The 62,741-nt window shown below is 45.8% G+C and overlaps 2 protein-coding genes across 6 annotated transcripts; both read right to left on the bottom strand.

Annotated features, from left to right (window-relative positions):
* Positions 1-26,009: 26,009 nt before the first annotated feature.
* LOC106561643 (CCR4-NOT transcription complex subunit 4) lies at positions 26,010-43,071 on the bottom strand. 3 transcript variants are annotated; one of them, XM_014125792.3, is made up of 13 exons: positions 42,810-43,071; positions 40,776-40,982; positions 40,023-40,220; positions 37,568-37,654; positions 35,623-35,724; positions 35,159-35,284; positions 34,223-34,350; positions 33,844-34,074; positions 31,456-31,513; positions 30,934-31,195; positions 29,745-30,299; positions 29,056-29,319; positions 26,010-28,614 (listed from the first exon to the last, which is right to left on the bottom strand). In XM_014125792.3, the coding sequence occupies exons 2-13, from the start codon at positions 40,947-40,949 to the stop codon at positions 28,223-28,225; spliced, it is 2,577 nt and encodes an 858-aa protein (XP_013981267.1). In that variant the 5' UTR covers positions 40,950-40,982; positions 42,810-43,071; the 3' UTR covers positions 26,010-28,222. The 3 variants fall into 3 exon arrangements, with proteins under 3 accessions (XP_013981267.1, XP_013981268.1, XP_082813543.1); XM_014125793.3 differs by having other exon boundaries at positions 29,059-29,319; positions 42,810-43,070; XM_082957417.1 differs by lacking the exon at positions 42,810-43,071 and adding an exon at positions 41,859-42,078.
* Positions 43,072-43,190: 119 nt separating this feature from the next.
* On the bottom strand, positions 43,191-62,408 carry zgc:136858 (Indigoidine_A and YeiC_kinase_like domain-containing protein). Of its 3 annotated transcripts, none has more exons than XM_014125794.3 (20): positions 61,917-62,404; positions 51,432-51,512; positions 51,195-51,295; positions 50,983-51,097; positions 50,482-50,656; positions 50,270-50,381; positions 49,646-49,752; positions 49,395-49,521; positions 49,071-49,191; positions 48,206-48,291; positions 47,889-48,031; positions 47,679-47,738; positions 47,513-47,576; positions 45,758-45,852; positions 45,416-45,544; positions 44,880-44,994; positions 44,484-44,621; positions 44,036-44,202; positions 43,818-43,900; positions 43,191-43,711 (listed from the first exon to the last, which is right to left on the bottom strand). In XM_014125794.3, exons 1-20 carry the CDS (start codon positions 61,958-61,960, stop codon positions 43,510-43,512), a joined length of 2,265 nt encoding a protein of 754 aa, XP_013981269.3. In that variant the 5' UTR covers positions 61,961-62,404; the 3' UTR covers positions 43,191-43,509. The 3 variants fall into 3 exon arrangements, with proteins under 3 accessions (XP_013981269.3, XP_013981271.3, XP_013981272.3); XM_014125796.3 differs by lacking the exon at positions 61,917-62,404 and adding an exon at positions 59,301-59,385; XM_014125797.3 differs by lacking the exon at positions 43,818-43,900 and having other exon boundaries at positions 43,517-43,756; positions 61,917-62,408.
* Between the last annotated feature and the right edge of the window lie 333 nt (positions 62,409-62,741).

The raw sequence follows: 62,741 nt of genomic DNA, 5'->3' as shown, positions 1-62,741 counted from the left end.
CTGCAGCTAGAGAGAGAGAGTATACCCTCCACTCTGCAGCTAGAGAGAGAGAGTATACCCTCCACTCTGCAGCTAGAGAGAGAGTATACCCTCCACTCTGCAGCTAGAGAGAGAGTATACCCTCCACTCTGCAGCTAGAGAGAGAGTATACCCTCCACTCTGCAGCTAGAGAGAGAGTATACCCTCCACTCTGCAGCTAGAGAGAGAGTATACCCTCCACTCTGCAGCTAGAGAGAGAGTATACCCTCCACTCTGCAGCTAGAGAGAGAGTATACCCTCCACTCTGCAGCTAGAGAGAGAGAGTATACCCTCCACTCTGCAGCTAGAGAGAGAGTATACCCTCCACTCTGCAGCTAGAGAGAGAGTATACCCTCCACTCTGCAGCTAGAGAGAGAGTATACCCTCCACTCTGCAGCTAGAGAGAGAGAGTATACCCTCCACTCTGCAGCTAGAGAGAGAGTATACCCTCCACTCTGCAGCTAGAGAGAGAGAGTATACCCTCCACTCTGCAGCTAGAGAGAGAGTATACCCTCCACTCTGCAGCTAGAGAGAGAGTATACCCTCCACTCTGCAGCTAGAGAGAGAGAGTATACCCTCCACTCTGCAGCTAGAGAGAGAGAGTATACCCTCCACTCTGCAGCTAGAGAGAGAGAGTATACCCTCCACTCTGCAGCTAGAGAGAGAGAGTATACCCTCCACTCTGCAGCTAGAGAGAGAGAGTATACCCTCCACTCTGCAGCTAGAGAGAGAGTATACCCTCCACTCTGCAGCTAGAGAGAGAGTATACCCTCCACTCTGCAGCTAGAGAGAGAGAGTATACCCTCCACTCTGCAGCTAGAGAGAGAGTATACCCTCCACTCTGCAGCTAGAGAGAGAGAGAGTATACCCTCCACTCTGCAGCTAGAGAGAGAGAGTATACCCTCCACTCTGCAGCTAGAGAGAGAGAGTATACCCTCCACTCTGCAGCTAGAGAGAGAGTATACCCTCCACTCTGCAGCTAGAGAGAGAGTATACCCTCCACTCTGCAGCTAGAGAGAGAGAGTATACCCTCCACTCTGCAGCTAGAGAGAGAGTATACCCTCCACTCTGCAGCTAGAGAGAGAGAGTATACCCTCCACTCTGCAGCTAGAGAGAGAGAGTATACCCTCCACTCTGCAGCTAGAGAGAGAGTATACCCTCCACTCTGCAGCTAGAGAGAGAGAGTATACCCTCCACTCTGCAGCTAGAGAGAGAGAGTATACCCTCCACTCTGCAGCTAGAGAGAGAGAGTATACCCTCCACTCTGCAGCTAGAGAGAGAGAGTATACCCTCCACTCTGCAGCTAGAGAGAGAGTATACCCTCCACTCTGCAGCTAGAGAGAGAGTATACCCTCCACTCTGCAGCTAGAGAGAGAGTATACCCTCCACTCTGCAGCTAGAGAGAGAGTATACCCTCCACTCTGCAGCTAGAGAGAGAGAGTATACCCTCCACTCTGCAGCTAGAGAGAGAGAGTATACCCTCCACTCTGCAGCTAGAGAGAGAGAGAGTATACCCTCCACTCTGCAGCTAGAGAGAGAGAGTATACCCTCCACTCTGCAGCTAGAGAGAGAGAGTATACCCTCCACTCTGCAGCTAGAGAGAGAGTATACCCTCCACTCTGCAGCTAGAGAGAGAGTATACCCTCCACTCTGCAGCTAGAGAGAGAGAGTATACCCTCCACTCTGCAGCTAGAGAGAGAGAGTATACCCTCCACTCTGCAGCTAGAGAGAGAGAGTATACCCTCCACTCTGCAGCTAGAGAGAGAGTATACCCTCCACTCTGCAGCTAGAGAGAGAGTATACCCTCCACTCTGCAGCTAGAGAGAGAGAGTATACCCTCCACTCTGCAGCTAGAGAGAGAGTATACCCTCCACTCTGCAGCTAGAGAGAGAGTATACCCTCCACTCTGCAGCTAGAGAGAGAGTATACCCTCCACTCTGCAGCTAGAGAGAGAGTATACCCTCCACTCTGCAGCTAGAGAGAGAGAGTATACCCTCCACTCTGCAGCTAGAGAGAGAGTATACCCTCCACTCTGCAGCTAGAGAGAGAGAGTATACCCTCCACTCTGCAGCTAGAGAGAGAGAGTATACCCTCCACTCTGCAGCTAGAGAGAGAGAGTATACCCTCCACTCTGCAGCTAGAGAGAGAGTATACCCTCCACTCTGCAGCTAGAGAGAGAGAGTATACCCTCCACTCTGCAGCTAGAGAGAGAGTATACCCTCCACTCTGCAGCTAGAGAGAGAGTATACCCTCCACTCTGCAGCTAGAGAGAGAGAGTATACCCTCCACTCTGCAGCTAGAGAGAGAGTATACCCTCCACTCTGCAGCTAGAGAGAGAGTATACCCTCCACTCTGCAGCTAGAGAGAGAGAGTATACCCTCCACTCTGCAGCTAGAGAGAGAGAGTATACCCTCCACTCTGCAGCTAGAGAGAGAGAGAGTATACCCTCCACTCTGCAGCTAGAGAGAGAGAGTATACCCTCCACTCTGCAGCTAGAGAGAGAGAGTATACCCTCCACTCTGCAGCTAGAGAGAGAGTATACCCTCCACTCTGCAGCTAGAGAGAGAGAGTATACCCTCCACTCTGCAGCTAGAGAGAGAGAGAGTATACCCTCCACTCTGCAGCTAGAGAGAGAGTATACCCTCCACTCTGCAGCTAGAGAGAGAGTATACCCTCCACTCTGCAGCTAGAGAGAGAGTATACCCTCCACTCTGCAGCTAGAGAGAGAGTATACCCTCCACTCTGCAGCTAGAGAGAGAGTATACCCTCCACTCTGCAGCTAGAGAGAGAGTATACCCTCCACTCTGCAGCTAGAGAGAGAGAGTATACCCTCCACTCTGCAGCTAGAGAGAGAGTATACCCTCCACTCTGCAGCTAGAAGAGAGAGTATACCCTCCACTCTGCAGCTAGAGAGAGAGTATACCCTCCACTCTGCAGCTAGAGAGAGAGAGTATACCCTCCACTCTGCAGCTAGAGAGAGAGAGAGTATACCCTCCACTCTGCAGCTAGAGAGAGAGAGTATACCCTCCACTCTGCAGCTAGAGAGAGAGAGTATACCCTCCACTCTGCAGCTAGAGAGAGAGAGTATACCCTCCACTCTGCAGCTAGAGAGAGAGAGTATACCCTCCACTCTGCAGCTAGAGAGAGAGTATACCCTCCACTCTGCAGCTAGAGAGAGAGAGTATACCCTCCACTCTGCAGCTAGAGAGAGAGTATACCCTCCACTCTGCAGCTAGAGAGAGAGTATACCCTCCACTCTGCAGCTAGAGAGAGAGTATACCCTCCACTCTGCAGCTAGAGAGAGAGAGAGTATACCCTCCACTCTGCAGCTAGAGAGAGAGAGTATACCCTCCACTCTGCAGCTAGAGAGAGAGAGTATACCCTCCACTCTGCAGCTAGAGAGAGAGTATACCCTCCACTCTGCAGCTAGAGAGAGAGTATACCCTCCACTCTGCAGCTAGAGGAGAGAGTATACCCTCCACTCTGCAGCTAGAGGAGAGAGTATACCCTCCACTCTGCAGCTAGAGAGAGAGAGTATACCCTCCACTCTGCAGCTAGAGAGAGAGAGTATACCCTCCACTCTGCAGCTAGAGAGAGAGAGTATACCCTCCACTCTGCAGCTAGAGAGAGAGTATACCCTCCACTCTGCAGCTAGAGAGAGAGAGTATACCCTCCACTCTGCAGCTAGAGAGAGAGAGTATACCCTCCACTCTGCAGCTAGAGAGAGAGAGTATACCCTCCACTCTGCAGCTAGAGAGAGAGTATACCCTCCACTCTGCAGCTAGAGAGAGAGTATACCCTCCACTCTGCAGCTAGAGAGAGAGTATACCCTCCACTCTGCAGCTAGAGAGAGAGTATACCCTCCACTCTGCAGCTAGAGAGAGAGTATACCCTCCACTCTGCAGCTAGAGAGAGAGTATACCCTCCACTCTGCAGCTAGAGAGAGAGTATACCCTCCACTCTGCAGCTAGAGAGAGAGTATACCCTCCACTCTGCAGCTAGAGAGAGAGAGTATACCCTCCACTCTGCAGCTAGAGAGAGAGTATACCCTCCACTCTGCAGCTAGGAGAGAGAGTATACCCTCCACTCTGCAGCTAGAGAGAGAGAGAGTATACCCTCCACTCTGCAGCTAGAGAGAGAGAGTATACCCTCCACTCTGCAGCTAGAGAGAGAGTATACCCTCCACTCTGCAGCTAGAGAGAGAGTATACCCTCCACTCTGCAGCTAGAGAGAGAGTATACCCTCCACTCTGCAGCTAGAGAGAGAGAGTATACCCTCCACTCTGCAGCTAGAGAGAGAGAGTATACCCTCCACTCTGCAGCTAGAGAGAGAGAGTATACCCTCCACTCTGCAGCTAGAGAGAGAGAGAGTATACCCTCCACTCTGCAGCTAGAGAGAGAGAGTATACCCTCCACTCTGCAGCTAGAGAGAGAGAGTATACCCTCCACTCTGCAGCTAGAGAGAGAGAGTATACCCTCCACTCTGCAGCTAGAGAGAGAGAGAGTATACCCTCCACTCTGCAGCTAGAGAGAGAGTATACCCTCCACTCTGCAGCTAGAGAGAGAGAGTATACCCTCCACTCTGCAGCTAGAGAGAGAGTATACCCTCCACTCTGCAGCTAGAGAGAGAGTATACCCTCCACTCTGCAGCTAGAGAGAGAGTATACCCTCCACTCTGCAGCTAGAGAGAGAGTATACCCTCCACTCTGCAGCTAGAGAGAGAGAGTATACCCTCCACTCTGCAGCTAGAGAGAGAGAGAGTATACCCTCCACTCTGCAGCTAGAGAGAGAGTATACCCTCCACTCTGCAGCTAGAGAGAGAGAGTATACCCTCCACTCTGCAGCTAGAGAGAGAGAGTATACCCTCCACTCTGCAGCTAGAGAGAGAGTATACCCTCCACTCTGCAGCTAGAGAGAGAGTATACCCTCCACTCTGCAGCTAGAGAGAGAGTATACCCTCCACTCTGCAGCTAGAGAGAGAGAGTATACCCTCCACTCTGCAGCTAGAGAGAGAGTATACCCTCCACTCTGCAGCTAGAGAGAGAGAGTATACCCTCCACTCTGCAGCTAGAGAGAGAGTATACCCTCCACTCTGCAGCTAGAGAGAGGAGTATACCCTCCACTCTGCAGCTAGAGAGAGAGTATACCCTCCACTCTGCAGCTAGAGAGAGAGTATACCCTCCACTCTGCAGCTAGAGAGAGAGAGTATACCCTCCACTCTGCAGCTAGAGAGAGAGTATACCCTCCACTCTGCAGCTAGAGGAGAGAGTATACCCTCCACTCTGCAGCTAGAGAGAGAGTATACCCTCCACTCTGCAGCTAGAGAGAGAGAGTATACCCTCCACTCTGCAGCTAGAGAGAGAGTATACCCTCCACTCTGCAGCTAGAGAGAGAGTATACCCTCCACTCTGCAGCTAGAGAGAGAGAGTATACCCTCCACTCTGCAGCTAGGAGAGAGAGTATACCCTCCACTCTGCAGCTAGAGAGAGAGAGTATACCCTCCACTCTGCAGCTAGAGAGAGAGAGTATACCCTCCACTCTGCAGCTAGAGAGAGAGAGTATACCCTCCACTCTGCAGCTAGAGAGAGAGAGTATACCCTCCACTCTGCAGCTAGAGAGAGAGAGTATACCCTCCACTCTGCAGCTAGAGAGAGAGTATACCCTCCACTCTGCAGCTAGAGAGAGAGTATACCCTCCACTCTGCAGCTAGAGAGAGAGTATACCCTCCACTCTGCAGCTAGAGAGAGAGTATACCCTCCACTCTGCAGCTAGAGAGAGAGTATACCCTCCACTCTGCAGCTAGAGAGAGAGAGTATACCCTCCACTCTGCAGCTAGAGAGAGAGAGTATACCCTCCACTCTGCAGCTAGAGAGAGAGAGTATACCCTCCACTCTGCAGCTAGAGGAGAGAGAGTATACCCTCCACTCTGCAGCTAGAGAGAGAGAGTATACCCTCCACTCTGCAGCTAGAGAGAGAGAGTATACCCTCCACTCTGCAGCTAGAGAGAGAGAGAGTATACCCTCCACTCTGCAGCTAGAGAGAGAGAGTATACCCTCCACTCTGCAGCTAGAGAGAGAGAGTATACCCTCCACTCTGCAGCTAGAGAGAGAGTATACCCTCCACTCTGCAGCTAGAGAGAGAGTATACCCTCCACTCTGCAGCTAGAGAGAGAGTATACCCTCCACTCTGCAGCTAGAGAGAGAGTATACCCTCCACTCTGCAGCTAGAGAGAGAGTATACCCTCCACTCTGCAGCTAGAGAGAGAGAGTATACCCTCCACTCTGCAGCTAGAGAGAGAGAGTATACCCTCCACTCTGCAGCTAGAGAGAGAGAGGTATACCCTCCACTCTGCAGCTAGAGAGAGAGAGTATACCCTCCACTCTGCAGCTAGAGAGAGAGAGTATACCCTCCACTCTGCAGCTAGAGAGAGAGAGAGTATACCCTCCACTCTGCAGCTAGAGAGAGAGTATACCCTCCACTCTGCAGCTAGAGAGAGAGTATACCCTCCACTCTGCAGCTAGAGAGAGAGTATACCCTCCACTCTGCAGCTAGAGGAGAGAGTATACCCTCCACTCTGCAGCTAGAGAGAGAGAGTATACCCTCCACTCTGCAGCTAGAGAGAGAGAGTATACCCTCCACTCTGCAGCTAGAGAGAGAGAGTATACCCTCCACTCTGCAGCTAGAGAGAGAGAGTATACCCTCCACTCTGCAGCTAGAGAGAGAGAGTATACCCTCCACTCTGCAGCTAGAGAGAGAGAGTATACCCTCCACTCTGCAGCTAGAGAGAGAGAGTATACCCTCCACTCTGCAGCTAGAGAGAGAGTATACCCTCCACTCTGCAGCTAGAGAGAGAGAGTATACCCTCCACTCTGCAGCTAGAGAGAGAGTATACCCTCCACTCTGCAGCTAGAGAGAGAGTATACCCTCCACTCTGCAGCTAGAGAGAGAGTATACCCTCCACTCTGCAGCTAGAGAGAGAGTATACCCTCCACTCTGCAGCTAGAGAGAGAGAGGTATACCCTCCACTCTGCAGCTAGAGAGAGAGTATACCCTCCACTCTGCAGCTAGAGAGAGAGTATACCCTCCACTCTGCAGCTAGAGAGAGAGTATACCCTCCACTCTGCAGCTAGAGAGAGAGAGTATACCCTCCACTCTGCAGCTAGAGAGAGAGAGTATACCCTCCACTCTGCAGCTAGAGAGAGAGAGTATACCCTCCACTCTGCAGCTAGAGAGAGAGTATACCCTCCACTCTGCAGCTAGAGAGAGAGTATACCCTCCACTCTGCAGCTAGAGAGAGAGTATACCCTCCACTCTGCAGCTAGAGAGAGAGTATACCCTCCACTCTGCAGCTAGAGAGAGAGTATACCCTCCACTCTGCAGCTAGAGAGAGAGAGTATACCCTCCACTCTGCAGCTAGAGAGAGAGAGTATACCCTCCACTCTGCAGCTAGAGAGAGAGAGTATACCCTCCACTCTGCAGCTAGAGAGAGAGAGAGTATACCCTCCACTCTGCAGCTAGAAGAGAGAGTATACCCTCCACTCTGCAGCTAGAGGAGAGAGTATACCCTCCACTCTGCAGCTAGAGAGAGAGAGTATACCCTCCACTCTGCAGCTAGAGAGAGAGAGTATACCCTCCACTCTGCAGCTAGAGAGAGAGTATACCCTCCACTCTGCAGCTAGAGAGAGAGAGTATACCCTCCACTCTGCAGCTAGAGAGAGAGTATACCCTCCACTCTGCAGCTAGAGAGAGAGAGTATACCCTCCACTCTGCAGCTAGAGAGAGAGTATACCCTCCACTCTGCAGCTAGAGAGAGAGTATACCCTCCACTCTGCAGCTAGAGAGAGAGTATACCCTCCACTCTGCAGCTAGAGAGAGAGTATACCCTCCACTCTGCAGCTAGAGAGAGAGAGTATACCCTCCACTCTGCAGCTAGAGAGAGAGTATACCCTCCACTCTGCAGCTAGAGAGAGAGAGTATACCCTCCACTCTGCAGCTAGAGAGAGAGAGTATACCCTCCACTCTGCAGCTAGAGAGAGAGAGTATACCCTCCACTCTGCAGCTAGAGAGAGAGAGTATACCCTCCACTCTGCAGCTAGAGAGAGAGTATACCCTCCACTCTGCAGCTAGAGAGAGAGTATACCCTCCACTCTGCAGCTAGAGAGAGAGAGAGTATACCCTCCACTCTGCAGCTAGAGAGAGAGAGTATACCCTCCACTCTGCAGCTAGAGAGAGAGAGAGTATACCCTCCACTCTGCAGCTAGAGAGAGAGAGTATACCCTCCACTCTGCAGCTAGAGAGAGAGTATACCCTCCACTCTGCAGCTAGAGAGAGAGTATACCCTCCACTCTGCAGCTAGAGAGAGAGAGTATACCCTCCACTCTGCAGCTAGAGAGAGAGTATACCCTCCACTCTGCAGCTAGAGAGAGAGAGTATACCCTCCACTCTGCAGCTAGAGAGAGAGAGTATACCCTCCACTCTGCAGCTAGAGAGAGAGAGTATACCCTCCACTCTGCAGCTAGAGAAGAGAGTATACCCTCCACTCTGCAGCTAGAGAGAGAGAGTATACCCTCCACTCTGCAGCTAGAGAGAGAGAGTATACCCTCCACTCTGCAGCTAGAGAGAGAGTATACCCTCCACTCTGCAGCTAGAGAGAGAGAGTATACCCTCCACTCTGCAGCTAGAGAGAGAGAGTATACCCTCCACTCTGCAGCTAGAGAGAGAGTATACCCTCCACTCTGCAGCTAGAGAGAGAGGTATACCCTCCACTCTGCAGCTAGAGAGAGAGTATACCCTCCACTCTGCAGCTAGAGAGAGAGTATACCCTCCACTCTGCAGCTAGAGAGAGAGTATACCCTCCACTCTGCAGCTAGAGAGAGAGAGTATACCCTCCACTCTGCAGCTAGGAGAGAGAGTATACCCTCCACTCTGCAGCTAGAGAGAGAGTATACCCTCCACTCTGCAGCTAGAGAGAGAGAGTATACCCTCCACTCTGCAGCTAGAGAGAGAGAGTATACCCTCCACTCTGCAGCTAGAGAGAGAGAGAGTATACCCTCCACTCTGCAGCTAGAGAGAGAGAGTATACCCTCCACTCTGCAGCTAGAGAGAGAGTATACCCTCCACTCTGCAGCTAGAGAGAGAGAGTATACCCTCCACTCTGCAGCTAGAGAGAGAGTATACCCTCCACTCTGCAGCTAGAGAGAGAGAGTATACCCTCCACTCTGCAGCTAGAGAGAGAGAGTATACCCTCCACTCTGCAGCTAGAGAGAGAGTATACCCTCCACTCTGCAGCTAGAGAGAGAGAGTATACCCTCCACTCTGCAGCTAGAGAGAGAGTATACCCTCCACTCTGCAGCTAGAGAGAGAGAGTATACCCTCCACTCTGCAGCTAGAGAGAGAGAGTATACCCTCCACTCTGCAGCTAGAGAGAGAGAGTATACCCTCCACTCTGCAGCTAGAGAGAGAAGTATACCCTCCACTCTGCAGCTAGAGAGAGAGTATACCCTCCACTCTGCAGCTAGAGAGAGAGTATACCCTCCACTCTGCAGCTAGAGAGAGAGTATACCCTCCACTCTGCAGCTAGAGAGAGAGTATACCCTCCACTCTGCAGCTAGAGAGAGAGAGTATACCCTCCACTCTGCAGCTAGAGAGAGAGAGTATACCCTCCACTCTGCAGCTAGAGAGAGAGAGTATACCCTCCACTCTGCAGCTAGAGAGAGAGAGAGTATACCCTCCACTCTGCAGCTAGAGAGAGAGAGTATACCCTCCACTCTGCAGCTAGAGAGAGAGAGTATACCCTCCACTCTGCAGCTAGAGAGAGAGAGAGTATACCCTCCACTCTGCAGCTAGAAGAGAGAGTATACCCTCCACTCTGCAGCTAGAGAGAGAGAGAGAGTATACCCTCCACTCTGCAGCTAGAGAGAGAGTATACCCTCCACTCTGCAGCTAGAGAGAGAGAGTATACCCTCCACTCTGCAGCTAGAGAGAGAGTATACCCTCCACTCTGCAGCTAGAGAGAGAGTATACCCTCCACTCTGCAGCTAGAGAGAGAGGTATACCCTCCACTCTGCAGCTAGAGAGAGAGTATACCCTCCACTCTGCAGCTAGAGAGAGAGTATACCCTCCACTCTGCAGCTAGAGAGAGAGTATACCCTCCACTCTGCAGCTAGAGAGAGAGTATACCCTCCACTCTGCAGCTAGAGAGAGAGTATACCCTCCACTCTGCAGCTAGAGAGAGAGAGTATACCCTCCACTCTGCAGCTAGAGAGAGAGTATACCCTCCACTCTGCAGCTAGAGAGAGAGAGTATACCCTCCACTCTGCAGCTAGAGAGAGAGAGTATACCCTCCACTCTGCAGCTAGAGAGAGAGTATACCCTCCACTCTGCAGCTAGAGAGAGAGTATACCCTCCACTCTGCAGCTAGAGGAGAGAGTATACCCTCCACTCTGCAGCTAGAGAGAGAGAGTATACCCTCCACTCTGCAGCTAGAGAGAGAGTATACCCTCCACTCTGCAGCTAGAGAGAGAGAGTATACCCTCCACTCTGCAGCTAGAGAGAGAGAGTATACCCTCCACTCTGCAGCTAGAGAGAGAGAGTATACCCTCCACTCTGCAGCTAGAGAGAGAGAGAGTATACCCTCCACTCTGTAGCTAGAGAGAGAGAGAGAGTATACCCTCCACTCTGCAGCTAGAGAGAGAGTATACCCTCCACTCTGCAGCTAGAGAGAGAGTATACCCTCCACTCTGCAGCTAGAGAGAGAGAGTATACCCTCCACTCTGCAGCTAGAGAGAGAGAGTATACCCTCCACTCTGCAGCTAGAGAGAGAGAGTATACCCTCCACTCTGCAGCTAGAGAGAGAGTATACCCTCCACTCTGCAGCTAGAGAGAAGAGTATACCCTCCACTCTGCAGCTAGAGAGAGAGTATACCCTCCACTCTGCAGCTAGAGAGAGAGTATACCCTCCACTCTGCAGCTAGAGAGAGAGTATACCCTCCACTCTGCAGCTAGAGAGAGAGTATACCCTCCACTCTGCAGCTAGAGAGAGAGTATACCCTCCACTCTGCAGCTAGAGAGAGAGAGTATACCCTCCACTCTGCAGCTAGAGAGAGAGTATACCCTCCACTCTGCAGCTAGAGAGAGAGTATACCCTCCACTCTGCAGCTAGAGAGAGAGAGTATACCCTCCACTCTGCAGCTAGAGAGAGAGAGGTATACCCTCCACTCTGCAGCTAGAGAGAGAGAGGAGTATACCCTCCACTCTGCAGCTAGAGAGAGAGGAGAGTATACCCTCCACTCTGCAGCTAGAGAGAGAGAGAGAGTATACCCTCCACTCTGCAGCTAGAGAGAGAGAGATATACCCTCCACTCTGCAGCTAGAGAGAGAGAGTATACCCTCCACTCTGCAGCTAGAGAGAGAGTATACCCTCCACTCTGCAGCTAGAGAGAGAGAGTATACCCTCCACTCTGCAGCTAGAGAGAGAGTATACCCTCCACTCTGCAGCTAGAGAGAGAGTATACCCTCCACTCTGCAGCTAGAGAGAGAGTATACCCTCCACTCTGCAGCTAGAGAGAGAGTATACCCTCCACTCTGCAGCTAGAGAGAGAGTATACCCTCCACTCTGCAGCTAGAAGAGAGAGAGTATACCCTCCACTCTGCAGCTAGAGAGAGAGTATACCCTCCACTCTGCAGCTAGAGAGAGAGTATACCCTCCACTCTGCAGCTAGAGAGAGAGAGGTATACCCTCCACTCTGCAGCTAGAGAGAGAGTATACCCTCCACTCTGCAGCTAGAGAGAGAGTATACCCTCCACTCTGCAGCTAGAGAGAGAGTATACCCTCCACTCTGCAGCTAGAGAGAGAGAGTATACCCTCCACTCTGCAGCTAGAGAGAGAGAGTATACCCTCCACTCTGCAGCTAGAGAGAGAGAGAGAGTATACCCTCCACTCTGCAGCTAGAGAGAGAGTATACCCTCCACTCTGCAGCTAGAGAGAGAAGTATACCCTCCACTCTGCAGCTAGAGAGAGAGAGTATACCCTCCACTCTGCAGCTAGAGAGAGAGAGTATACCCTCCACTCTGCAGCTAGAGAGAGAGAGTATACCCTCCACTCTGCAGCTAGAGAGAGAGTGATACCCTCCACTCTGCAGCTAGAGAGAGAGTATACCCTCCACTCTGCAGCTAGAGAGAGAGAGTATACCCTCCACTCTGCAGCTAGAGAGAGAGAGAGAGTATACCCTCCACTCTGCAGCTAGAGAGAGAGAGTATACCCTCCACTCTGCAGCTAGAGAGAGAGTATACCCTCCACTCTGCAGCTAGAGAGAGAGAGAGTATACCCTCCACTCTGCAGCTAGAGAGAGAGAGTATACCCTCCACTCTGCAGCTAGAGAGAGAGAGTATACCCTCCACTCTGCAGCTAGAGAGAGAGAGTATACCCTCCACTCTGCAGCTAGAGAGAGAGAGTATACCCTCCACTCTGCAGCTAGAGAGAGAGAGTATACCCTCCACTCTGCAGCTAGAGAGAGAGAGTATACCCTCCACTCTGCAGCTAGAGAGAGAGAGTATACCCTCCACTCTGCAGCTAGAGAGAGAGAGTATACCCTCCACTCTGCAGCTAGAGAGAGAGTATACCCTCCACTCTGCAGCTAGAGAGAGAGAGTATACCCTCCACTCTGCAGCTAGAGAGAGAGAGAGTATACCCTCCACTCTGCAGCTAGAGAGAGAGAGAGTATACCCTCCACTCTGCAGCTAGAAAGAGAGTATACCCTCCACTCTGCAGCTAGAGAGAGAGAGAGAGTATACCCTCCACTCTGTAGCTAGAGAGAGAGAGTATACCCTCCACTCTGCAGCTAGAGAGAGAGTATACCCTCCACTCTGCAGCTAGAGAGAGAGTATACCCTCCACGCTGCAGCTAGAGAGAGAGTATACCCTCCACGCTGCAGCTAGAGAGAGAGTATACCCTCCACTCTGCAGCTAGAGAGAGAGTATACCCTCCACTCTGCAGCTAGAGAGAGAGTATACCCTCCACGCTGCAGCTAGAGAGAGAGAGAGTATACCCTCCACGCTGCAGCTAGGAGAGAGAGTATACCCTCCACTCTGCAGCTAGAGAGAGAGAGTATACCCTCCACGCTGCAGCTAGAGAGAGAGAGAGTATACCCTCCACTCTGCAGCTAGAGAGAGAGAGTATACCCTCCACTCTGCAGCTAGAGAGAGAGTATACCCTCCACGCTGCAGCTAGAAAGAGAGATTATACCCTCCACGCTGCAGCTAGGGAGAGAGTATACCCTCCACGCTGCAGCTAGAGAGAGAGTGAGTATACCCTCCACGCTGCAGCTAGAGAGAGAGAGAGTATACCCTCCACTCTGCAGCTAGAGAGAGAGAGTATACCCTCCACTCTGCAGCTAGAGAGAGAGAGTATACCCTCCACTCTGAAGCTAGAAGAGAGAGTATACCCTCCACTCTGCAGCTAGAGAGAGAGTATACCCTCCACTCTGCAGCTAGAGAGAGAGAGTATACCCTCCACTCTGCAGCTAGAGAGAGAGTATACCCTCCACTCTGCACTAGCAAGAGTATACCCTCCACTCTGCAGCTAGAGAGAGAGTATACCCTCCACTCTGCAGCTAGAGAGAGTATACCCTCCACTCTGTAGCTAGAGAGAGAGAGTATACCCTCCACTCTGCAGCTAGAGAGAGAGTATACCCTCCACTCTGCAGCTAGAGAGAGAGTATACCCTCCACTCTGCAGCTAGAGAGAGAGTATACCCTCCACTCTGCAGCTAGAGAGAGAGTATACCCTCCACTCTGCAGCTAGAGAAGAGAGTATACCCTCCACTCTGCAGCTAGAGAGAGAGTATACCCTCCACTCTGCAGCTAGAGAGAGAGAGAGTATACCCTCCACTCTGCAGCTAGAGAGAGAGAGAGTATACCCTCCACTCTGCAGCTAGAGAAAGAGTATACCCTCCACTCTGCAGCTAGAGAGAGAGAGAGTATACCCTCCACTCTGCAGCTAGAGAGAGAGAGAGAGGTATACCCTCCACTCTGCAGCTAGAGAGAGAGAGTATACCCTCCACTCTGCAGCTAGAGAGAGAGTATACCCTCCACTCTGCAGCTAGAGAGAGAGAGAGTATACCCTCCACTCTGCAGCTAGAGAGAGAGTATACCCTCCACTCTGCAGCTAGAGAGAGAGTATACCCTCCACGCTGCAGCTAGAAAGAGAGAGTATACCCTCCACGCTGCAGCTAGAGAGAGAGAGTATACCCTCCACGCTGCAGCTAGAGAGAGAGAGAGTATACCCTCCACGCTGCAGCTAGAGAGAGAGAGTATACCCTCCACTCTGCAGCTAGAGAGAGAGTATACCCTCCACTCTGCAGCTAGAGAGAGAGAGTATACCCTCCACTCTGCAGCTAGAGAGAGAGTATACCCTCCACGCTGCAGCTAGAAAGAGAGAGTATACCCTCCACGCTGCAGCTAGGGAGAGAGTATACCCTCCACGCTGCAGCTAGAGAGAGAGAGAGTATACCCTCCACGCTGCAGCTAGAGAGAGAGAGTATACCCTCCACTCTGCAGCTAGAGAGAGAGAGTATACCCTCCACTCTGCAGCTAGAGAGAGAGAGTATACCCTCCACTCTGCAGCTAGAGAGAGAGAGTATACCCTCCACTCTGCAGCTAGAGAGAGTATACCCTCCACTCTGCAGCTAGAGAGAGAGAGTATACCCTCCACTCTGCAGCTAGAGAGAGAGTATACCCTCCACTCTGTAGCTAGAGAGAGAGAGAGAGTATACCCTCCACTCTGTAGCTAGAGAGAGAGAGAGAGTATACCCTCCACTCTGCAGCTAGAGAGAAGAGTATACCCTCCACTCTGTAGCTAGAGAGAGAGAGAGTATACCCTCCACTCTGTAGCTAGAGAGAGAGAGAGTATACCCTCCACTCTGCAGCTAGAGAGAGAGTATACCCTCCACTCTGCAGCTAGAGAGAGAGTATACCCTCCACTCTGCAGCTAGAGAGAGTATACCCTCCAAGCTGCAGCTAGAGAGAGAGTGTACCCTCCACTCTGCAGCTAGAGAGAGAGTATACCCTCCACTCTGCAGCTAGAGAGAGAGGAGAGAGTATACGCTCCACTCTGCAGCTAGAGAGAGAGTATACCCTCCACTCTGCAACTAGAGAGAGAGAGTATACCCTCCACTCTGCAGCTAGAGAGAGAGTGTATACCCTCCACTCTGCAGCTAGAGAGAGAGAGTATACCCTCCACTCTGCAGCTCAGAGAGAGAGTATACCCTCCACTCTGCAGCTAGAGAGAGAGAGAGTATACCCTCCACTCTGCAGCTAGAGAGAGAGAGAGAGTATACCCTCCACTCTGCAGCTAGAGAGAGAGAGTATACCCTCCACTCTGCAGCTAGAGAGAGAGAGAGAGAGTATACCCTCCACTCTGCAGCTAGAGAGAGAGAGAGTATACCCTCCACTCTGCAGCTAGAGAGAGAGAGAGAGTATACCCTCCACTCTGCAGCTAGAAAGAGAGTATACCCTCCACTCTGTAGCTAGAGAGAGAGAGAGAGAGTATACCCTCCACTCTGTAGCTAGAGAGAGAGTATACCCTCCACTCTGCAGCTAGAGAGAGAGTATACCCTCCACTCTGCAGCTAGAGAGAGAGTATACCCTCCACGCTGCAGCTAGAAAGAGAGAGTATACCCTCCACGCTGCAGCTAGGGAGAGAGTATACCCTCCACGCTGCAGCTAGAGAGAGAGAGGTATACCCTCCACGCTGCAGCTAGAGAGAGAGAGTATACCCTCCACTCTGCAGCTAGAGAGAGAGAGTATACCCTCCACTCTGCAGCTAGAGAGAGAGAGTATACCCTCCACTCTGTAGCAAGAGAGAGAGAGAGAGTATACCCTCCACTCTGTAGCTAGAGAGAGAGAGAGCATACCCTCCACTCTGCAGCTAGAGAGAGAGTATACCCTCCACTCTGCAGCTAGAGAGAGTATACCCTCCACGCTGCAGCTAGAGAGAGAGTGTACCCTCCACTCTGCAGCTAGAGAGAGAGTATACCCTCCACTCTGCAGCTAGAGAGAGAGTATACCCTCCACTCTGCAGCTAGAGAGAGAGAGAGTATACCCTCCACTCTGCAGCTAGAGAGAGAGAGAGAGTATACCCTACACTCTGCAGCTAGAGAGAGAGAGTATACCCTCCACTCTGCAGCTAGAGAGAGAGAGTATACCCTCCACTCTGCAGCTAGAGAGAGAGAGTATACCCTCCACTCTGCAGCTAGAGAGAGAGAGAGTATACCCTCCACTCTGCAGCTAGAGAGAGAGAGTATACCCTCCACTCTGCAGCTAGAGAGAGAGTGTATACCCTCCACTCTGCAGCTAGAGAAAGAGAGTATACCCTCCACTCTGCAGCCCAGAGAGAGAGTATACCCCCCACTCTGCAGCTAGAGAGAGAGAGAGTATACCCTCCACTCTGCAGCTAGAGAGAGAGTATACCCTCCACTCTGCAGCTAGAGAGAGAGAGTATACCCTCCACGCTGCAGCTAGAGAGAGAGTATACCCTCCACGCTGCAGCTAGAGAGAGAGTATACCCTCCACTCTGCAGCTAGAGAGAGAGTATACCCTCCACTCTGCAGCTAGAGAGAGAGTATACCCTCCACTCTGCAGCTAGAGAGAGAGTATACCCTCCACTCTGCAGCTAGAGAGAGAGTATACCCTCCACGCTGCAGCTAGAAAGAGAGATTATACCCTCCACGCTGCAGCTAGGGAGAGAGTATACCCTCCACGCTGCAGCTAGAGAGAGAGTGAGTATACCCTCCACGCTGCAGCTAGAGAGAGAGAGAGTATACCCTCCACTCTGCAGCTAGAGAGAGAGAGTATACCCTCCACTCTGCAGCTAGAGAGAGAGAGTATACCCTCCACTCTGCAGCTAGAGAGAGAGAGTATACCCTCCACTCTGCAGCTAGAGAGAGAGAGTATACCCTCCACTCTGCAGCTAGAGAGAGAGAGCATACCCTCCACTCTGCAGCCCGAGAGAGAGAGTATACCCTCCACTCTGTAGCTAGAGAGAGAGCGAGAGTATACCCTCCACTCTGCAGCTAGAGAGAGAGTATACCCTCCACTCTGCAGCTAGAGAGAGAGTATACCCTCCACTCTGCAGCTAGAGAGAGTATACCCTCCAAGCTGCAGCTAGAGAGAGAGTGTACCCTCCACTCTGCAGCTAGAGAGAGAGTATACCCTCCACTCTGCAGCTAGAGAGAGAGAGAGTATACCCTCCACTCTGCAGCTAGAGAGAGAGAGAGAGTATACCCTACACTCTGCAGCTAGAGAGAGAGAGTATACCCTCCACTCTGCAGCTAGAGAGAGAGAGGTATACCCTCCACTCTGCAGCTAGAGAGAGAGAGTATACCCTCCACTCTGCAGCTAGAGAGAGAGAGTATACCCTCCACTCTGCAGCTAGAGAGAGAGAGAGTATACCCTCCACTCTGCAGCTAGAGAGAGAGAGTATACCCTCCACTCTGCAGCTAGAGAGAGAGAGGGTATACCCTCCACTCTGCAGCTAGAGAGAGAGAGTATACCCTCCACTCTGCAGCTAGAGAGAGAGAGTATACCCTCCACTCTGCAGCTAGAGAGAGAGAGTATACCCTCCACTCTGCAGCTAGAGAGAAGAGAGTATACCCTCCACTCTGCAGCTAGAGAGAGAGAGTATACCCTCCACTCTGCAGCTAGAGAGAGAGAGTATACCCTCCACTCTGCAGCTAGAGAGAGAGTATACCCTCCACTCTGCAGCTAGAGAGAGAGAGTATACCCTCCACTCTGCAGCTAGAGAGAGAGAGTATACCCTCCACTCTGCAGCTAGAGAGAGAGAGTATACCCTCCACTCTGCAGCTAGAGAGAGAGAGTATACCCTCCACTCTGCAGCTAGAGAGAGAGTATACCCTCCACTCTGCAGCTAGAGAGAGGAGTATACCCTCCACTCTGCAGCTAGAGAGAGAGTATACCCTCCACTCTGCAGCTAGAGAGAGAGTATACCCTCCACTCTGCAGCTAGAAAGAGAGTATACCCTCCACGCTACAGCTAGGGAGAGAGTATACCCTCCACGCTGCAGCTAGAGAGAGAGAGAGTATACCCTCCACGCTGCAGCTAGAGAGAGAAAGAGTATACCCTCCACTCTGCAGCTAGAGAGAGAGAGTATACCCTCCACTCTGCAGCTAGAGAGAGAGAGTATACCCTCCACTCTGCAGCTAGAGAGAGAGAGTATACCCTCCACTCTGCAGCTAGAGAGAGAGATATACCCTCCACTCTGCAGCTAGAGAGAGAGAGTATACCCTCCACTCTGCAGCTAGAGAGAGAGTATACCCTCCACTCTGCAGCTAGGGAGAGAGTATACCCTCCACTCTGCAGCTAGAGAGAGAGAGTATACCCTCCACTCTGCAGCTAGAGAGAAAGTATACCCTCCACTCTGTAGCTAGAGAGAGAGAGTATACCCTCCACTCTGCAGCTAGAGAGAGAGAGTATACCCTCCACTCTGTAGCTAGAGAGAGAGAGAGAGTATACCCTCCACTCTGCAGCTAGAGAGAGAGAGTATACCCTCCACTCTGTAGCTAGAGAGAGAGAGAAGAGTATACCCTCCACTCTGCAGCTAGAGAGAGAGAGTATACCCTCCACTCTGTAGCTAGAGAGAGAGAGAGAGTATACCCTCCACTCTGCAGCTAGGAGAGAGAGAGAGTATACCCTCCACTCTGCAGCTAGAGAGAGAGGTATACCCTCCACTCTGCAGCTAGAGAGAGAGAGTATACCCTCCACTCTGCAGCTAGAGAGAGAAGTATACCCTCCACTCTGCAGCTAGAGAGAGAGAGTATACCCTCCACTCTGCAGCTAGAGAGAGAGAGTATACCCTCCACTCTGCAGCTAGAGAGACAGTATACCCTCCACTCTGCAGCTAGAGAGAGAGAGTATACCCTCCACTCTGCAGCTAGAGTATACCCTCCACTCTGCAGCTAGAGAGAAAGTATACCCTCCACTCTGCAGCTAGAGAGAGAGTATACCCTCCACTCTGCAGCTAGAGAGAGAGTATACCCTCCACTCTGCAGCTAGAGAGAGAGTATACCCTCCACTCTGCAGCTAGAGAGAGTATACCCTCCAAGCTGCAGCTAGAGAGAGAGTATCCCCTCCACTCTGTAGCTAGAGAGAGAGAGAGTATACCCTCCACTCTGCAGCTAGAGAGAGAGAGGGTATACCCTCCACTCTGCAGCTAGAGAGAGAGAGAGAGAGCATACCCTCCACTCTGCAGCTAGAGAGAGAGTGAGAGAGTATACCCTCCACTCTGCAGCTAGAGAGAGAGAGAGTATACCCTCCACTCTGCAGCTAGAGAGAGAGAGTATACCCTCCACTCTGCAGCTAGAGAGAGAGAGTATACCCTCCACTCTGCAGCTAGAGAGAGAGAGTATACCCTCCACTCTGCAGCTAGAGAGAGAGAGTATACCCTCCACTCTGCAGCTAGAGAGAGAGAGTATACCCTCCACTCTGCAGCTAGAGAGAGAGTATACCCTCCACTCTGCAGCTAGAGAGAGACTATACCCTCCACTCTGCAGCTAGAGAGAGAGTATACCCTCCACTCTGCAACTAGATAGAGAGTATACCCTCCACTCTGCAGCTAGAGAGAGAGTATACCCTCCACTCTGCAGCTAGAGAGAGAGTATACCCTCCACTCTGCAGCTAGAGAGAGAGTATACCCTCCACTCTGCAGCTAGAGAGAGAGCAACTCACTGCCTTCCTGAAGACAAACAATGTATACGAAACGCTTCAGTCTGGTTTTAGACGCCATCATAGCACTGAGACTGCACTTGTGAAGGTGGTAAATGACCTTTTAATGACGTCAGACCGAGGCTCTGCATCTGTCCTCGTGCTCCTAGATCTTAGTGCTGCTTTTGATACCATCGACCACCACATTCTTTTGGAGAGATTGGAAACCCAAATTGGTCTACATGGACAAGTTCTGGCCTGGTTTAGATCTTATCTGTCGGAAAGATATCAGTTTGTCTCTGTGAATGGTTTGTCCTCTGACAAATCAATTGTAAATTTCGGTGTTCCTCAAGGTTCCGTTTTAGGAACACTATTGTTTTCACTATATATTTTACCTCTTGGGGATGTCATTCGAAAACATAATGTTAAATTTCACTGCTATGCGGACGACACACAGCTGTACATTTCAATGAAACATGGTGAAGCCCCAAAATTGCCCTCGCTAGAAGCCTGTGTTTCAGACAGAAAGAAGTGGATGGGTGCAAACTTTCTACTTTTAAACTCGGACAAAACAGAGATGCTTGTTCTAGGTCCCAAGAAACAAAGAGATCTTCTGTTGAATCTGACAATTAATCTGGATGGTTGTACAGTCGTCTCAAATAAAACTGTGAAGGACCTCGGCGTTACTCTGGACCCTGATCTCTCTTTTGAAGAACATATCAAGACTGTTTCAAGGACAGCTTTTTTCCATCTACGTAACATTGCAAAAATCAGAAACTTTCTGTCCAAAAATGACGCAGAAAAATTAATTCATGCTTTTGTTACTTCTAGGCTGGACTACTGCAATGCTCTACTTTCCGGCTACCCGGATAAAGCACTAAACAAACTTCAGTTAGTGCTAAATACGGCTGCTAGAATCCTGACTAGAACCAAAAAATGTGATCATATTACTCCAGTGTTAGCCTCCCTACACTGGCTTCCTGTTAAGGCAAGGGCTGATTTCAAGGTTTTACTGCTAACCTACAAAGCATTACATGGGCTTGCTCCTACCTATCTTTCCGATTTGGTCCTGCCGTACATACCTACACGTCCGCTACGGTCACTAGACGCAGGCCTCCTAATTGTCCCTAGAATTTCTAAGCAAACGGCTGGAGGTAGGGCTTTCTCCTATAGAGCTCCATTTTTATGGAATGGTCTGCCTACCAATGTGAGAGACGCAGACTCAGTCTCAACCTTTAAGTCTTTACTGAAGACTTATCTCTTCAGTAGGTCCTATGATTAAGTATAGTCTGGCCCAGGAGTGTGAAGGTGAACGGAAAGGCTGGAGCAACGAACCGCCCTTGCTGTCTCTGCCTTGCCGGTTCCCCTCTTTCCACTGGGATTCTCTGCCTCTAACCCTTTTACAGGGGCTGAGTCACTGGCTTACTGGTGTTCTTCCATGCCGTCCATGGGAGGGGTGCGTCACTTGAGTGGGTTGAGTCACTGACGTGGTCTTCCTGTCTGGGTTGGCGCCCCCCCTTGGGTTGTGCCATGGCGGAGATCGTTGTGGGCTATACTCGGCCTTGTCTTAGGACGGTAAGTTGGTGGTTGGAGACATCCCTCTAGTGGTGTAGGGGCTGTGCTTTGGCAAAGTGGGTGGGGTTATATCCTGCCTGTTTGGCCCTGTCCGGGGGTATCATCGGATGGGGCCACAGTGTCTTCTGATCCCTCCTGTCTCAGCCTCCAGTATTTATGCTGCAGTAGTTTATGTGTCGGGGGGCTAGGGTCAGTCTGTTACATCTGGAGTATTTCTCGTCTTATCCGGTGTCCTGTGTGAATTTAAATATGCTCTCTCTAATTCTCTCTTTCTGTCTTTCTCTCGGAGGACCTGAGCCCTAGGACCATGCCTCAGGACTACCTGGTATGATGACTCCTTGCTGTCCCCAGTCCACCTGGCCGTGCTGCTGCTCCAGTTTCAACTGTTCTGCCTGCGGCTATGGAACCCTGACCTGTTCACCGGACGTGCTTGTTGCACCCTCGACAACTACTATGATTATTATTATTTCACCATGCTGGTCATTTATGAACATTTTAACATTTTGACCATGTTCTGTTATAATATCCACCCTGCACAGCCAGAAGAGGACTGGCCACCCGTCATAGCCTGGTTCCTCTCTAGGTTTCTTCCTAGGTTTTTGGCCTTTCTAGGGAGTTTTTCCTAGGGAGTTTTTCCTAGCCACCGTGCTTCTTTCACATGCATTGCTTGCTGTTTGGGGTTTTAGGCTGGGTTTCTGTACAGCACTTTGAGATATCAGCTGATGTACGAAGGGCTATATAAATACATTTGATTTGATTTGATTATACCCTCCACTCTGCAGCTAGAGAGAGAGAGTATACCCTCCACTCTGCAGCTAGAGAGAGAGAGTATACCCTCCACTCTGCAGCTAGAGAGAGAGTATACCCTCCACTCTGCAGCTAGAGAGAGAGTATACCCTCCACTCTGCAGCTAGAGAGAGAGTATACCCTCCACTCTGCAGCTAGAGAGAGAGTATACCCTCCACTCTGCAGCTAGAGAGAGAGTATACCCTCCACTCTGCAGCTAGAGAGAGAGTATACCCTCCACTCTGCAGCTAGAGAGAGAGTATACCGTCCACTCTGCAGCTAGAAAGATTCCCCCCACACTCTGCAGCAAGCAGTCCCTGCAGGAAGCAGGAAAACCTGGGTTTCAGCATTTTAAGTGACTGCTGTGTGTGTGTGTGTGTGTGGTGTGTGTGTGTGTGTGTGTGTGTGTGTGGCTGATTGATACTCAACTGAATTCCCGATCAGAAGCTTTTTCTTTGCTGCAGCAAAAAACTGTAATCTCCCCAATTTTTTGCAAACAACGATGGCATAATTAGTATTATTAATCATTATGTCCATTACTGTTATACATGCATTACCACCCACTGCTTTGTTCCTGTACTACTCCCATAGCAAGCAGCACTACAGTAACTAGTGTGAATACAGCATTTCAGCAAATTCTGGGAATGAATATGTTAATCAATCATTTTTAATTTGTTTGAACACTTAAAGTAGCCAGCTTGTACTCACCACTCAAAATAGCATATTCCCTACCTGGCCCTGCCCAAGACAAAGCTAACTAGATGAATCTGATTGGCCAACCCTGCCAACACATACACAGAAGTTATAAAAAACAAAACAATAGGTGTGTTTGTAAATTCTTTCTGGTTATCTAATCTGATTTAAGAGCACTCTCGTCTCAGTGTGCCAGAGCGCAGAATAACTGATGAATTTACAAACGCTCAACCCCCGTTGAATATGGCCGATGTCAGTAAACGTTGGCAAAAAAAGGTAATTAAATTGTTGGCAGCAGCAGTTACAATCACCAATGCTCTGGATAACATGAAAACAGCCTAACCAGCTCTGCTAGGGAGAGTAAAATGGTCAAAGTGAGGTTCTCTCATTTGTGTGTGGAAGTATCTAGAAAGCTAGCCAACGTTAGCAAGTTAGCTTGGGTGATTGACTGCCGTTGTGAGGTCAGAACACTCGGATCAACCCTACTCCTCAACCAGAGAATCCAGTGTGCACTCTGAACGCTCCGAGAGCAAAACACTCTGAATTTACTAATAGACAATCTGACAACGCTCTGAATTTACGAACACCCAGAGTGCACTCTGGCACTCCAGATTGAATTTACGAACACACCCTATATTGGATTTCCTACACTGACTTTCCTGATCCTGTGGCCCACCACCTATATTTTACTTTCACTACAGATTCTAACCTACAGGTAATACTTATTTATTACAAATCATTTATTCAAAATATTTATAATTCCTAAATACATATCAGGCATAAATTGTGCAATATCACTTCAGCTGTGAGTATGTGAGGTGCTTGCTGTGTGAAAGCACTCTATTTTCCTGCTTGTCTGTGTGCGTGAGTGCCTGTGTGTCCAATCAACATAGTGAGAGAGCAGTGCCTCCTCCTCTACTGCCTCTGTGTTGCTGACTCATTGTCACTGCCCCAGAATCTGCTGGCTGTCTGCATTATTCACTGACTCACCTTCCTCTGTTAACTGGTAGTGTCTCCTCAGCACCTGGACTTGGCCGGCTATGGGGACTGTGCTGGTCCGTGGGGTCAGTGCTGGGACGGCCGTGCAGGCCCTAGGGGCCAGGCATCAGTGGGGGCCGGGGGACTTGTCTCAGAGGGCATTTCTAACCTCCAGTCACCCCAGCCCTAAATCACTTGGCCCCTCCTGTGACCGAAAAATCACTTTAAGTGTTTAACTATGGATCTACAACTCTTTATTGTTATAAGGCTGGACGTATTGAGCAACACCTAATGGGGGGCTGACTTTAGTGCCATAGCGGCTAGTATCAGAGGACAGCTCCAGCCACCCCGGCCTGGACACACCTCAGCTCCAGGAGGAACAACAGGTTACAATGTCCAGCAGACCACAGGCAAATAGAAGAGGATAACAAACTCTGCTTTGCCTCCCGTGAAAATGATAAATATAGGTAAGAATATTCCGGCAGCGTGTAGAAGTCCCAGTGGGAAGACCAGAGGTAACATTATGGACGACGTTGGAGTCATAGCATAACCTTGCCTCAGCAAGTAACACTGTATTTACATAAGAGGACATTAAAAATGTACCGCTTTAGGTAAGAGGGTAAACATGGCTGCACGAGGTGTTGTAAACAACACAGTCTGGGAAGACCATCGGTAATTTATGAACAAGGTTGGATTCTGATATTGTGATTCATTAGCATAACCTTGATTATCTCTGACTTGCTTCAGATTTAACTCGTAGGAAGACGTTGATTAACAAGAAGGTTCAGAACAACATTCTAGAAGCCTGGGGTTTGAAAAAACTCACACTGGGAAGACCACAGGTAACAACAGGGACAATGTTGGATTCATGCCATATTAACCTTGCTTTGGATTAAACTAATTCATAAACAGTAGAGACATTCATTCATCAAACACCCACAGGCAAGAAGAATAACCTAACATTACAATTTTGTCACCGCAGTACATGAATTAACACATGGGGTGAGATCTCACAGGAAAAGACAGGAAGTAAAACAATAATCAGTGTTGGATTCTAATACAGTCATGATGCATTAGCATATCCTTGATTATCCCTTATGGAACTAACACAAAGACATTCATTAAATGATAAAGGTAAACATTATTCTACCAGCGTGAGGTGTTGAAGTCACACTGGGATTCTGTCGCCACAGTACATAACTGACAGTAATGATGTCACAGGATCAGTTTCCCCACTGTTACCTTTAATCTGTCAGAGGTCCTACAGGACAGTGAGCTATAGCAGTACACCGCTATTCTGCTGCAGGTAGCCACATAGTACTGCGTAGGCTGGCTGGCTGTGTGGGCCAGGTTGCACTGCACAGGAGGTGGGTGAGGACTGCATACAGTATGCAAGAACACACACACACCCCCCTACCTCTCAGACAAACCCTCAGATCTGAGAGCACCATCTAGTTTGCCACATACTCCTGCCAGCTTTTCAAAGTCAATAAATCAATGTAGGACAATGTCAATTTGATATCAGTTGGGACAGAATTAAAAACAATTACGGGGGTTTTACAGGGGATAAACAACAAAGACGCAATGTACTCAGAGATAACCTTCAGTACCTGAGCGCCAACATCCCACTGAGCTCTCCCCACTTTTGTTGGGGTAGACAGGGTCTCCGTCCTAAAACTGCATCCTATTCCCTCTGTAGTACAATACAGGGCTCTGGTCAAAAGTAGTGCACTATATATGGTGAATAGGGGGCCATTTGGGATACAAACTAAATTTGGGTTGCAGAGTCTCAGCAGGGAGTGAAGACAGACTGACCCCTAGTGGAGAGAAAGTAAAAATACAGCCCTGAAGAAATTGCTCTCTTTAACATTTAAGTAACGATTCATTGACTTGAGTTTTTGTGGTGTCACATTTAAGATCATTCAAATCTTCTACTGGTCATAAATGCAGGTCTTCGCACTGTGGAGATCAAGCTTACGTTACATCAGAAACATTAGGGGTCTGTTTCCCGGGTGCAGAACAAGTCTAGCGCTGGAGTAGAAAGCACGCTCAATGGACGTTCTCCATTGAAATAGGGTTTTAGTCCAGGATAGGATTTAATCCGTGTCCAGGAAACAGACCCTACGAGTTGTACAACTGGTTATATCAACATGTTATGACAGTTAAGAACAGTCAATGTAATACTTTAACGACAAGGAAACGTGACAAAGTGTGAATCTGTGAAACAAAAAGAGCCAAATCGAGCATTGGGTTTTTCCGTTTTATTTAAGGTTTCTTTTTCCAGACCTGCAGAGGACAGTTCAATTCCTTTAACCTCCTCAATGAGTGTTTAACTCAGCATCATGTTTAAAACCACGGTAGTAGAACTGACTGTTAGTTTCTCCTGGATCAGTTCTTGTTTCTGGTGAATACTGTTTTAATAGGGGACAGCAGGAGAAAGAGGGAGCGATGAACAGAGTGAGCGAGAGAGAGAGAGAGAAAGATGGAGAGATCATGAGTTAAGACTCGAAAAGAAAGAGGCTGTGAAGGGAGGAGAGGTTATTCATTCTCTTGGCCCAGAGAAAGGCAGAGAGCTCCTTGGATTAAATTGCAAGCCGTCGTTTGTCAGCTTGTCTTGTATAGCACTTTACGATATCACATTGCATTATTTCCATTCTCATATGTTTTATACAGATACATATCAGAACATCGTGACACTAATTCCCTTGCCAATCACTCAAGCTCCTCTCATATCATGGTAAGGCCTCGTTGAAAGCCCTCACGGGTCTAACAAGGCAGAAACTTGTAACGCTATTGGCTACCCTTATTAGTATTAGTTTTGACCTGCATATCTTGGAAGCCTTTTCATCAACCCCTTCATTTCTCTGTTTTGTCTGCTTTCTGGTAGTTCTCCTGATAAGGGTTTAGCTACTGTAGGTGCCACACAGTGGCACTGTGTATAAGACCAAATCCTGGATTTCATGATGTCCCAGTATTAGCCTTCCAACAGTCTTTAAATATTGTACTTTGTTCTAGCCTCGATGCCAACCGCTCTGTTTCACCAGAATTAGCACTTAACGTGCCGAGGTCTGGTATCGCGAGTCTTGGCCTATTCTTCTTCCGACCCGAGAACAGTGGCGAGACTCTTTAACCCGTCGGCCAGCCCTCCTGTTAGGTGGTGCTACTTCCTCTGATACAGAGGTTCAACTGAACCTTCCCTCTACTACAGGACGGGGCACCATGACCCCTGACCCCAAAGGGAAGAACGTTGGTTTTAATGACCTGCATGAGACAAGTCATTGGTTGGGCGCGTTCCAGGCAGACTACATTGCAGTCGCCAGCCAGATCTCACAACGCCTGGATAGGTGTTCTCAACTAAACAGTTAAATCAGCTATAGCTGATCAGTTCTCAGCTAACCACATATGATATAGCAGTCTGACACCGACTTCAAAAGGTCGATCATTGGTTGCTGCATGAGTGCAGCACGACTACAATCTAGTCGGCCTGGAACGTCACCATTGTGACCGTGTGTCTAACATGGAAACCGTAGCATGTACAGCCTGCCTGTGCCCTCAACTCACCCCTCCTAACGTCTTAGTCTGCCCATCTCTGTCTGCATCATTTCCTGTCATCTGAACCAACTACAACAAGTCCCTCAACAATACTTCTCTAAAGATTCTCAAACATACCTCTTAAACCGTTAAACTGAGGCATTTTGTCACATGCCCAAAGTTAACCACTTCAGGGCTTCTCTGCAGGGAGGGAACGTAAAGTTTCATTCAGGTCTCCTGTTCTGTTGAAAGTGGGGAGGATGAGGGTATTTGGGGCAAAGCTTTAAGAGCAGATTTTCCATTCGTTTTGTTGCTTCATCCTCAGAGAGTAATCGTGACTTCACTTCTTTCACCCATTTCATATTTGATCACGAGTTAACTTCTTAAAATGACCCACGTTAGTTAATCTTGCTTCTTGTGCGTTTGTAGTTATCGACTAGCATTGCTCCCGTTCTCCGTGCTCGTCTAGATCATAAAAGGACGGACCTCAAGTGAAGCTCACAGCAGTGTCTGATCCCAAACAATTCCCCTGGGTCATATTTATTATGCACCAAACGAAAGAAAACGAAGTGAAACCGGCAGGGACTACATGGATTTATCTGTCCAATAAGAAACACTTTCCATTTTCAAAATGTTTCACTACTACTGAACACACCCCTGACTACTGGAGCTCACAGTAAGGCGTTGACGTGGCCGGTAGCAGACCAAAAGGGAGGGGACCTAGCAATGCATGTCATGTGCCACGGAAAAAACAAAAAAACAAAGGAACAAACAGGCCGTCAGAACAGAAAAAAAGATAGAAGTTGAAAGGACAAAGAAAGCAGCCTTGTTATTTTGTTAGCTAATAATTTTTCATAATTTGATAATCTGCAGATTGGTGTGTGTACACTGTATCTGTATCGGGTTGAGACACTGCTGTAATCTGTCTTTAGTGTCGGTCCCCAGCAGTGGTGCTGTTTAGCAGCTCTGTAGCGCTCTGGCCTGGGGGTCTGAAGGCTGTCTGGAAGCCTGGGGGAGGGCTGTGAAACTGGCTGGGGTTGGCCTGTGTGGGTTGGGCCAGGCTGGGAAGGTAAGGGGCCCAACCGGAGCCAGCTCTGTGGTGGAGGGGGAGGTGTGGGTGTGAGGCAGCCTGGTCTAGGAGGCCGTGGTGGTGGCTGTGGAGGGACTGGTGCTGCTGGTTCTGGGGCTGCTGGGGGAGGGAGGAGCTAGGCAGGGCAGGGCCGTCCATCTCTGTCAGGGCCTGGAGGGACTTGAGCCAGTGGGGAGGGTTCTGGTCCTCTTGGAAAAGGTCTAAACTGTTTCCTGTCGAGGCTGGGATGCCTGAAGAGAGGAGAGAGACGGGTGAGTGAGTGGGAACTGTAGGACAGAGTTACCCAAACTCTGCATGCTTTGGTTTTTGCCCCTAGCACCACACAGCAGACTCAAATAACCAACTCATCATCGCTTTTGATTAGGGCAAAAACCAAAACGTGCTCGAGATCTCGGGACCTGTTGGAGAAACCATGGTGTAGGAGACCCACTTCCATTTAGTATCTTTAGTGTTGTCTACAGATCTCCCTGGAAAACACTGACTATTGTTGGTGAGTAGAGTATCCTGGCTAAATAAAGATGACATGTCCAACTCTGTTTATAACACTTTCAAACCTCTTAATAAGTTAGTGTAAATAGTTGTTAGATATCTGCATGTTATATGACAGAATAAAGTCATTATCATCATCATCGTATTGTACCTGTGTAATAAATACGTCTGGGGTTACTCACTACCTGTGATGATGGCTGGGTCCATCCAGCTGGCCGTACCGTCCCAGCTGAGGCTGTGAGATAGTCCCCCTGGCCCGTGGAGCCCCCCAGGGCCCACCAGGTGGTTAGGCCGCCCGATGTGGTTCACACTGGAGGACGAGGAGGAGGAGGAAGATGAGGAGGAGTTGGGGAGACCGCCGAAGTTGATGTTGATGTTGGGTAGGAGAGCTCTCAGGCCAGCCTGCCATTCTTTCACATTGAGGCCGTCTATAGAACAGCTGCTTTCTGTAGAGAGAACATCTTTATTTAATTATGGACAAATTAGAAAATAAGCAGTGCTGATTTACTTCATTTAATACAGATTTTTGATGAATCCACATCTTCACAGGTGGCTTTGGACTGCCATCTTGTGGTCAAAACACAGAACTACATCTACATGTTATTTTGCCCTTGCAGGAAACAAATTACATGGGAAAAATAGGCAAAACGATGACTTGTTTTGACATTCAATCCTTGTTACAGTCATACTGGACAGACTGTACTAAACATGACTCAGAGTTGGGGTCAACTGAATTTCAATTCAGTCCATTCAGGATTTAAACTGAAATTCCAATTTCAATTTTGTTTACTTCCTGAATTAAGACAAGACATAACTGACCCCTAACCTCAACACTCCCAGAAGACAGAGCCAGGGTCTTATAACAACCTACCTGATATGGGGATCCCTCCCAGCCCTGTACTGTGGCGCTGAGGAGGCATGCTCAAGTCCAGGAAGTTTCCGTGTCCCCCTCCAGTGTTGGCCGAGTGGTTCAAGTGTGAGAGGTGATTATTGCTGCGTGCCGAGGGAGACATGTCCATCCAGGGATGCCGAGCTGCAGCGGCGGCCTGTGGAGCCTGACTTCCACCATGATGACTACTCTGACTCTGGGAACCAGGGAAACTAAAGGAACTATAAATTTGCCTATGGTGGAGCTGAGAAAGTCGGGGTGGAGGTCCAATGCTGCTGGGGAAATGGTTGGGGTTGGAGGGGGGCACGTGAAGGCCGTGGTGTGACCCGGGGTGGTGGAGGCTGAAAGGCCCGGGGGACCCCAGTGGACTGGGCTGGTCCTGGACTGACAGCTCCTTCTCTATGAGGTCAGCCAGGGCCTTCCGCGTGATGTCGAAGGGGTCGAAGCCTAGGTCGTCATCCTGCTGTTGTGTCTTGGATGAGGAGCCGAAGCCGAAGGCCGCCTGCCAGTCTGTGGAGGACGAGACCGGTATCGTGTCTGGGGAAGGAAGAGAACCATGGAAAACTTATCTAGAGGTTATGTTTCAAAGCTGAAACGCAGTGGAGCAGACACTGCATATTTTTATTACCCCTTTTTTCTCCCCAATTTCGTGGTATCCAATTGGTAGTTACTGTCATGTCTCATCGCTGCAACTCCCGTACGGACTCGGGAGAGGCGAAGGTCGAGAGCCACGCGTCCTCCGAAACACAACCCAACCAAGCCGCACTGCTTCTTGACACAATGCACATCCAACCCGGAAGCCAGCCACACCAATGTGTCGGAGGAAACACCGTACACCTTGCGACCTGGTCAGCGTGCACTGCGCCCGGCCTGACACAGGAGTCGCTAGTGCGCGATGAGACAAGGAAATCCCTGCCAGCCAAACCCTCCCCTAACCCGGACGATGCGAGGCCAATTGTGCGCCGCCCCATGGGCCTCCAGGTTGTGGCCGGCTGCAACAGAGCCTGGGCTCGAACCCAGAATCTCTGGTGGTACAGCTAGCAATGCGATGCAGTGCCTTAGACCACTGCGCCACCCGGGAGGCGACACTACACTGTTAAAGGACGCATCGTCTACCAAACAGTGTGTGTGTGTGTGTGATTTGTCCCAGTGTCTACCCCACACAACCCACCTGATGCGAAGAGGCTCTGTGGTTCAGGGGTCATGGGCCAGTCGCATCCCCCTCTAGGTGTGTTAGGGAAGGGGGGCAGGCCAGACGGGATGGGGTTGGGTTGTCTGAAGTTACTGTTGTCTGAGAACAGGGACTGGGACTCTGCAGCAGCCCCCTCGAAGGGCGAGCGGGCGGTGAGGTCCACTACACTGATAGGAACCACCAGACTGCTGGGGGGTCTGGTCAGCCCCGGAGGAGAGGAGGGGGACTCACTGTTAGGCATCTGGAGAGGGGGGGGGACATTGGTAATGTCTGTGACAATGTAACATTTTTAAGAAATAATCAGTTATATTTGAAATGGATCCGAAGAAACTGTATACTCTGCATATATTTAACAATCATTTCCCTAAATAACGTCAACATTCTTCATGTAATATAGTAATTATCTATATACAAATCTTGAAAACAAATTTTTTTAAATGGTTAAAACATATTTCTGTACTTCTACATGTGAAATGAAGTCATTAGTAAAGGTCTTCGTACCTGTTGTAATGTCTCTCCATTCACCATACTTATTGATTCCGGAGGTTTGTCGCTGGGACTAAAGAGAAACAGACTATGATCTTCATGGCCCACCACCAGCATTTAAAATGGACCAAAATGAGACCAGTTTGGCCTGTGAGTTATAACCTTTTCACTCTATTGTTCTGACCTGAACCAAACTAGGCTGGCTTGGATTCTCTGTTCACACAGCCCTTTTCAGCACGTTTCCAGCAACTATAGTGAATGTGTAACCATGCAGTACAGAATAGTACTGCCTGCCTTCTCAGTAAGCTTGGTTTAACCCTCCAGTATATATTGCCTGTGACATGTCAACATTTCTGTTGTCATTGTAAAATGGACTAATAAAGTCTTATTCTTCTACAGCGCCTTCAGAAAGTAGTCACACCTTTGACTTTACACATTTTGTAAATTGATAAAATGTAGCATTTTTTTGTTCACTGGCCTACATACAATAACCCATAATCAAAGTGGAATAATGTTTTTACAAATGAATTAAAAAAAATGTAAGTCAAAATGGCTTGAGTCAATAAGTATTCAAACTCTGTTATGGCAAGCTTAAATAAGTTCAGGAGTAACAATGTGCTTCACAAGTCACATAAGTTGCATCGACTGTGTGCAATAGAGTTCAACATGATTTTTGAATGACTACATCATCACTGTACACACATACAATTATTATCTGTAAGGTCCCTCAGTTGAGCAGTGAATTTGAAACAGATTCAACCACAAAGACCAGGGAGGTTTTCCAATGCCTCACAATTTCAGGGATTTCCCCGTGAGGTCAATGGTGAATTTAAAACAGAGTTGAATGGCTGTGATAGGAGAAAACTGAGGATGGATCCACAACGTTGTAGTTACTCCTCAATACTAACTTAAACGACAGAGTGAAAAGGAAGGCTGTACAGAAAAAAAAACTATTCCAAAACATGCATCCTGTTTGCAATAAGGCACTGAAGTAATACTGCAAAAAAGAAATGTGGTAAGCAATTCCCTTTTTGTCTTGAATACAAAGTGTTACGTTTGGGACAAATCCAATACAGCACATTGAGTACAACTACATATTTTCAAGCATGGTGGCTGCATAACATTATGGGTATGCTTGTAATCGTTAAGGAATGGGGAGTTTTTCAGGATAAAAAAAATTAAAAAAAAGGGAATGGAGCTAAGCACAGGCAAAATCCTAGAGGAAAACCTGGTACCGTCTGCTTTCCACCAAACACTGGGAAATGAATTTACCTTTCAGCAAGACAACCTAAAACACCAGGCCAAATCTACACAGGATTTGCTTACCAAGAAAACAGCGAATGTTCCTGAGTGGCCGAGTTACAGTTTGGATTTAAATCTACTTGAAAATCCATGTTAATACCTGAAAATGGTTGTCTAGCAATGATCAACAACCAATTTTACAAAGCTTTAGGAATTTTGAAAATAATAAATAGGCAAATAGTGTATAATCCAGGTGTGGAAAGCTCTTAGAGATTTACCCAGAAAGCTGTAAATCACTGCCAAAGATGATTCAGGGGTGTGAATACTTATGTAAATGAGATATTTCTGCATTTCATTTTCAATAAATTTGCACCAAATTCTAAAAACATGTTTTCACTGTCATTATGGAGTATCCATTTTGAATTCAGGCTGTAACAACAAAATGTGGAATAAGTCAAGGTGTATGAATACTTTCTCAAGGCACTGCATATCAGGGATTCTCAAAGTGGGATCCAGGTACTGCAGGGGGTCTGTGGGCAGATTTCTCGATCTGTATCCATCCACCTATCCACACACAATTTTTTTTTATGAATATTACAAGAGAGACTTTCGGCCAAGGGATCCGTGGAATAGATTTAAAGTGTGTAATAATATTAATCTATAATGTATGTTCTTAACCCTGGGCAACATGGGCCTGGGAGGCTCACAGGGATGTTGGTATCCACAGCACTCCAATTATACATTTTTCAACTCAATACTACTCCTCCCCCAATTTTTATTTACTTAACTGCAGTTTTTAAAACTTAAATTACAGTGCAAAGTTCTCTCTGCCTAATGGCAAAATGTGTAGAATTGCAGGATATTAGCTTGACAGCTGAAAAAAAAAAAATACCTGACCCATGACAAAAAGTGTAGATTTACGGGAAATTCGCTTTAAAACGGAAATATTTTCTCTCCGATGTCAAAATGCAGACCTTTTAAAAATGTTCCTTCCCCGGGGCTGAGAATTGGTTAGTCTGGCCATGTAATGCAGACGTCATAGTAAAATTCCTTGTAGGCTATTTTTTAAATCACACTCGAGTAATGTTCTGAGTATGAGGGGGTGCTTTTACAAAAGTGGTCCGTGACCCAAAAAGTTTGAGAAGCCCTGTTCCATATTACCTGTTGCTGTCACAGTTAGAGGAGAAGGGGGAGAGGGCAGCACTCTGACCAGACCCCATCCCCAGCTCGGTGTCCAGCCCCAGGCCAAGTCCTAACCCATCGGAGGTCATGCCCTCTGGGTCCAGGCAGCAGTCTAGCAGCGGAGGAGACTTCCTGTCCTCTGACAGGCCATTGGCCAGTTTGCCACCGTACCCCGATAGAATCGGCCACCCATCTTTGCCATTGTTGGGTCTGTGATAAATGGACAAACATCTAATAAAGAGATGTTGTGTGGTCAAAATCAATAGAAGCCTAAGGTGGTCAAGCGGTTAGTGCCACAGCCTCCAGGGCAAATATTTGCTTTTGGGTAGATAGGGGAGAGCCAAAATACCAAACATACCTTTGTGTAGAATTTGAAGATCTGTTTTTTGACTTTTCCCCTGCACACGTTGACGTTTGTAGAAAGCTGGGGTTCATTTTGTAGAGGTCCTGGAGTAGTGTCTGCTCGTATTCTTGGTGTTTCCCGGCCTAAGAATCATAACACACAACGCTCCCACTGTTCACCACAGACACCCGACTCAACCCTCCCACTGTTCACCACAGACACCCGACTCAACGCTCCCACTGTTCACCACAGACACCCGACTCAACGCTCCCACTGTTCACCACAGACACCCGACTCAACGCTCCCACTGTTCACCACAGACACCCGACTCAACGCTCCCACTGTTCACCACAGACACCCGACTCAACGCTCCCACTGTTCACCACAGACACCCGACTCAACGCTCCCACTGTTCACCACAGACACCCGACTCAACGCTCCCACTGTTCACCACAGACACCCGACTCAACGCTCCCACTGTTCACCACAGACACCCGACTCAACGCTCCCACTGTTCACCACAGACACCCGACTCAACGCTCCCACTGTTCACCACAGACACCCGACTCAACGCTCCCACTGTTCACCACAGACACCCGACTCAACGCTCCCACTGTTCACCACAGACACCCGACTCAATTCAACTGTGTCACAGCTTCCACCTAGACCCTGATCTAGCATGACAACGACATCAGGAATTGGCTATACAGCACAAACAGATCTGGGACCAGCTTCAAATAACATTAATGCTGAGGTCCAAAGTCACTTGAAGTAAGAACATGGTTGAAAAGGCAGATACTAAAACATCCAAGAGGAAATAAAGAACAAGATCTAACCTGGGACAAGGTAGACACACAGGCAAGAACAGTACATGACGTCAAGAGAAAGTTGTTTGGCATCTCTATTCACCCACCAACAAATCACACAGGAAGAATAAAAATGATTTTTTACCTGCATCTCCTCTTTAGTAAAGCTAGCTGCCTCATCCCCCAGCTCATGTAGATACATACAGTCTGGTTTGGGACACTGCATGCTTTTGAGGAAGTAACTGCAGTATTTTGTTGTACCTAAAGAAGCCTGCATTTTAAAAAAAATATATTTTTTAAAAACAAAAGGAGAGCTCAGTGAAAATGTACTTGATGAATGTTCTCTTCAGTTATTGCCCTCTAAATCATATTACTACATATCTAAGAGAAAGGTCATATAGCATTTAAGATAAGATAGTACTTTATTTGATAACGTTCCTTACAGTAAGTAAACAAACAGTTACTTCTAGGACCAGTTTCCCCAGATAGATTAAGCATTGTCCTGGACTAAAATGCACCTTCAATGGAATTTCTCAATTGGGAATTGTTATCCAGGATTTGGTTTAATTTGTGTCAAAGAAACTGGCCCTGACTGTCTGTTTCGGTCACCTTGAGTGTTCTGCCGTCCACCACTACATTGTTTACACATTGTATTGCTCGGAGGGCGTCTTCAGAGCGGATATAGGTGACATAGGCACTGGCACTGGGACCCTGTGGATCAGAAAAGTTATAATATTCAGAATAGGTGATAAGAAAACACACAGCTTTTTATTAAAGATGTAGTGTGTGTAACAACCTGCCTATTTACAGTTGAGAGGAACCCATTTGCTTTTAAATTCAATCCCACTTTTCATGATCTGACACTTTTCTCCAAAGTAATTGACAGTACAGCGAGTATGTACAGTACCAGTCTAAAGTTTGGACTCCTACCCATTCAAGCGTTTTATTTTATATTTTCTACATTGTAGAATAATAGTGAAGATGTCAAAAATATGACATAACATATACCGAATCATATAGTAACCAAAAGTGTTAAATCTATGATTCATCAAAGTAACCTTGATGACCACTTTGCACACTCTTGGCATTCTCTCAACCAGCTTCATGAGGTAGTCACCTGGAATGCATTTCAATTAACAGGTGTGCCTTGTTAAAAGTTAATTTGTGGACTTTCTTTCCTTCTTAATGCATTGAGCCAATCAGTTGTGTGACAATGTAGGTGTGGTATACGGAACAAATACCTATTTGGTAAAATACCAAGTCCATATTATGCCAAGAGCAGCTCAAATAAGTATAGAGAAACAACATTCCATCATTATTTTAAGACATGGAGGTCAGTCAATTCTGAACGTTTCATGTGTAGTCGCAAAAACCAAGCGCTATGATGAAACTGGCTCTCATGAGGACCACCACAGGAAAGGAAGACCCAGAGTTACCTCTGCTGCAGAGGACAAGTTCATTAGAGTTAGGAGCCTCAGAAATTGCAGCCAAATGAATGCTTCACAGAGTTCAAGTAACAGACGCATCTCAACATCAACTATTCTGAGGAGACTGTGAACCAGGCCTTCATGGTAGAATTGCGGCAAAGAATCCACTTCTAAAGGACACCAATAAGAAGAGGATACTTGCTTGGGCCAAGAAACAAAAGAAAATGGACATTAGACCGATGGAAATCTTTCCTTTGTTCTGATGAGTCCAAATTGTGGATTTTTGGTTCCAACCGCCGTGTCTTTGTGAGATGCAGATTAGGTGAATGGATGATCTCCGCATGTGTGGTTGCCACCATGAAGCATGGAGGAGGATGCAGGAGGAGATGTGATGGTACTTTACTGGTGACACTGTCAGTGACTTATTTTAGAATTCAAGGCACACCTAACCAGCATGGCTACCACAGCATTCTGCAGCGATACGCCATCCCATCTGGTTTGCGCTTAGTGGGACTATCATTTGTTTTTCAACAGGACAATGACACAAAACACACCTCCAGGCAGTGTAAGGGCTATTTGACCAAGAAGGAGAGTGTTGGAGTGCTGCATCAGATGACCAGGCCTCCACAACCACCCTCAACTCAATTGAGATGGTTTGGGATGAGTTGGACAGCAGAGTCAAGAAAAAGCAGCCAACAAGTGCTCAGCATATGTGGGAACCCCTTTCAAGACTGTAGGTAAAGCATTCCAGGTCAAGCTGGTTGAGAGAATGCCAAGAGCGTGCAAAGCTGTCATCAAGGCAAAGGGTGGCTACTTTGAAGAATAAAAAAATATATTTGGATTTGTTTTATACTTTTTTGGTTACTACATGATTCCATGTGTGTCATTTCATAGTTTTGATGTCTTCACTATTATTCTACCATGTGGAAAATAAAAAATAAAGAAAAACCGTTGAATGAGTAGGTGTGTCTAAACTTTTGACTGGCACCGTATACATTTTAGTATGTGATCCCTAAGGCGATAGAACCCACGACTGTTCCCCGTTACCACCCTCCTCCCAAGAGAGCCACCCTCCTCCCAAGAGAGCCACCCTCCTCCCAAGAGAGCCACAAAGAACCAGTTCTTACCTGTGAACCTGCATATGATGTGCTGTTATTAATGACCACCTTGTGTATTTTCCCAAACTTCCCAAAATACTCTGGCCTTTTTAGAACCTGTGCAGAATTGAATAGAGATGGAGACATTTTTCACAAACAAAGCTTTATAAATACAGTTGAGGGAAAACAAATATAGCTAGGTCAGTAGACCAGAAATATGATCAAGTAACAGAATAGTGAGATGAAATTGTGAACATCTTTGTCCAACTACTTAAAGCAGGGCTCTTCAACGCTGTTCCTGGAGAGCAACCCCACCTTTAGGTTCACTCCAACCCTGTTCCTGGAGAGCAACCCCCCCTCCCTTCAGGTTTTAACTCAGACCCCAATTGTAACTAACCTGATTCAGCTTATCAACCAACTAATTATTAGAGTCAGGTGTGCTAGACTAGGGTTGGAGTGAAAACCTACAGGACAGTAGCTCTCCAGGAACAGGGTTGGAGTGAATAACTAATGGATACAATTTTTATGTCTCTGTGTGCAGGTGAGATGATTGAAGTTAGCTTAGCACAATTGCTGGAAGTCTCCCGGTACAGTAGCCAGCTCCTCTCAAAAGCAGGAAAATAAATCTAACTACCGTAAAGCTGTTATTTACTAATGCTAATAATCTACACATAGTAATCAATATTTTATAAATTCATACATTTTACTGATAACCATATTATCCACTTCCTCATTTTCTGTCCCATTGTAGCATAGAGATGTATAGAGATCGCAACGTTGTATCCGTCTCAATGGCATTGCCCATAAACTCAGACACCATAATGGGACAGATACAACAATTGTGACCTCTATACATCTCTATGAGAAATACAACCCCAAGTCTTGAAATCTCGCAGTATCCCTTTAAAATAACTGAAGCAAAGTGGAGGGGTGGGGACTTCAGTAGATTTAACGCGAGGTGTTAACTATTTCCAATCAATGTGCTAAGTGCTTTTGATCTCCACTGGCATCTGTGAACGTCAAATACTCTACGATAAAACTATGTACTATGCAAAAAAAGCATTTCCCAGGCAAAAAAGGTATGCATGGGTTAACTGTAGAACGGATGGGATAGTATATCACGTTACTTATAGAATAAATCTATGGCATTTAGCTGAAATCAGATGAGAAAATATGGACATCCTAAAAACAACTAATTACCTAGATGTCTCCTACACTATTGATGATGGACTCACCTCTGGGTCGGTGAGGCTTTAAGAGAAAAATCCTCAAAAAAGGGTAGGTCAACTAGGGTTGCAAAATTCAGGAAACTCAATTTCCCAGGTTTTCCAAAAATCCTAGTGGTAGGATTCCCAATTTCTGGAAAACCTGGGAATTTCTGGAAAGTTTCCTGGAATTTTGCCACCTTAAAAACTAAAAAGATCTAGATACGCTGAATGGTCGGCTATGAAAAGCCAACTGACATTTACTCCTGAGGTGCTGACCTGTTGCACCCTCAACAACCACTGTGATTATTATTTGACCCTGCTGGTCAACTATGAACATTTGAACATCTTGGCCATGTTCTGTTATAATCTCCACCCGGCACAGCCAGAAGAGGACTGGCCACCCCTCATAGCCTGGTTCCTCTAATGGTTTCTTCCTAGGTTCTGGCCTTTCTAGGGAGTTTTTCCACCGTGCTTCTACATCTGCATTGTTTGCCGTTTGGGGTTTTAGGTTGGGTTTCTGTACAGCACTTTGTGACATCAGCTGATGTAAGAAGGACTTTACAAATACATTTGACTGATTGGTCTATACTGATATAGTATATCTACACTGAGTATACCAAACATTACGAATACCTCCCCTTTAGCCCTCAGAACAGCCTTAACTCACTGGGACATGGACTCTACAAGGTGTTGAAAGCGTTCCACAGGAATGCTGGCCCATGTTGACTCCAATGCTTCCTACAGTTGTGTCAAGTTGGCTGGATGTCCATTGGGTGGTGGACTGTTCTTTATACACACAGGAAACTGTTGAGTGTGAAAAACCCAGCAGCATTGCAGTTCTTGAAACAAACCAGTTTGCCTGGCACCTACTACCATACCCCGTTCAAAGGCACTTCACTTTTGTCCATGTCTCAATTGTTTTAAGGCTTAGAAAATACTTAACCCGTCTCCTCCCCTTCATTTTATTTATTAAACTAGGCAAGAACAAATTCTTATTTACAATGACGGCCTAGGAACAGTGGGTTAACTACCTTGTTCAGGGGCAGAACGACAGATTTTTACCTTGTCCGCTCGGGGATTCAATCTAGCAACCTTTTGGTTACTGGCCCAAGGCTCTAACCACTAGGCTACCTGCTGCCCCATGATCTACATGGGGCAGTTTTAACAAGTGACATCAACAAGGGATCATCCTTTTCACCTGGTTAGTCTATGTCATGGAAAGAACATCTAATATACACTCAATGTATATTAATGTAGTAAGCTCACTGGTGTCTCACCTCTGGATCTGCGAGCCTTTGAGAGAGCCCGACCACAAACACCAGGTTTCTCTGCACCACCCTGACGCTGGCCAGGTGTTTCCTGTTCTCTGTCACCTTCTGCTTCTTCTCGTTCTGTTTCTGCTTCTTCTCGTTCTTTATCCTCTGGATCTCCTCCTGTGACAGGGGCTTGTACACAGCAGGGTCCTCCGGGTACGGCTGGATGGTAGGAGCAGAGATAGACAGGTAAACTCACCTGTACAGAGTATAAGTATATCCTTCTGGGGAGAGTTAGGAGCTGAGTAGAATCATTTCTGTCTCTGATGGATGAATAAAGTAGTATTATATTATACTAGATCAGTACTCTCCAACCTTGTTCCTGGAGAGCTACTGTCCTGTAGGTTTTCGTTCCAACCGTAATCTGGCGCACCCGATTATAATAATTAGCTGGTTGATAAGCTGAATCAGGTTAGTTACAACTGGGGTTGAAACGAAAACCTACAGGAGGGTAGCTCTCCAGGAACAGGGTTGAAAAGCCCTGTACTAGACTGTAGGTCACATTTCCATAACCCCACCCAGCCAGTCTTTTTCTGCAGGCGGGGCAGAGGCCATTCTCGTCTGTGCGGACACGGTGCCAGTAGAAGTGTAGGAGAAAGGCTAGGGGGTTAGGATAGGTTAAGTACCTTTCTGCAGGCGGGGCAGAGGCCGTTCTCGTCTGTGCGGATGCAGTGCTAGCAGAAGGGCTAGGGTTAGGGGTTAATATAGATTACGTACCTTTCTGCAGGCAGGGCAGAGGCCGTTCTCGTCTGTGCGGATGCGGTGCCAGCAGAAGCGGCAGATCTGGTAGCCACAGGTGCAGGGGAAGAAGTTGACATCGTCAATCTCCAGTGGCTCCATGCACAGAGGGCACTCCATAGAGTCATCCTTCATCTCGGGGCTGTGGGACATCCTATGGCACGGTGAAGGGAGCAGGTGTCACGGCTGGGAGGGAGGAGCGTAGTACAGGATGGGAGCTTTAGTAAGACATCAAGTTATCTTTATTGTCCCAATTGGGAAATGTGTTGTGCAGTCAGGATTCAACAATAAACAGCATACAACCGACACACACACACACACAACATGAAACAATGAGATGGATAAAAAGTAACAGTCATTGTCGAAAAGTGCAGCAATAAATAGACATTTCCTTTCATGTGCAGATGAGATTGGATAGAGACTGGAAAGACAATTCTGCTTTTCACAAACTCTATTTGGACTATTTTCTAAGTAGGTAAATAAATGGTCAACAATTGATAGGTTTCCATCCAATTGGCAACAGATTTGCATGCAAATATTCAACAACAATCCCCATAAAAAGAAAGATGTGCATTTTCCATCCAGAGATGTGTTCCCATCAAGTTAGTTTGATATGGCTGCTATATCAATATTTGCAAATAAACATTTCTCACATAATTAATTTGACCAACACAAAAAGATCACCTCTTGTAGATTATTTTGTCAAATTTTTTTTTACATTTAACAACAAATCTGCTGTTTCCATCAAGCCTGTCAAGACTTTATCTGACATACTTTACTGGCGTAAAAAAAAGGTTGGATTGGAAACCTGTATAGTGGAGAACATTAATAGTACACTAGTGACAATGCAAAACTTAGGCCTAAATCAAACCTGCTCACTTAACTAGTGGTACAGGTGTCTTAATATTTTAGTACTCTATGCTGAACGTTATGAGGATCATCACCAACTTTTGCCTGTGTTACAGGTCAATTGGCAACAGCTTGATACGAAAGTAGCAGATTGTGGTAAGGACAGCCAGCCACAAACACATTATGTGATGTTTTGACAGTAGGAGGGCGTACCTTCTTGTAGCTGTCAACTGTAATAGATCAAAGACTGATTAAAAACCAGGCCTATTGAATCTTGGGGTTTGTTGAGGAGGAGCTCACGATGGTCTTTAATAGAAGTAGATTGCAAACTGGAAGTCACTCTACCAGTGAGCTAGCTAGCTGATTACAAGTAACGGTCACTGACAAACTAGCTAGACTACATGCTAGCTAAAGTTAGCTCCATGGGTAACACTAGTTAACCAACTAACATTAGGTACTTTCCAATACAATACAAGTTGGTCAAACGCATATTTAAATCCGTTGCTAAACTACAGCGGACATCGCCAACATTCGCGCCCCTGTCCCCTCAACAAATTATACAGATGTACAAGTACTATAAGCAGCAATTGTCAGATGACTGATACTATGAAGCCAAATAGCTAGGTAATTAACGTTAGCATGCTGCTAATGGTTTGCAATGATTCTCTCCTGTGTTAGCTCGCGGCATAACATATGTTAGTTAGCTCGGAAAAAGCCGGTCAGGTGCCTAAACAATAAAATATGAGTAAGACCCAAGTCAACGAGTAAAATGCCGTCCATTTGACATTTTGCTTTGAGTAAATACCAAACGTTCACATGACAGGCACTGTCGTGTGAATACAAAGTGACAGCTTGTTAACCAACGAAGGTGCTAAAAGGCTAACATTAGCAAACAAGCTAACTTCAGAATCTAGGCTGGCATTCGGAGTTACCTAGCTAGTTAGCGACTGCGGCCTACTAACGTTAGCTTGCGAGCTAACAGACTCAGACACTCAGTAAACCATTGACATTTCATTAAATCCACAACTAGCAAGGCAACAATGCAAAAGGATGGCATTGAGGCAGAAACTGTATAACTTCGTTCATGCACCACGAAGCTAAATGTTATGTTACCACGAAATTATCAACAGTTACAATAATAGTTTCGACTAGCTAGCTACTCACCCTGTACGTATTACAGGGATTCCACTCCAAATGGACAGTCACACCAAATTGGGCGGGGATTGCTGATGTCTCTGAACTGTCCAGATTTGTATAGACACTTTAGATTATGTTAGGCTTATTATTGCGCTATAATTCAAAAGGCTTGATAGATGTTTTGTCCTTTTCTTGTTTTTTTTTATCTGTAAAGAAGATACGCTCTAACCACCATCTTAGCTAGCATTAAAATAGGGAGGAGTGAATGAAGCAAGCATTCAGTACGTACTGCGGCGGCGCAGAAGGTTATCAACAGTGCATTGTGGGAAATATAGTTAATTGTATTTTCAGTCAACATCCCTATGATAGGCCTAGGATAGGGCATTTGAAATATAGTAGTATAATAAGTCGAAGCATCTTTGTATTTTATTGAAAATTATGACAAAATGTATACAAATTAACAGCACCAGGGGTGTCAAACAATCACATAAAGGAAAGCTAGAAAGTCAGGGAGCATAATAAATTCCCAAAACGATGGATAGGGGACAATATTTTGCAAATCTTGACAGCGAGGAAATATAACCAATTTTCAGTGCAGCTGTCTAGACCTCGATGAAGACCAAATGCAGCCCATTGGATAAAATGAGTTTGACACCCCTGAACTAAACATTGAAAAGTTATGTTGATGGTTGAACAAGATAATAACATTATAATAATGTATATTTCTTTATTCCTCCATCCACAGGAGGTTGGGTTGAGGCCAGGATTGGGGTGGTTGGACCTTGTTTGGGTCCACAGAGTCTGTGGTCAGAGTGGTGCAAACGGGATGTGGGGAGGCCAGTGACAGGCGCGCTGCCAGGAGCCCCATCCTAACACAGCTGTGAGTGTCTCTGCTCTGGAACATACCAGCCAATATCCCACCTGCAAGACTGAGGAGAGGGAAGAGAGGGGTGTGTGGGAAACCAACATTTCACCTATGGAGATAAAAAAAAAAAAAAATGTACGGTTTATTCCCGTCCCTAGATAGCTACCGACCTATCTCCGGCTCCTGAGACATTCACTATTTCGGCTGCAGTCTGAGCCAGAGCAGAGTAGTGGACGGCACATAGCCGACCCTTCTGGAAAACAAAAAAACATCCTCACCATAATGTTCGGAGATATAAAGTTGTCAAGATGCTCACGTTTAGTTTAGAAGTGAAACAGAATGTGAGCTCACACACACATACATATATACACACATAGTATCATCTTACCCTTGTTCCTCTCCTTGGCTGCAGGTCTACAGACCCAGCGTTATGTTCTCCACACAGCAGCACTCCCATGGCCCCCAGGGTCACCACCACACACTGCAGGTGGTCCAGCAGGGGGCGTGCGAGAGCCATGGCACAGCTCAACACTTCCTCCACAGAGCTAGGCAGCACTGACAACACAAGACAAGATCTCATCCTCATTAATCAGACAGGAGTTTGTGCATGATGATGAGCTGTCAAACAAAGACTTCATAGTGTGTGCATTACTTATTATATCTAGCCCGGACTCAGATCTGTTTGTGATGTCTTGCGAAGTGTCAACACCTATGGTCACTGTTACGCCAAGCATAGGAGTTGGCTCCACAGCACAAACATAGCTTCGTCCAGGCTAATTCCATATTATATACAGTAGGCTCCAGAAATTATCTCAGTGCAGGACTGACTATTGTACCTGCAGGTGTCGGGAGGCCCAATGCCTTGTTCATGGTACACAGCTCAGCCAGGTTGGGGGAGGTGTAGCCCAGGGCTTTCCAGCTGTCTGACAGGAAAGGCTTGCAGGCCTTGTCACTATCAGTTGGCTCATACCACACTGCAACACAAGTTTATCACATCAGGGTCTGTATTCATATAGTGTCTCAGAGTGGGAGTGCTGATATAGGATCATTTTGCCTTCTTAGATCATAATGAAAAAGATGACATGGGGAGGGAGGACCTGATCCTAGATCAGCACTCCCACACAGATTCTTTGTGAATATGGGCCCTGATCACAAAGCGATGCACTGATGGTAAGAAAATGGTGATCGATCACTATTGATGACTGTCAAAGCGTTCAGCTCTACATGCTAACCTGGCACTGCATGCTTCTTGGCGACAGAGCAAACATAGTTGATGGTGGAGACGGGTATATTGCCGTCCAGACACATGAGCGAGGCTGTTGAGAGCTTCTCCTCAAACTGGGACACCTGTATGTAGAGATGGGCAAAGTTAGATAGGTGTACTTTTATGTGTAGTAAATATGATTATTTTTACAGTTCAAATGTAGATGAAGTACCTGCTTCAGAAATATTTATTTTTATTTAACCTTTATTTAACTAGGCAAGTCAGTTAAATTTGGATATCATAAGGTGAATGCACCAATTTGTAAGTCGCTCTGGATAAGAGCGTCTGCTAAATGACGTAAATGTAAATGTAAATGTACAATGATGGCCTACCCCGGCCAAACTCGGATAACACTGGGCCAATTGTGCGCCGCCTTATGGGACTCCCAATCACAGCCAGTTGTGATACAGCCCGAAATCGAACCAGGGTCTGTAGTGACGCCTCTAGCACTAAGATGCAGTGCCTTAGACCGCTACGTCACTTGGGAGCCCCAGAAATACTCACATACTGCTCTGTGATTTGCTGGTGAATGTCCATGTCGCCTAATCCCAGACTCAGATCCCCGCTCTTGGTGATCACGGCACAATAAGTAGCAGTCCGCTGCTCCTTAAGTACAGAAACACCACTGGTATTCTAAAGGAAAATCAAAAGAGGAAAGAATGTCATGCCAGAATACTATGGGAGAGAGATTAATTCTGCTTTGCATATGGTCATAACAATCAGTTGTTACCACTCATTAAGGGCCTGGTTTAGAGTTGAGATAAGTAACTCGCACAACTCTGATTTTAATGGAAACGTGCTGATCTCAACTCAGAACACCTCTCGAAATCTTCTCCCCATATGTACCATGTGCCGACAGTAGTTCAGCACAGCATCACTGTGAGAGTCAGTTCCAATAGCTGAGATGAAGAGAGGTCTTTGACCCATTCTGCTCAGAGAGTCTGGTGGGTAAAATATCACACAAGAAGTCAACATTAAACTGTTTCACTCAATGCAAAAGTTTCATTAACCTTTTTTCCACATATAGGAGCTATGTAGACATAATTGCACATTATAAACTGGGTGGTTTGAGCCCTGAATGCTGAAATCAAATCAAACTTCACTTGTCACATGCGTCAAATACAACAAGTGTAGACCTTACAGGGGAAATGCTTACTTACAAGCCCTTAACCAACAGTGCAGTTCAAGAAAGAGTTAAGAAAATATTTACCAAGTAGACTAAAGTAAAAAATAATAAAAAGTAACACAGTAAAATAACAATAACGAGGCTATATACAGGTACCGGGGGTACTCGATACCGGGGCTACCGGTACCGAGTCAATGTGCGGGGGTACAGGTTAGTCGCGGTAATTAGTACATGTAGTGAGTAGCAGCAGTGAACTAAACTAATGGAGGGGGGGGGGGGGGGTCAATGTAAATAGTCCGGTGGCCATTGGATTAATTGTTCAGCAGTCTTATGGCTTGGGGGTAAAAGCTGTTAGGGAGCCTTTTGGTCCTAGACTTGGCGCTCCGGTACCGCTTGCCGTGTGGTAGCAGAGAAAACAGTCTATGACTTGGGTGACTGGAGTCTCTGACAATTTTTTGGACTTTCCTCTGACACCACATAGTATACAGGTCCTGGATGGCAGGAATCTCGGCCCCAGTGATGTACTGGGCCGTTCGCAGTACCCTCTGTAGCGCCTTATGGTCAGATGCCGAGCAGTTGCTATGCCAGGTGGTGACGCAACCGGTCAGGATGTTCTCAATGGTGCAGCTGTATAACTTTGAGGATCTGGGGACCCATGGCAAATTTTTTCAGTCTCCTGAGGTGGAAAAGGTTTTGTCGTGCCCTCTTCACGACTGTCTTGGTGTGTTTGGACCGTGATAGTTCATTGGTGATGTGGACACAAAGGAACTTGAAACTCTCGACCCACTCCACGACAGCCCCGTTGATGTTAATGGGGGCCTGTTCAGCCCGCCTTTTCCTGTAGTCCACGATCAGCTCCTTTGTCTTGCTTACATTGAGGGAGAGGTTGTTGTCCTGGCACCACACTGCCAGGTCTCTGATCTCCTCCCTATAGGCTGTCTCATCGTTGTTGGTGATCAGGCCTACCACTGTTGTGTCGTCAGCAAGCTTAATGATGGTGTTGGAGTCGTGTTTGGCCATGTAGTCGTGGGTGAACGGGGAGTACAGGAGGGGACTAAGCACACACCTCTGAGGGGCCCCAGTGCTGAGGATCAGCGTGGCAGACGTGTTGTTGCCTACCCTTACCACCTGGGGGCGGCCCGTCAGGAAGTCCAGTATCCAGTTGCGTGTTTAGTCCCAGGGTCATTAGCTTAGTGATGAGTTTCGTGGGCACTATGGTGTTGTATGCCGAGCTGTAGTCAATGAACAGCATTCTATGACAAAACATTTATTTGTACTGCTCTAATTATGTTGATAACAAGTTTATAATAGCAATAAGGCACCTTGGGGGTTTGTGATATATGGCCAATATACCACGGCTAAGGGCTGTATCCAGGCACTCCGTGCTGCATGGTGCATAAGAACAGCCCTTAGCCGTGGTATATTAGGCATATACCACAAACCCCCGAGGTGCCTTATTGCTTTAAATAACTAACCAGCAAGGTTCTTTCCTACTCCACCAAATGACTGGCAGACACTTCCACGATTCGTCTGTCCAAACTGTTGAGCAATCAAACAAACCCATGTGTCATTGACATCATTTGAACATTCCAGACATGCAGTAGTAGATGCTTGACATTAGCAGAGTTTGTGTGAACGCACCACTAGCTTATCTGTTTTCCCCTTGGCAATAAAATCCACATTCACACCACCTATGACAACCTGTGATGAAAGAGCCACAGTGTTATTGTACAGTAAGCATGTTACACACTGTTCATCCAGCTAAAACTTGAGTAAGAAAAATGATGTGCTCTACAAGACAAGAGTGATTGGTTCATGTGTATTGATGATGAACATATGACCAGTACTCACAATGTTTGGCTGAGAGTCCAAATCTTTCTCTCTCTTCTTTGCGTGAGGAGCAGAAGGTGTCCAAGTCTTCTTCTGCATTCGTTTAGACAGTGCACAGGCTATCTGACTGCCTACCCTGGCATTATTATGAATGAGAGCGATATCTTTGGGAATATCAGATTAAGGGACCTTAATGTAATGATGATACAATACATTATAATTATGATGTCAGATTTTTTTTTACATTTTCTTACACTAAGAATGACTCTGATATGATCCCTCTCTCTCTCTCTTCAGCGTGGTTTTCTCACATCACAATATTGATCAGAGAAGGATACTAGCCTGGAGGGACTTTCCTCGGGTCAGTTCGTTGACCTTTTGAAGGATGAAGGGCGTCAAATCTCTTCCTCTGATACCTTTAACACTACAGGGGAAATACGTACGAAGGCAACAGAGAGTTAATCGTGTGGCTGAGGTGAAATGCTGATACTTTTCTTCTCATATCAAGGTACCAAACAGAAACTCTGATAAGCAAACTTCCTGTGTTGTCAGTCACGCAAGCGGCTATCTAGAGATCAGGAAATAACACCAGCACAGACAGACCATGAGCAGTGCTCAATAAATAGGGCTTTATAGCAATACCTAAGTAGGCTAAAAAACATGAGCTGGCGCACACCCAGAAAAATGTGTTTATGTGGAGGTGCTGACTAACGGCGAATAAACTATAAACTATGAAAATAAAGAAAGTCGCACACTCCATATATAAACACCCAGCAATTTAATGGGTATTTACCAATGTTTCTGCATCACTGTGCCTACCTAAGTAGGCAACATACATATCCAAAAACATGTATTTGGGATTATAAACTGGGTTTGTCAATCCCTGAATGGTGATTGGCTGACAGCCGTAGTATATCAGGCCATATACCACGGGTATGACAAAACATTTATTTTTACTGCTCTAGTTACGTTGGTAACCAGTTTATAATAGCAACAAGGCACCTAGGGGGTTTGTGATATATTGCCAATATACCACGGCTAAGGGCTGTATCCAGGCACTCTGAGTTGCGTAATGCATAAGAACAGTCCTTAGCCGTGGTATATCGGCCATATACCACACCTCCTCGGGCCTTATTGCTTAATTCAACAACAGTCAAGCCAGGTGGAGAGATCATATTATGTTATAATGCAGTGTTTCCTTACTTGGCCTCTGCCAGTGCAGCCTGTATAGCGTTCTCAATCTGTTGTCCAGCTGCTGCATGCTCCTTAGGGATGGGCACAGCCAGCAGCAGGCCGCTCTGTAGACCCAGGGACAGGTTACCCGCTGTAGGCCAGGAGAAAGAGACAGGTATAGTACATTATGATGCAGTCACAATACATTGTAAGATTTGTCATAAGCATGTATGACCCTTTATAATATCTTATAATCATGTCTAGATTATCAGCTCAGAATGACCCTGAAATAACAGCAATTTCGAGTCAGTTGAAAATGTTGCTACTCAGACATAAAATATTTAGCTGCGTCACCAATGAGATCTGCAGCCTCCTCAGCATTGTTGACGTGGTAAGGGGAGGTAAACCCACTTTCTGGAGAGAAGAAAGCGGGGAAATTCATGGAGCTCCCAAATGTGGCGACACACACACCCTGTGTCTCCTGAAGAAAGCACACAATTGTTAATAATTACTTGCGATGCAATGGAATCTCTTGCAATGGAATCTCTTGCAATGGAATCTCTGCATTTGACCATGTATAAAACCATCTAGCAATAACCACTAACCAAGTACTCCAGGGTGCGGCCAATGTCGAGGATGGACTTCACTCCAGCTGAGACCACAGCAATGGGAGTCCTGCCTAGCTCTGTCAGATCTGCACTGATATCCATACCTGAGAAGATGGTCAGTTAACAATTTCAATACATTTTGTTGTTTTCAATTTCTGTATCCTAAACATGAAGTCTCCCTGCTGTGTATTATGATGTTATTTCACTGAGGCTACAGTAGGTTCCAACCAATAACATTTCACTGAGGCTACAGTAGGTTCCAACCAATAACATTTCACTGAGGCTACAATACCTTCAAACCAATAACATTTCACTGAGGCTACAGTAGGTTCCAACCAATAACATTTCACTGAGGCTACAGTAGGTTCCAACCAATAACATTTCACTGAGGCTACAGTACCTTCAAACCAATAACATTTCACTGAGGCTACAGTAGGTTCCAACCAATAACATTTCACTGAGGCTACAGTACCTTCAAACCAATAACATTTCACTGAGGCTACAGTAGCTTCAAACCAATAACATTTCACTGAGGCTACAGTAGCTTACAACCAATTACATTTCACTGAGGCGACAGTAGCTTACAACCTATTAAATTTCACTTTGGTATATTGCACTTACTATTCTCTCCATCTCGGTGCACTCCTCCAACACCCCCAGTGACAAAGACATGGATACCGGCTCTGTGTGCTGCTATCATGGTGCCTGAAACCGTAGTGCCACCACAGAGACCCTGGAGAACACACACACACCGGTAAGCAAGGTATTCAATCTGAATAAGACTGAATGGAGTGGCTTTTCAGTTGTTTGTCCAAACGTTGACAGGTGCTCACCTTGCTGATGGCGTAGGGCAGGTCTCGGCGGGACACTTTCAGCGACGTCTTACTCCGTGCTAGGTAGTCCAGTTCTTCTGAAGACAACCCCACATGAACCCTCCCCTGGAGCAGCCCAACAGTGGCAGGAATGGCTCCCTCTGTCCTTACTATGGCTTCTACCGCTTTGGCTGTGCTGAATGAGGAAAAACAGTGACTGTTGAAGCAGTAAATTCTAATACTGAATTAAGGGCGGCAGGTAATCTAGTGGTTAAGAGCGTTTGGCCAGTAACCGGAAAGGTTGCTGGTTCGATTCCCTGAGCCAACTAAGTGAAACATCTGGCGATGTGCCCTTGAGCAAGGCACTAATTGACTAAAGTCTCTCTGGATAAGAGCGTCTGCTAAATGAGGTACATGTAAGGTTGCTAGAATAAATAAGCTTGATAGCATGGATTATATTTTATATCAGGAACTTTCTGTCTAACAAAGTCCTTCCCATTTTGACATGTTTGCAGCACATACCTCAGGTTGTGTGGGTATGGCATGCCATGGGTGATGATGGTGCTCTCTAGCGCCACCACTGGTCTGTTTTCTGCCAATGCCTGGGATACTGCCGGGTGGACAAGGAAGAGACCATCTGGGGGGAGATAATTTTTTTGAAATCTAAAGAATAGAAATATTTGAGTCCGACTTCAATACTACAATAAGAGTAAGTTCAAAGTCAGTCACTTTACCGTTTTTGCATAATCTACTGTGAAATGTTGAGATGCCACGTTTTAGGAGTTGTGCAGATACTTCCTTCAGCAACCTCAACTCAGAATATCTAAGGGAAACACTGACAGCAGAATAAACAAATCAGAATTCAAGAATAACATTTTAAGAATAACATTTTAAAACAACAAAAATATACGAAACTTTTGTCAAAATTGCATATCCAAGTTACAGAACAAAACGTAATCACAGGGAGTTACCTTAATTTCATGATGGAAAACAAAACTCTCAGCCTTGGATTCCTGGGCATCAAAAGCAGCAGTGAGTAGCCAACCACGTCACTGCAAGGCACACATACAATTCACCCATTAAGTAGATTTCCATGCTCTAGTTAGTCGGGATAAAGTAAAACCCCCCTATTGGGGCACACAGCGGTAAATCTACACCCGAAATATCAGTGCTGCCTGCAACATTGTGAAATAAGTGGAGTGTTTTGTATTCTTATCCTGCTACATTCAAGAACTGATTCAAAGTCCCTTTCCAATAAAGGTATACTTATTCATATTAAGTCATAATGGTAGAGAAAAACACAGTCAATTGTAACTTAATAGAACTACTACTTTAAAAAAAGAATTGAGGAAAGGGCTCTGTCAAAGTTAGGGTCACATTATGTATAAAGTTCACACACAAAAAAAGCCTTATTACACATTATAAACTGAGTGGTTCAATCCCTGAATGCTGATTGGCTGACAGCCGTGGTATATCAGGCCCTATACCACCATATGACAAAACATTTATTTGTACTGCTCTAATTACGTTGGTAACCAGTTTATTAATAGCAATAAGGCACCTCAGGGGTTTGTGGTATATGGCCAATATACCACGGCTAAGGGCTGTATCCAGGCACTCCACCGTGCAAAAGAACAGCCCTTAGCCGTGGTATATTGGCCATATACCACACCTCTTCGGGCCTTACCCAGCAAACATGACTGAGCGGGGGCCCTCGCGGTCGATAACATTATGGACCACCACTGAGCGGTTGGGATTGATTGGACTCGCACTCTTTCAAGACGTACGCGAGCCCGCATTTAAATGTGAACGGTTTTTGAAGGAACGGTCGACTTCACAAACGGACAGCTAAGCAATCGGCTCAGCCATAACATTTGTTAACCGTTTTGTTAACTTAGTAAAACGGGTAAGATACCTAGGCTAAATGGTTTGAATATTTTACGATGGTAACATTGCTTGTCTGGCCAACAACACTAATTTAGCAGGAACTAGAATAGCTAACGTTAACTAGCTAGGCTAACGTTAGCGCTATGATTAAGTTATTTAATGTTAACTGTGTGACAGACTTAGTTTTGTAAAACGATCAGCGAATTCGCTGTTTCAACGCAAAGCTACGTATTTTAAAGCTTAACCACCACCATAGGTCAACTTTGGGTAAGTGACTAATTTTAGCTTATTAAGTTAGCATAAAAATATTTCAAAGCAAAGCCTAAATTGACCAAGATCACTTGGTTAATAAGATTCATGTAAGTAATTAGCTAAGTAACATCTATGAAAGGGGACATAACTAACTTGAGATAAATGTACACATGTAGTGCAAGGAGTAAGCTTATACATCTATGTACTAGGTTGCTATCTTAAGGTTACTGGTTTTGGGCTAACGTTACCACAGCTAACGTTAGCATCTAGATGTGTGCACTTCTAACGTGACTGGCTAAGCAAGTTAGTTGCCAAGGGTCCCTGGTTTGAGCCCAGGTTGGGGCGAAGAGAGGGACGGAACCTACACAGTTACACCACCATACCTTTCTGTGGTGATATTCAATAGTTAGCTAGCTAATTTGGATACAGTAAAATTGTCCATTTAATGTGTAACTGTCAAACTTTTGCAAGGCAAGTAACATTAATCTATCAAATGATGTGTCCATAATTTAGCTGTACCATATCCCGTATATTTAACCCACATTTTTTTCACTTAAACCACAGTGTTTCATGTCTTCTTTTTTCAGATTTGCTGAAACCTACACTGAACAAAAGCCTCAGAGTTAAGGTCAGTCGTCCTCAATTTAGTCAGTTTGTCTGAAGCATATTTGACTTGCAGTAGTAGTGGCTGTCCAAAGGCAGTTATGTCTGGCAGAAGTTATTGGACGAAACGAAGGCGCACATTTAGAATACTCCAATCGTTTGCCAATTCATCATCTTCACTATAGGATGTTAATGATTCTCAAGAAGACGTTCATCCAGAATTGAAACTCCACGAGGAGCCTAATGATGATGTGTATCTGGACTGCTTAAGTTATTTTGATAAATCTTGTTGGTGACGATAGTGATGAGACAAGTGACAGCTTTGATGAGGAAGATAATAATTCTGCAAAGTTATGCAAGGTGTTATGTGAGTGGGCATTGAGAAATGATACACCACAGAACACCTTCTCAGATCTTCTTGGTGTGCTGAAGGAATTCCATCTAAATCTACGAAAGAAAGCTCGTACTGTCCTACAAACAGATAGAATAGAATCCAACGTTCAAAACATTAAGGGTGGCGATATTTACATTTTGGCATTGTGTCTTAAGACAATATCCAGCAGCCACTTCAACACTGCCAACAACACCATTGGCCTCCAAGTGAATGTTGATGGTTTGCCCTTATACAAGAGCTCTTCTTTGCAGTTGTGGACAATTTTAGGCAAAGTCTCTTAAGGAGCCCTTTGTGATTGGTGTTTTCTGGCAAGAGTAAACCACATCATTTGGGGAAATATTTGTCTGACTTTGTGGAGGAGGTAGGGAGACTACAGGAGGGTTTTGATGTGGCAGGGAAATCATTCCTTTACATATTGGTTGTTTCATTTGTGATGCTCCATCAAGATCATTCCATAACCTCTTAAAGATCCGCCCCTTTTTTCAATTTTCGCCTAAAATGACATACCCAAATCATCTAACTGCCTGTAGCAAGGATATGCATATTCTTGGTACCATTTGAAAGGAAACACTTTGACGTTTGTGGAAATGTGAAAGGAATGTAGGACAATAACACAATAGATATGGTAAAAACAAAAACTACAGTTATTTTGTATTTTTTTTGTACCATCTTTGAAATACAAGAGAGAGGCCATAATGTATTATTCCAGCCCAGATGCAATATAGATTGGCCACTAGATGGCAGCAGTGTATGTGCAAAGTTTGACTGATCCAATGAAACATTGCATTTCTGTTCAAAATGTTGTATCAAGACTGCCCAAATGTGCCTAATTTGTTTATTAATAACTTCATGTTCAAAATTGTGCACTCTACTCAAACAATAGCATGGTGTTCTTTCACTGTAATAGCTACTGTAAATTAGACAATATCAGACATGTCTATGTTCTGGGAAACTTTCTTGTTACATACATCGTGCTAATCGCATTAGCCAACGTTAGATCAACCGTCTGGTGGAAGGGACACCGATCCCGAAGAAGTCAATAACATTAAGGGCCATAATGGGTACAGTGTGAGCGCTGCACTCAGGAAGGGGTCTATGTCAAGAATCATGACGTTCCCAGATAGAACCGCTACACTCCGCACAGATCAGTTTGAGATGGGAAGATGAAAATCACAATGAAGGACCATCTCCTGTTACCCTGTTGAACATAGGCATGGTCACAATGTTCATTCTTGACTACATGCACCTTGTTTGTCTTAAGAGTAACTCGGAAGTTTGTATTTTTGGATGAAAGGGGATTTTTCTTGTAGCTTGGGATCTCGGGCAGTGAGCGCCACCTCTGAGAGGTTGGTGTCAAATCAGACAGCGCATTCCAATGGAGTTTCAGAGACCCAAGAGGACTGAAAGAAATAGACAGATGGAAAGGAACCCAATTCCGCCAATTCTTATTATACACAGGCCCTGTCGTGTTGCAAGACATCCTTTCCTTCTCCCACTACAGCAACTTCCCTGCCTTGTGCTGTTACTACTGTGGCTATGCAGATGACCTCAAACACTTCCTCAGTGAGTTTGAGAATTTGTATGGCATTGAAGAGTTGGTCTACAATGTCCATAATCTGACTCTTTGCAGAGGATGTGAGGAGGTTTGGGTCCTTAGTGTCGTCTTTTCCTTTTGAAAACGAACTATGAGAAAGTTGAAGAAAGTCTGCCGGAAACCACAATTTGTTCTCAAACAAATGAATCACCAAATTACTCGAGAGGACGCTCCCATCCATAAAGACAAAGAGAACCCAGGACAAGAAACATTCTCTGAAAAGAACACACTATATAGAGGCCCAACCATTCCCTCACTCCCTCACTGCACCCAGTTTCTAAAGGATATATTTGAACACTTCAGCATTGCCACAACCACTGGGGACAACTGTGTTTTGGTTAACGGAGACATAGGACTGGTACAGAACATCCTACGAGATGATCGCACAGGGGAGGAGTACATTATTTTCAGGAAGTTCTTGACATTATTGTCACTCTTCTCCAGTCCCCTGGATTCAAAAGACATTGGCATCTATAAAGCACGCCATGTTCAATTAAGAGACCAAGTTCACCACCTATTGGACATTTTGATCCCAATGGGCACATATTGGGCAGCCACGCCCTTGCTGCATAGTCAAGGTTTAGCGTTTTTTGTTTTACCTATTTACTGAATTTTATATTGTCCTACAGAGAGCTATATTATTTACTAATGGCACAGTATCACATTGTGGAGTTTCTGTATCATTCAGTTGGGATTGTTAGTAGTACATGGATACAGGAGGACTCATCCATAATGTTATGGCCCCCTTATACCGATCCGAACAAATGCAAGAGAGCTTTAGTGACTCATGAAGTACGTGGTGAAACATGGATTTCATATGAGAAGACAACTTTAAGCACAGCAGGTTTTTCTGAATTATTTCTGCATGTAGGGTCACCCACAAATACAATAGGAACATGCAAATAGCACTAGATTGGACCCATATGGTGTGCTGAAAGAATAACGTCTTGAACAGCATAATGTCATATTAAGGGGTGAATATATATTTTTTGTACAGTACGTGCGAACAGCTGCCAAATTAAATTAATTTGTCTTCTTACAGTTGATAGCTAGAGAAGCGGAGACAAATGGTTTTACTAAGCGACCCAGAAAAACTTGAATGTAGTCAATGGTCGAGACAGTAAGATCTATTTGTTTCCATACCCTCTGATTTATTAGGACAATACAGTAAATCTTGAATAATTATATACACCTCATGAAAATTGTGTGATGTGATACACGTCAACTGTGTGTGTCCTGCATGTGGTATGACATTTACAAGTTCTGGGCAATTTTTGGCTTGCAAGTGCTATGAAATAAATAGCAGTTATAATTACAAAGTTATGTGAAGCATCTTTACATTAATATTTTTGTGGTCTTGGTATGTATGTGAAATCATTTTCTATTTTCACCAGACCAAACAAGCGATACATTGATTTGGAGCCAGCCCCTCCGAAAAGGCAACAGACTTTTCCAAGTGCAAGAGACCTGTGTCCAGTAGTCTGTGCTTCCAGTCCCACCACTACCAATAAGTTTGCCAATACCTTCACCTCCCAGTAACTCTCCATCTACCAGCAACCCTATGAACCCTGTCAGCAACTCACTTCCTTTGAGTCACCCCCAATCTGCAAGACACTCTCTGACTCCAAGCCATCCTTTAGCGCCTGCTAGCCACTCTCTGTCTGCAGGTATGTCTTGAAAAATTCTTTGCTAAGCCGAAATGATAAAAAACGCAATTGGGCTTTCAGTCTCGCTGAGTACATGTGGCCAAAGTTTGTGATTAGATGCTTTCTTGTCAGGTATTGATAGGTACTTGGTCAATGCGCTTGAAGAAATTAAGGACAGACTGACAAAACTTGAGAGAATGGTGTCAGGTCTCTCTCAATCAAGTACAGCAGAGGTCACTTTATGACAACATCAGCTTACCCTTACAAAACTATGATGAACTTGATTGCCTGGAACAAAAAATTGAGGACCACCAAAGTCTAGAAGACTTGGTAAACTCACTCGGGTGTAAGAGAGCAAGGGGAGCACAAGACAATCTGAGATGTTGCTACACAGGAGAAAGAGTAGGGGCGGAAAGGTGGAGAGAACGAACACTGGAACTACTTTGTCTCAGAGGCTGTCTGTGTACAGGTACGTAACAGCCGTGTATCAGCCTAGTCCTTGAGGTTCACGTCTAAACGTTTGGTTGCTGGACCCAAGCTCAAGGTCAAAAAATGGGGATTGTGTTTACATTTTATCTCCACAGTCAACCTCAGCTTTTTTTGATGTGAACACAGCCTGAGAAACTAAACTGTCTGTCAGCTCTCACAGCTGCTGGACAGAGTATACATGAGAATCAATACATTCTGTATACTCTGTCCAGCAGCTGATGTATTTGTAATTGTCTGTGGTGTGTGTCTGTATATTTAAACCATTAGATGTTCATGATATGTCAATGTTGTGCATGTTGAAGTTGTAAACTCACTTTGAAAGCATACTTTCTTAATTAATATTGTACTTTTAAGCTAAAGACTCCATTCAAGTCTTATACGCAGAATGTTATGCTTATTTCTCTGAAAAAAATATTCTATATTCATTTTATTATATTAGCCAATTGTTAAATCTTTCCCTTTTAATTGTATTTACTTGATATTAACCAAAGACTCCATTCAGATGCTGAGGTACGTACCTGTTATTTAATATTGACAAAATCTATTGAATTTGAACATGTGGTATTTCATTTGTTTATTACATTTTTGGGAGTCTTTTTTTAATTTTATACCTCCAGAATTAACAGGTTTACTGCAGCTGTTTGGGTTGAATGCAGGTAATATTTGGGAATATATCAATAGGCCATCAAACTTTTATTTGGACCATAATTGGCCCAACAACATAAGGGCTTCTTGTGGGCTGGTACTGGGCTGCCCACACGTACTTGGGGCTGAATAAGGGCTGCCAGCAATTAGGGGCCAACTATTTGCCCATGAGCAAAAACCCACGGGCCCAGTGCATGTAGCCCAAAGTGGACCCCTACGGTGCCAACCTGGGTGTGTTTGCTTAATTATACAAGGGGTGGGGGTCTAATCCTGAATGCTGATAGGTTAAAACTGCATTCCAGACGGTGTCTATTCCACAAGTTACCACTTAAATAATAAAGGCTGAATCGTCACAGTTTGCGTTTTATGCTAGACCAGCAGTGATAATGCCCGAGAAGCCGGTGTTTGGAGGATCTATTGGCACGGTTGTTGTTCGTCTCAGAACGGCAAATAAATCCTCCTAACACCGGCTTCGAGGTCTTTTTAACGGGTTACCAACATGTTAAAGTGATTGACATATTTTCATTAACGTTATTGATGAATTTATTCATACTATTTCATCCTTCCACAAGATATAGTTCCGACAAATAGGGTTGCTCCCCAACCTGGCTGGTCGTTCGTTCTATCGGTTCGGTTACCAGAGACGCGCCTCAGTCATTCAGTCTTTCTGCTCTGGGTCTTTGGACTCGACCCAAGTCGTTCGTTCTATCGGTTCGGTTACCAGAGACGCGACCCAGTCATTCAGTCTTTCTGCTCTGGGTCTTTGGACGCGACCCAAGTCGTTCGTTCTAAATGGTCCATTTCCATACTGGCTGGTAACGTTCTTATCCCTTGCTTGCTAGTCAACTACAGCTAATTTACAGTCATGTCAAACAGTGCAGCCAAAATAACAACGAAGTAGCAGTATTTGCATTTGTTCAAGCGGTTTTCTAGTGACATTTATTTGGATACATCCATAACAATGAGCTAGTGATGCGAGATTTCACCTGGCTTAGAAAATGTGCTCTCTCTTCAGGACACTTGTTCAATATCTAGCCAACAACACAGCTAACTCGTGAATAGAGCTAATGATAACCAGAGCAAATGCGCTAAAGCTAGTTAAAAACTTCCTTCAAACTGCACGCAGAGACATACAAATGGTATACACGAGTTAATCTGACTGGGGATGTAGATAACGGGTTTCATTGCCAAAAATCCCTAGATATGCCGTTATGATTTAAAGCATCCTCATTAATTAATATCACTAACATATTGTATACATGGCACTAGGCATTCAATTTCCCATAATTCATATCAGCTCATTACCAACAATACTGCTCTTAATGCTTACCTTCTCAAGTGTGTGAGAAACTCAGGAATGAGAGACCTTTTCCCCAGAAAAGTGAGTGAACTTTGACTCTGTCATGCTTTTTGTTGACACAGTTTGCTTTACTTTACCATTAGAACTCTGGCCTGTATCTATTCACCCAGTTTGCTTTCCTTTACCATTAGAACTCTGGCCTGTATCTATTCACCCAGTTTGCTTTCCTTTACCATTAGAACTCTGGCCTGTATCTATTCACCCAGTTTGCTTTCCTTTACCATTAGAACTCTGGCCTGTATCTATTCACCCAGTTTGCTTTCCTTTACCATTAGAACTCTGGCCTGTATCTATTCACCCAGTTTGCTTTCCTTTACCATTAGAACTCTGGCCTGTATCTATTCACCCAGTTTGCTTTCCTTTACCATTAGAACTCTGGCCTGTATCTATTCACCCAGTTTGCTTTCCTTTACCATTAGAACTCTGGCCTGTATCTATTCACCCAGTTTGCTTTCCTTTACCATTAGAACTCTGGCCTGTATCTATTCACCCAGTTTGCTTTCCTTTACCATTAGAACTCTGGCCTGTATCTATTCACCCAGTTTGCTTTCCTTTACCATTAGAACTCTGGCCTGTATCTGTTCACCCAGTTTGCTTTCCTTTACCATTAGAACTCTGGCCTGTATCTGTTCACCCAGTTTGCTTTCCTTTACCATTAGAACTCTGGACTGTATCTATTCACCCAGTTTGACTGAGTTTATGCAATTGGAAATTAACATGATATGAATAAGAAAACTATATCTAAAAATATATCAATCATTATCAATGCACACACAATTTGCTAAGATCAGAGCTACTCTTGTATCAAAAAGTTAAATTTATAATGAAACACATGAGTAATTAAATAAAATATGTTTGATTCCATGCAAGCTTATTCTCCCTGCCTATTTCACTAGACCTACACAAAACATTTTACAGCAACAGGTTTCTGTGCCAATATACCATACAATCAATAAACAAAACATACTGACTTCGGGCACTTCAAAATCATGGGTTGTGTTTTCAACACCACAATAAATAGACTATGTCAATCTTGACAAACAGAATATCAGTGGTGTAAAGTACTTAAGTAAAATACTTTAAAGTACTACTTAAGTAGTTTTTTGGAGTATCTGTACTTTACTATTTATATTTTTGGCAACTTTTACTTTTAACTTCTACATTCTGAAATAAAATAATGTACTTATTACTCCATACATTTTCCGTGACTCCCAAAAGTACTGGTTACATTTTTACAGGAAAATTCAGACTTATCAAGAGAACATCCCTGGTCATTCCTACTGCATCTGATTTGGCGGACTCGCTAAACACAAATGCTTCGTCTGTAAATTATAGCTGACTGTTGGAGAGGGCCCCTGGCAATTCGTCAATAAAAATAAAATAAGAAATGGTGGCGGCTCAGCCAGGCACAGCCAGAAGAGGACTGGCCACCCCACATAGCCTGGTTCCTCTCTAGGTTTCTTCCTAGGTTCTGGCCTTTCTAGGGAGTTTTTCCTAGCCACCGTGCTTCTACACCTGCATTGCTTGCTGTTTGGGGTTTTAGGTTGGGTTTCTGTACAGCACTTTGAGATATCAGCTGATGTAAGAAGGGCTTTATAAATACATTTGATTTGATTGATTTGCCGTCTGGATTGTTTAATATAAGGAATCTTTAATGATTTTTACTTTTGATACTTAGTACATTTTAGCAATTCCATTTGCTTTTGATACTTAAGTATATTTAACCAAATACTTAGACTTTTGCTCAAGTAGGATTTTACTGGGTGACTTTCACTTTTACTTGAGTCATTTTCTGTTAAGGTATCTTTAATTTTACTCAAGTATGACAATTGAGTACTTTTTCCAGCATTGCAGAAAATACATCCCTCCCAACCTTGTAGGTCTACCCAGTATCAAAGGCTTGGATTGACAATCTCAGAATATTATTCAACTTTTGGGGTGTTTTTAAACAGTTGTCTCTTTCAATTTATCAAATGGCAGCTGCACAGTTTGGATTGATTGATTTTATTTGTCAGTAAAAGCTATATATATATATATATATATATATATATATATATATATATATATATATATATATATATATATATATATATATATATATATATATATTACACACACACACAGAGTACAAATATTTGTAAAAGTGAATGGGATTGCACAATTAAAGTTAGGTAATGTAAACCAGCGAAAAAACACACTACCCTCCTCTGTGCCAAATAAAAAACTACACAACCCTCCCCAAAGCAAAAATAAGGTTTGACAACCCTCCCCTATTTTGGACCACTCCCCCACCCCAGTAAATATAAAACTGTCCCTTCTACAGAGTTACCTGATCAAATCTATTTGTCATATGCATAAGATACAGTGTTGTGTACACAGTACAATGAAATGCTTACTTACTGAACACAGCAGGATAATGGTAGAGCGAGCTAAACACAGTCAGTCTCTATGAACACCTTACTGTTGTACTTGTCTTTCTTGCACAAACACTTGTGTTTTTTAACTAGCACTGATTTTGGTGATAGTTGCTTTATTGAGGAATGTTTTAAACATGCAATGACGGTGATATGTGGTTGTCTTACCTACCTTAGTTGAATGCACTGACTATGAGTCGCTCTGGTTAAGAGCATTGGATAAATGACCAAAATGTTAAATGCATATAAACTCTATTGAGTTGCAGGTGGGTTTGGGAGTAGTTACTTCGTTCTGTCCTGGACACATTCCATGTTCCCCTCACTCCACAACTGAGAGCGTTATGAGCTTCCCCCTCGACTGTTACACGTGCGCCGTCTTCACTCTCAGTCTCAAAGGTCATAGGAAGACACCGTGCAACAGGGTCCACATATGCTTGTGGTGGGGCCTGTAACGTTAGATGAGTTGCAGTATGTGACACTGACACCCCCTCATAGACCTCTCTTTGGTATGTCCCTGTTGACCCCATACAGACATTACTTGAACTCAAGATGTCTTCAAGATGATGATGTGGTGCACTGCATGGGCTTGGGTATGGATCCCTCCCAAGCGGCATCAGTGAAATTACACTGCTGTTCCTTCTTTAAGTGTGCTGACAGGGGGATCCCAACCTGCCAAGACAGAGTTACAGGACCCATCTTGCTCAGCTGGATGGGAAACATATGTGTGTGCTCCGAGAAAGGAAATTATTTGAATTCATTCGAAGTGGGACCTTTGAGTCCCTCTGTCATGTGAAGGGTTGCAGAGTACACCGTGTGATCCCTCTCTGACGGTGTCACATCATTGATGAGAGTGGAAGGTCCATCTTCTATGCACCCAGGCACACTCTGTCTGATGGTGATGGGGCTCTCAGTTGGTTGTTCTATAGCATGATGCTCCAGGGAAGGTTCCTCCACTTCCACATCTGTGTCCTTTACTAGTTCATCCTCAAACCAGTTT

Source organism: Salmo salar, chromosome 10 (assembly GCF_965601325.2).
Source record: "Salmo salar chromosome 10, fSalSal1, whole genome shotgun sequence".
NCBI classification, from domain to species: Eukaryota; Metazoa; Chordata; class Actinopteri; order Salmoniformes; family Salmonidae; genus Salmo; species Salmo salar.
This window is presented reverse-complemented; position numbering and strand designations above follow the sequence as displayed.

Bases quoted from the DNA above. Each gene is read 5' to 3' on its own strand.
- zgc:136858 (XM_014125794.3), bottom strand. From the start codon at position 61,960: ATGCTCTTAACCAGAGCGACTCATAGTCAGTGCATTCAACTAAG. The intron at 51,098-51,194 runs GTAAAGTGACTG...ATCTCCCCCCAG, and splicing joins CAGTAGATTATGCAAAAACG to ATGGTCTCTTCCTTGTCCAC. The intron at 45,545-45,757 runs GTACATATGGGG...ATTTTCCTTTAG, and splicing joins TGAACTACTGTCGGCACATG to AATACCAGTGGTGTTTCTGT.
- LOC106561643 (XM_014125792.3), bottom strand. From the start codon at position 40,949: ATGTCCCACAGCCCCGAGATGAAGGATGACTCTATGGAGTGCCCTCTG. The intron at 35,285-35,622 runs GTGACCGAAACA...TTTAAAATGCAG, and splicing joins TGGACGGCAGAACACTCAAG to GCTTCTTTAGGTACAACAAA. The intron at 31,514-33,843 runs GTAATATGGAAC...GTTTCTCTTTAG, and splicing joins TCTAACTGTGACAGCAACAG to TCCCAGCGACAAACCTCCGG.